We start from the raw sequence: 72,089 nt of genomic DNA on the forward strand, positions 1-72,089 counted from the left end.
GCTGCACACATGAGCAGCAAGACGCATATGTGTGATGCTGACGCAGGAGCCGGCCAATACTGAGTCAGCATTCTAACATAGAACACAGAAGCATTGAACTGTCTAAACTACGTAAACTGCGTAGGAGACTGACATGGAAGAGAATCGATTGTTGAATAAAGTCTTTTTTTTTTTTTTTTTTGTGCAAAAAAAGTAGTCCCGTAGTCACGTGGACTAACAATGTCTTTAGTATGTCTTTTAATTTTTGGGTGAACTAACCATTTAATGCATTTTTGTTTTTCATACCTTTTGACTTTTGAGACAGTGGCAAATAAACAATTGCTGCTACAATTTAAAATATTTGTTTGGACACAATTTAGTAAATTAAATTTTTCCATTTGCTCAACATATTATTTCTGATTGAGCATATGTTAACAGACTGTTGCTACAATTGATAAAATTCAATTCACAGAAATTCAATTAAAAAAATCAGACATGACCAGTCAATTGAAAATGTTGAGTTGGAGAGGTCTTATTCTCCAATTCTAATAAATTTTATTTTAAGTATATTGTATTCATCTAAAAAATACTTTTAGTTTTCATTTCCAATCTATGTTAACAGAACACTCATCATAATTCATCCGATCGGACCCCTGGGTTATTTTCACTCTTTGCATATTGTTTATTGATTTGGAAATGTCATCTTCCAGGGTTTTACACCGACACCCATCTCTAGACAAATAGGTCAGTGACATTAAGTAATACACAGATGCATTGACAAGGTGTTTTTCACATAGCATATAAACTGCCTCACAGGCAAGGTCTGTTAGTCAGATGGATTTGTCAGGAGCAGAAATATATGTATGATGTCACTGCAGTGTTTCTTCAATTTCTGTGGAGGCCAAGAGCTGTAGGATGCAAACGGAAGAGATAAAGACCAAAGCAGGTGAACAATTCCCAACAGGATGAATTCTAGCTGGATTTTACAAAGTCTGACTCATTTTTACTGCATTGGTATTGCTTTATAGCATAATAATCTAATAGAGCATTTTACTGGTTTTCATCAGAGGTTCAATAATAACTCTAAATTGTCAGTTACTCTGTTGTTACAAACCTGCATGACTTTCTTTCTTCCAAAGAACACAAAAGGAGAAATTTTGGAGAATGTTAAATCTTCCCCTGTATCTTAGCTCCCTTCCGTCACCATTGTAATCTGATGCATTACATTACATTTACTTATAGGATATTCAAGAGTCAAGAAACATGCCAATTTTGATTGTACTTGGGTTTATAACTTAAAGCTATAAAAAGGCCCATTCACACCAAGAACGCAATGTAACTAACACTATTAGCTCTATTAGTGTTACGGAATGAGACCCAGACAGATGAATACAGTTAAAGGGTTAGTTCACCCAAAAATTTAAATTATGTCATTTATTACTTACCGTCATGCCGTTCCACACCCGTAAGACCTTTATTAATATTCAGAACACCAATTAAGATATTTTAGTTGAAATCCGATAGCTTCGTGAAGCCTCCATAAGGAGCAATGGACAATTCCTCTCTCAAGATCCACAAAGGTATTAAAAATATATTTAAATCAGTTCATGTGAGTAAAGTGGTTCAATATTAATATTATAAAGCTACGAGAATATTTTTGGAGCGCCAAAAAAACCATAAATAACAACTTAATGTAGTGATGGCCGATTTCAAAACAATGCTTCAGGAAGCATTCGGAGCACAGGTGAAAACATGGTACTCGTGGAAAATCAAGAAAACTAGATTTAAACAATATGACTAAATGTGTTGAGCTGTATAATAATTTGTTTTCTGTCTATAAATGTATCAAAACAGATGTTCCCTTGTCAATTAAAACATGCAATATATTAAAGCTTCTTTGGTGTTTCCATGGTTTCTACAAAATAAAACCGGTAACATGGGTAACATGGATATGACGCCATTGACAGGTGACTCCCTCACACGTCCCGGATCTGTGCTTTAGTATGTTAGTCAACTCATCAAAATAATTTAGCACCACAACAGATTATTCAAACATAATGATTTAAAACTTCCTCTTTGATTCAACATTATTACAAAGTGCACGTTTTAAAGTGTACTTAAGTGTGTTAAGAAATAAAAGGTTACACTTTATTTTAAGGTGTCTTTGTTACACTGTAATTATACATTTAAGTACTGAGCAATATTAAGCAACTACATGTATTTACTATAGGGTGAGGATTAGGGTTTGGTTTGGTTTAGGGTAAGTTGCATGTAAATATGCATAATTTATAGCTATTACTATAGTAACTGTGCATAACATTTGTAAAAATGACACTGTAAAATGAAGTGTTACCTTTAAAACTTACAGTGTTTTAATAAAATAAATGTCACTTCTTATTCACAAGGGATTAGTGACTAAATTATTTAATTTTTGGGTAAACTGATTTGACAGAATATGCCTTTCCTGAACTTGCTGTGTGAAAAAGATAACGAAAAACGCTTTCATTTATTCAGCAAAAGAAATAATGGTGACATATAAAACAGACAGTGAGGTGTTTCAAAAGGACATCTAGCCTGAATCTCCTGCCTTGCATCAGTGCAATCATTGTTGCATGTACAGAAAAAGAAGCCTGCCACTCTGAATTATTTGTGTTCACCTACAAGAGAAGTATGTCTACATTTGAGCTGGAAACAAGATCATGAAGTCATGGTATTCATGAAGGAGCAGTGTGAATGATGTAAGAATAATGCCATGTCACTGCTAATACAGCAACAGCCATGCAATGCCAGGATAAGGAAAGAGCAGACACGAACTAAGAATTGTCTGAGTAGAGCAGCTCCCAGAAGCGCTGTGAATGACTGCTGGCAGATGGGCTAGATGACTAGGCCAGACTGGGCCAGATGCATTGGGAACAGGAAGACCCAGCGAGCCGGGTTTTAGATTTGAGATCACTTGATACATCAGTCAGTGTCCTATAAAAATGTTAATCACCGTCTGGACTACAGCTATAAATGTTTATACGAGAGGTGAGCATATTTAGCGTGATCTTGACATGAACTTCTGGTATAAATTCTTACTCTGAAAATCAGTTTCCTCAGAGTTTTGTGGTGTGTGGACACTTTTTTACTTCTATGAATAGTAATATTCATTTCTAATTTAACTAACTAACTTGTAATTTTTCTAATTTTATATATTTCCATATTTATGATTATGTTTATAACTATTATTAATGACAATAATAATATTGTTACATTAAATTATGATTATTTGTATTATTAACAATATTGAAAATATTAAATATGGTCATTCCACCACATTGTGCATTGCACTTTCTGCAATTCATAAGTATTTGAGTGCACCGTCTTTCAATATCTAAATATATCAATATCTTTGGTACAGTATAACAGGGGCGGGGGAGATTAATGTTAGCATGAAAAACAGGTTTGATCTTGGATATGTGGAACACGGGATGAATTTGACGGTACGCTGGGGGGAATTTAAGGCAGACTGTCACCGGACTAAGAATTTTGGTGAAAGTAAACGGGCCAATGAATTTGGGTGCCAACTTATTACATACAGAGCGGAACGGAATGTTCTTGGAAGAAAGCCACACTTTTTGACCGACGACATATACGTGAGGCTTCAGCCGGTGGCGATCGGCCTGGGCCTTGGTGCGCGCTCCCACCTGAAGAAGAGTCTCTCAGGCTCTTCTCTACGTGTGATGACACCTCTGGACAAAGGCGTGAGCGGAGGGGACCGCAACTTCGGATTCCAGACTAGGAAAGATAGGTGGCTGGTAACCTAAACTACACTGAAAAGGCGACAGGCCCGTAGCCAACACTGGTAACGAGTTGTGCGCATACTCCACCCAAGGAAGCTGCTGACTCCAGGAGGAAGGATTCTGAGCTACCCAACATCGCAACATTCTCTCCAAATCCTGGTTGGCTCTCTCAGCTTGCCTGTTACTCTGGAGATGGAACCCAGACGACAAACTAACAGTTGCTCCCAGTAATCTACAAAACTCCTTCCAGAATTTGGAGGTAAATTGTGATCCCCTGTCAGAAATCATGCCTCCCATGAGGCCATGAATACGAAAGACGTGATTGACCCTCAGGGGTCTGAGGATTTTTGGGACCCTGGAGAAGTTTTGACATGCCCTGACATTTGTGCTTTTTTCAGTTGTTCATAAACATATTAATGGAAAAAGTGTCATTACACTGTATTCAGCACAAACAAAGCTACAATGAGATGTGAGGATGTGTACATGTTTGTGTTTTTGAAGGAATAACGTTTATGCGTGGTTATTGAAAAAACAAAAAACTTAAGTCACTGAAATAAAGCCAAAATATATATATATATATATATATATATATATATTAAAACTTTGTTCACAACACTTCTGGGTATTTGAGGTTGTAGACTAGAGTTTTTGCTTCAAAATGAGGTAAAAATGATGCTGCCTGCTTGTTCATATAAAACAATAGAGAGATTTAAATTTTCTAAAACATCTTTGGTCAAGAAACACAGTATGCGTGGAGGCGTGAATCCTCATGTATAATGGGTGATTCTAACCTGAGAAGACAAAAGAATCACATAATAATGACCTGAAATGACTTGCATATTAATGAGGCCTTTCAGTCAGGTAGGCTGTGAAAAAACCCTCTGTGATCATGATTCAAATCTCATCATGGTGTAAATCAAACATACAGAAAAAACGGCAATACTGTGAAATATTATAACAATTTAAAATAATGGTATTCTATTATATTCTTTAAAATATAGTGTATTTCTGTGATGCAAAGTGTCTGAACAATTATGATACCTCTATGGCATTTCATATAAGGTTTTAGCTTAAAAGCATGCACATTTAGAGAAATATTGATGGATTCTCATGCTTATGTCAATTTTCTATACAGAGGAGTATTTATTCATTATTTATTGTCATCACTGAGAACGCTGGATACTGTGTTTACAATTCATACTTGCAGCCGGAGGGCGCTCTGTGCACTTTTAGTCCACAAATGCCAATGCTAAAGAAGAATAGGCAATCCAGGAAATAACTTAACTAACAGAGGCCAGAGATCGCTAACTATGGCTATTCAAAACACTTTTCAAGACAATAAATACACGATTGAGACGATGAATGCATGTATTGACTCAGAATTTGCGTCTGAATAGCGCTCCCTCCGTGGGCGTGGCCGCATTAGCGGATAATGAGCTGAATCACGGATTTCTGACATGGCTCTCTTTTCATATAGATTACATAAACACAAAATGTTTGTTTTCGATTTGACTTAAACAATTTAAAACCTGACATTTCAATGTTTTTTTAGACATAAGTCTAATTTTTTTGTGATTAGTATTCACTAAGTCACAGTTCATTTTCTGAGAACTATTAGATTGGACTTCCTTCAGAGGGAGACGAGAGATCATGCATCATGTTAGTTTTCTTTATTTTACAAAAAGCACAACATTTGACAAGAGAATGAAATGTGCCGCCTTCAAGAACCGGTCCACTACGGTCAAAATCACTGTATTGCCCTGTGAAGGAGGGAGGCCTGTTACGAAATCTAGTGCTATGTGGGACCAGGGTCTTGAAGGGACAGACAGCAGTTGAAGAAGCCCATCAGGAGAACGATTAGAAGTCTTACCATGAGTGCAGACAAAGCAAGCCAAAAAAAATTGCGAACGTCGCGAGCCATACAGGGCCACCAGAATCGTTGCTTAACCAAAAAATTGGTACGACTAACCCCTGGATGACAAGCCAGATTGGAATCATGGCCCCATCGGATAACATCTGAACGTAACCTCTCTGGCACAAATAATTGACTCGGCGGGCACCCGGATGGAGGCGTTACCCCTTCTAAGGCCGTGCGGACCTTCGACTCGAGTGAAGAGTGAAGAGACAATGAGTCTCTCAGGTAAAATACACTCGGGAGTGGACGGGCGTTCGGAACGATCAAAAACACGAGATAAAGCATCAGGCTTGATGTTTTTAGACCCGGGACGATATGATAGAGAAAAATCGAAATGACCGAAAAACAGAGCCCACCGAGCCTGCCTAGAGTTTAGTCTTTTAGCGGATCTGATGTATTCTAAGTTCTTATGATTGGTCCAGACGATGAAAGGTACCCCCGAACCCTCCAACCAGTGACGCCATTCTTCCAAAGCTAATTTGACCGGCAGCAGCTCCCTGTTACCAATGTCATAATTGCGTTCGGCAATGGATAAACTATGGTAAAAAAACACGCAAGGATGCATCCGCGGCGGCACGCTTGGATAGAACTGCACCTACCCCCACCTCTGAAACATCAACCTCCGCCACAAACTGATGTGACGGATCAGGGGCGACAAGAATGGGGGCCGAAACAAAGCGGCTCTTGAGGTTAGAGAATGCAGCCTCGGCTGCATCCGACCACCTGAACGCCATTGCGGGGGAGGTCAAGGCACTCAGAGGAGTGGCTAGTTGGCTGAAATTGCGAATAAAATGCCGGTAAAAATTGACGAATCCCAAAAACCTCTACAGGGCCTTGCGGGAATCTGGGATTGGCCAATCCACCACAGCCTTAACCTTGTCAGGATCCATGCGCACCCCCTCAGATGACACGATATAACCCAAAAATGGAACTGACTGTGCATGAAAAATGCATTTCTCCGACTTGACAAAAAGCCCATTCTCTAACAGCCTCTGGAGGCTCGTGTTGCACGTTCATGGAGAGAAGAAGAAAATATCAATATGTTGTCCAGGTAGACATAAATGAAGTGATCGATCATGTCTCTCAACATGTTATTAACGAGTGCTTGGAACATGGCGGGCGAGTTGGAAAGGCCGAAGGGCATAACCAAGTATTCAAAGTGCCCTCTAGGGTTGTTAAAAGCCGTCTTCCACTCATCCCCTTACCTAATGCGAACCAAATGATAAGCGTTGCGCAGGTCCAATTTCGTGAAAAGAGACGCGCCCTGCAGCCTTTCAAAGGCAGAAGACATCAACAGCAAAGGATAAGTATTATTTACCATGATGTTGTTCAGTCCTCTGTAATCAATGCATGGCCACAGCGACCCATCCTTTTTACCCAAAAAAAAAACAAAAAAAAAAAAAAGCGGGAGACGAGGAAAGGCGGATGATCCTAGCTGCCAGAGAATCAGAAATGTATTTCTCCATGACCTCCCTTTCCAGATTAGAAAGTGAATATAACTTGCCTTTAGGCGGAGAAAATCCTGGCACTAAGTCTATAGCACAGTCATAGGGACGATGCGGAAGGAGAGAAGCAGCCCAGGACATACTGAACACTTCCTTCAGGTAGAGGTACTCCTCCGGCACGTTTGACAGATTCACCGACTCCTCCTGTAACACAGAACGAGACACAGAAGAACAAGCAGACAACAAACAAGACGCATGACAGTGCTGGCTCCACTCCGCCACGGACCCCACTGGCCCCACTCGATCCTGGGCTTGTGTTTTACCAGCCACGGATGTCCCAAGACAACAGGATGGAGTGCTGATCTAAAATGACAACTGTTCAGTATGGTTAGTATGGTCAGTATGGTTCAGTATGTGATGATGGTTAACAGTTCTGTGGCATGTGTGATGGTGGGTAGTTTCTGTCCGTTAAGGGCATTGACAGTTATGGCACGTTCCAGGGGGTGGATGGGTATGTGTAGCCATGATGCTGCCCTCCGCCCCCGAGCCGACCAGAGCCTGGCAGGTATGATGCCCCGATACTCACTGCAGTCTCACCGGGAGGTGTGTCGCAGACGAGGATTTCTCTAGGGAAAGACCACCCGACAGTAACCGAACGGTCGAAGACCCAGTCTCATCTCCTGCGACAGGGTGTGGAACGAGGAGCAGCACTGATGTTTGTTTTCCCACACCGCTGTTCCCCACAACGCCACGTGTCCCGTCAGTAGCGTCATGACCAATGTGACTTTAGATTCCTCAGAAGAAAATGTATTAGGTTGCAAAGAGAAATAAATAGAGCACTTAATTAAAAAGGCTCTACAAACGTCTGGTTCTCCAGCATAGCTCTCTGGTGCAGGAATACGTGGCTCTTGTTGACTGCTGATGTTGGCGGATGGGTGGGGAACAGACGGTGGAGCTGGCGCAGTGGGAGATGAGAGATGTTGAACCTGGGTAGATAACTCAGCCACCTGCGCCACCAATGCCTGAACGGCATGAGCAGTGGCCACCACCTGCTCGTCCTGATGATCCATTCGTTGAGCGCTCTTGCTCAAATACTCCTGAAGATCCGACGACCTTGCTGGATCCATAATGGTCAGTTCGTTCTGTCAGGAAATGAACACAGACAGAGGATAACAATATTTATTGACAGAATTCACTGTACAATAACTTCACTCCAAATGGACAGTCGAGGCAGAGACTGTGACGTGCAGAAAAGGTGGCGTGCAGAGTGGTGATGAACAGGGTGGCGCAGGGCTACAGCGGGTATAAGAAACCAAGGATAATCCAACCCAGAAAACAGGGCACATCGCGATAGTCCAGAATCCGAGAACCAGGAAGAGACAAACAGAGATCACGACACCGGGACAGCCTGCAACGAACTGACAAAGACCACATAAAGACACGCACAATATATAACAAACACTAACAAGACACGGCTGGCAACAGATCGCAATCAGACCATATTGGGTGACGCCCACATAATCATTCACTTACACACATACACACACAACAAACACACGAGGGCGACTAAGTGAATCCATGAACCGTGACAGTTTTTCTGTTATTTAATGTGTTTTGGATCTTTTTGGTAAGATTCTGCTTACGTAACACTGCAAAAATATTTTTCAATTGAGAAAAGCTCAAGACAACATGAGCTGTGGAAAATTATAAGTGATCTAGGAGTTTTATACAGCTTTTTGCAATGGACGCCATTGAAAAGACATCAAGTCTGTCCTTCACAGCCTTGTTTTCATACCTGTTGTGGCGCTGCTCTAAATAAGGTCTATGAACAACATAAGGGTGAGAAATAATGGCATAATAGTTATTAATATTAATGATGGTTCATTTTGGGATGACTATTCCTTTAAGAGATTCAATTTCTATCATGACAGAATCTACATTCTTGTGAAGCCATTCACACCAGGGCTTATGGGATATTATATTAGAAACATTATATGATACTGATATCAGGGATATTTACAAAGATTATCCTTTTGTATTTACATTGGCTAAATATTGTACAATCAGCTGTGGAACAAATGCTGCATTTGGGCTCATTTGATTGAAGAGATAAGCGTGCCGCCACATAGAAGTTATCTGATACACATGGAGTCTTCATGCCACATGCATTTAACCAAGGGCAAAGTGTCCTTTAAAATAGTTCCTGCCACTAGAAACTGGGTAATGCATTACATTACAGTGACTATATCCAACATATTATACATTAATATGATTATTACAACATAATAACTATGTAGTAACATTGTAATTACAAATGAATTACATACGGCTTCACTTTTAACAGATAACATTTAAATCAAGTCCACTAACTGTCAATTGCTCGCAAAAATTAAGAAACAAGACAAACAATGCATAATACTAATTACCTTTTATAATATCCAAATGCATTAGATTAATATATGCAAAAAAAAAAAAGACAAAAAGTAATTTTCAGATAACTGTAGCTCCAGTTCTCCTGACCATTCAAAGCAATCTGTAATAAGCATTTCTGTTCAAAGACTGCCAAGAAGAGCTAGCGTCATGTGTAACACTGCTAGGCTTCAACAGAGCTGCGAATCACTGTATCAAGCACTGCTCCTTGTGCATGTGGGATATATTTAATGGAGATGTATGTGCAGTGATGTGTGCCTCTCTTGCTGGCTGGTCAGTTTCATGAGCAAAGGCAGAGAGACAGAGATAAGCTCGGAGAAGCACAACACCATGACCTCACCATTAGAGATAAGAGTTCAGTGAAAGTGCTCCAGTGCTGACAGATGTTGGGTGAGCACTTGGCATTTCCCAAAAACAAGACACAAATTAGTGTTCCAATACTTTAGCAATAAAAGCACAAATCTCATCTTTCAACTGAGAGCTATTGGATATGTCACATAAACTATCATCTAACATGACATAAATAGCATGCAAGGCAGCATCAAAATAAATAAATAAAAATAAATAAATAAATAAGTGTCATAATTGTGGCAATCTTTTGAATTCACATCAAAATATTTTGCAGTAGTATGTGTGTGTGTGTGTGTATACCCTATTTCAACACAAAATCTTGTTAATGCATGATGTTTGTTGTTGTTTCCGAAATTTAAAAAATAATAATAATAATAATTTGGACAAATGTAGTCACTAATATAATTGGTAAGTCAGTTCGGTCTCAAACTAACTAGCTTTTTTAAAATTATATTGTTTAAAATATGATTGAATCAAACTGACCATATTGTGTTTGTCTTTTTTTCAATTAATGACTGCACATTTTATGGTCTCTTTTATTAGAAGTTGCAATAAAGCTAGAAAAGAAAAAAAAAAAAACTTTGTGCTATTATCAAAAACATATATTTTATTCTTATTTAATAATATTGATGGAACAACAGAACTATTGTGTTAAAATCATTTAAATATAAGGATAGTTAGAGGTGCCTTTTACTATAGTACTATAATGAAATGGTGGAAATGGTGGAAATGGTGATATGGAAAGTCTGTACACGACTTTAGCCTTGTTGTGTCAAATAAAATAGTTTAGTGCTCAATGAAAGCAAACAGTCAATGCTAATCAGTAAAATACAAATTTATGAATCTATCAAAATGTGTATTATTGGCAAGCATACACTTCAAAATTGTAAATGCTTTTAAGGGCAGAGAATTCAGTACATTTCATTTCAAAGGACTCAGGCAGTTCCACCCTAAAAGACATCAATTAGTAAATCCATTTATATTTAAAGTAGCGTCTCTGGGTTATTTTCACGCTAGTCCGCAGGTAGCAGGATTCTGATGGAGTCTCAGGGTTTCAGATAAGCAGGTTAAGCTTTAAAATAGCAGGGCAGAGAAACACAGGCAACAGGGGTTTAATCAGAAAGTGTAGAACGGTGAACATTACTTGGATGTAGAAGGCTTTGACACTCAGAAAAACAGTATTTATAGATATCTGAGTCACTATTCATTACAGTCCATCATTGTGGATGGGGGAAGGTGCATTATAAAGTAATTTCATGGCAAATACATTAGTTTACCTTGTCATGTTCTCCCATAAGTCTTAATACTTTTGAAAACTTTCATGAAGAGGTGTTTTGGTGAGGTTCTTGTGTGTAGCAGATGTAAAGTACACGGTTACAATCTTCCTTAAATTAATTTTCATAATCCATGAGGAATTGACTGGATGGGAAAGTGTCAGGTGACAGGATGTTGGAGTAGACAGGTTAAAAAAGAAGAGGATTTGTTGCACTGTAAAAAAACAAAAAAAAAACAAAACAACAACAACAACAAAAAACCCAAAAACATTATTCATAGTTCATAGAACACATTATATTGTGTTTGATGAAAGCACAGACCAACTTCAATTGTTAAATTGTTACAATAATTTTTCCTTTTTATTGTAAGTATTTTACATTTTTGCAAAATGGTGGCCAATAGTTTGTAAAACCTCACTCATAGGTACGATCTGATTAAGCGTCACTGAAAGTTAGGTTTAACAGTAGACCTCCATGCTTACTTTTTTCAGAAAAAAAATCGTTTTCATACAAGGCACATTGTACAAATTCATAAATCACATCCCCGTAAAATAGTTACATTTTCCCGTGAGACTGGATTAAGTTTTTTAAAAAAGAATTAGTTCATCCAAAAATAAAAATTGACATCATTTACTCACTTGTCATTTCACTCGTTTCAAAATGTTTGAAGATTGTTGCTCTTCACCATCCATTTAAAATAAATGGGATACAAAAAAGTCATATGATAGTTTGTGTAAAGGTGCGATCACATTAGTATAAATTAAAAAAAAAAAAAAAAAATGGTGAAATTTCACAGGCAAAAATGGTCCATTGACTACGGTCAATAGTGTAGAGATTGATAAAGCATAGCTTACACAGAAGTCACTTTCAAACCAATCAGCTTTCTGTTGGTCAACACGGCGAATTTGCATGACCAACTTGAACCCGTTGCGAAATCTGCGTGGGAAAATCTTTCCATCACACGATATTCCTGATTGTGTGGACTCCTATTGAACTGACTGGATTTCACCCACAAAAATTTGCCAAACAATGGTAAATGTGACCGAACCTTAAAAGTCTGATTCTGAAAAGAATTGCTCTTTTGAGTCTGATCTTTTCAGTGAATCGGTTTTGGTCTTCATTCATCTTAAATGCATGGAAAGAAAGTCATTTAAGTTTAAAATTATATGACGTGTGCAAGTGACAGAATTTTCATTTTTGTGTGAGCTATTTCTTGAATGTGTGAGTGGAAGTTCAGCAACAACACTGATCTTTTATGCTTTTATCTAATATCTTCCCCTGACTTCCAAAACCCTGCATTGTCTTTAGATGCTTTGTCACAGTGAGAGGATTTTCTGCTTTTGATTTTTCCTCAAGAGGAGTTCAAGGTCCTGACGGGTTTTTGAGCAATCCCACACTCTGGTATCGCCTCGAATAGGAATTTCATTTTGTTCTTTCTTCCATGGATCTTAAGAAGTGTCCTCCACTCTGGCATGTCCTATCCTCTTAGTGCTGCTTTTGATTACAGACTGCCAAATACTGCCCCTCTTTGTCTATGCGCCAGTTGCCCCTCTTGTCAGTTTTGCCTACATGTTTCTCATGGTAAAATCCAGAATTTCACCAAAATGGCTCTCAACGTTAATGGTTCATTCTTACTATGCAGGGCATTTCATATCCCATATACAGTATTTACATAGTTCTGGCATGAAACTCTAGATGGCGCAGGCTGATAGGTCAAACTTGTTTGACATCATTATCTACATAGCACAGCTGATTGGTTGTTGTTGCATCAGCGAAGAATTATGTTAAAAGTGTGCAGCACAATTTCAGAAACCTTCCACCTTCCCCAGCTCCACCTGTATAGATTTGCTACACTTGCGTAGCTACGGGTGAGCCACCTGTCAGTCAGACCCATCCAGTCAGTTATCACACCACTCTGACCTATAAAAATAATTTGTATTGTTTTTTTCATTCTTGTTTGCCATTTAATGATGAAGATATTAAGTCACTTTTGTGAGTAGTAGTGCCGCACCGCATTTTGCAGTCAGATTGCGAACAGCCCCTTGCCCCTCCCCCTCTTCACACCGAACACATTTCATTCACAGAGGGACATCGAAGTTTAATTAGGTAAAGTTATGTTAAAAGAAAATTAAACAGCAACTTATTAAAGTTCATCTCAAAAAGACGTCATGAGCAGCCGCAGGAGGAAGATAATTCAGATGTTCAGGAGCCACCAATTTCGATTAGTAATGAGCTAAACAATGTTAATACTAACGTTAAGGTTAACATTTCTCAATTTCCATCACCAGCAACGCTTCATTATCCAACGCAGTGTACAGGTACATATAGCCATGTCTTGGGCTAATTAATACATACAAATCATGAAAATGTGCATTCATTGTTTCAGACACGGTGAAGCCTGAGGCCAGCACCAAGGACGTAACAGCCCATTTCGACTTGTCCACCATTGATGACCCTGCTACTCAGCCCAAACTCATTTCCAGTTACCACTACAGCAGGCGGTATGAAAAGTTCCCATGGTTAGAGTACAGTACTTTGAGAGAGGCTGTGTTTTGTAAGCCATGTTGCCATTTCCCTGAAGCAGCCACTGAGAGCCATTTTATAAAAAAACTGGCTTTAGTGACTGGAAGCATCTCTCCCAGTGTTGTGTGAAGCACAAGGCCAGCAGGACACATGCTACAGCCTTGGGCAGGTCTGAAGGATACAGACAAAGCCATAAATCAGGACGGGGAATTATAATTAACCAGCTGCACAAAGATTCTGTCAACAGTTTGTGGAAAAGAATAGAGAACACATTAAAGTTGTAATAGACCTCGTTTTATTCTGTGCAAAACAAGACATTCCCTTGCAAGGGCATCATGAAAACAAAGAGACACTGAACAAAGGCAACTTCTTAGAATTATTTCAACTGATCTCGAGCTATCACCCAGAAATAAAAAAGCGACTGGACGAATTGCCTAGAAACGTGAAACTCACTAGCCCTGATATCCAAAATGAAATACTTGAAATCGCAAAATAAAGGGGGATTTGCACAATAAGACAGACACATACTATGCAATTTTAGCTGACGAATGTAAAGACTTATCAAAAAAGAGCTAGTGGCAGTCTGTATCCGATACATACCTAAAGGCATGTTGAAGGAAAGGGCTGTGGGGTTTGTAGAGACAGGGAACATGAGCACAAGTCCAATATCAGCATAGATCCTTGAAGTATTGGAGCCGTTACAGCTGGACCCAGCTTTGTGCGTTGGATTTGGATTCGATGGGGCATCGGTTATGGCTGGTAATAAAGGAGGGGTCCATGTGATTTTAAAGAAAACCTTTCCTATATGTGCATTGTAACTCCCACCACCTTAACCTCGTCCTGTGCACAGCATCAAACGTGTCCCCTGGCCTAGTGTATCAGCATTTTTTAATGTCATTAAAAACTTGCATAGTTTTATGATGGGGTCACATAGACTTGCTAGATTTATGGAAATCCAGCAACAGCTGTGGCCAGGTAAAACAATTTTGGAGCTAGAGAAGTCCTATGATGTCCGATGGAAGCTCAGGCCAGACAAATACTGGGAAGAACAGGAAATGAGTTATGAGACGGCCTCCCTGGAAGTGACAGGATAGTCAAAGAGTTCAAAAATGGCCTCCTTGGCTGAAACAGGATGGCCAGATAATTCAGGAATGGGCACCCTGGCCAACACAGGACAGGCAAAGAGTTCAGGAACAGCCTCCTTGGCCAACAAGGGATAGGCGAGGTGGGAGGTAGTGGTGCAACCAATCACAAAACTCACGGTTCGGATCATATTACGGTTTTCGAGTCAAGGATCAGATCAAGGATTGGATCAGCACAAAAAATAAATAAATAAATAAATAAAGAATAAATAAATAAATAAATAAATAAATAAATAAATAAATAAAATAAAATACAAATAAAAATGTGAGGGTTTAAGCCCCAGGTATACTGTCCATACCCGGACACGTCTCGTGTCCAGTCGCTCAGCGCATCTTTCAATGTCCACTAAACCACAGATGTGCACGGATGACCGAGTTCGACACATGTGCAGTACATTTTCTATACTCTTTACCAGACTTGACACTTATCTTGTCATCAACAGGACATTAGCTGGGCAGGATTGGAGGAGAAAAATAGTGCATCCACCATTGCAACATAGTTCAGAAGATACACCGAGAGAACAGGAATCAAAAACGATGGAGAAGGCATCATCTTGTTTTTGAATCGCTCTTTACACACTTTTCTTCGACGACTACATATTTTGCTCAGTACTGTGTGTATTGCCACCTAGTGGACCTAGTGGAAAATTACGTCATGCAGATGGTGCACGAACACTGACGGCCGAAGTATACCCGAGGCTTTAACCTGTTAGCGTTCCACTGTACTGCCCGCAGTACACATACCTTTGCATATACTCCAAATGGTTCAGGAACAGCATGCAATTTACTTTGGGTATGTTTTTTTAGGCATGAAAGGACTGGGAACAGGAGGAAACCAGGATATCAAATGTTTCTGAATAGGAAACACTGAAAGCCTTTGATGCTGGAGGATGATGATGACCATTGACTTCTTCATCTAGCACCAACAAAATTCCCACAGGCACAGATGTAAGAACTGGCTCATACACTTTGTCAGACTGCTTTGTTTGTATTTGTATGTATGCATGTCAATTAAACAAAACCAGGTCCTTCATAACTTCATCCTCCAGGAACTGATATTACTTTTTAGGTGGGAAAATAATAGCAGAAACATCAGTAAGTATTAGCTCTGGATTTAATCTCAATATCTTACTGAGTGGTTAACATTAGGGGGACATCGATGTTTAAGAAGAGATTTCAGTCGAAACCTCCCACCTTTGCTTCTTTCTCATCTCATTTCTCTAAAACCAGTGTCTCGCCAAGCATGGTGCCAGCCTCCCGCGCCGCAGACGACATGGCTGCTCAACAGCGATTATGCTAAATGAGGCACACATTGTTATCTCTGAATTACAAGTAGAACTCCTCATTCCCTGTTAAAACAAACCAGAATCTGCCCCAGTATCAAAATGAAGGTTGCGTTTCACTGCACAAATATAATTTTCGATGCGTAAAAAAACCTCTCTGTGGCTCGATTCACAGCCAGATACAAAGACTTTAATAGATCTTCTTTTTCCACCTGACACACTCTCACCATATTTGGTCCTCCATACAAGAGGAAGCTTAATTTGAAAAAAATTGATTCGCACCATATCATAATTTGCCTTGCCACTGAACCGAGCGTTTCTGCAGCACAGGTAGTGGCAATATTACAAATCATCAGAGCACATTGGAGCCAGATCAATATGGAGTCCTGCAGTCAATCTTGTTTATGACTCCTTCACAATTTCAGAATTCAGACTGGCAGTGCATTTGAAGACGAACTTCCAGGAGCAATGGAGTAAGTGCTGTAGATCATCCAGCGAGTGAGATCATATCAGAGAAGAGGTTTAGAGGACACTTTTGCATCTTTTCATAGTTTTGTTCAAGTTGTAAAAATATCCAGATTTTTATTTATTTTTTCCAGCTTTATTTGTTTACTTATTTTTGTAGCAAGTTATTGACATGTATATCATGGATCTTTGAAAGGTATATGATTTGATCCAGCAGCCTTTATTGCTTTTATAAAACGGTTACCACACACACACACACATACATACAATAATAATAATAATAACAGTAATGGTTTTTACTGTACATTCTATCCCCCTACCCCTAATAATATAATATGTCTAATAAAGGTTGGTTTAAAGCACATAATTTAAGACATTTTCCCATTTTCTGTGACCTATCTAAAGGGAGAACTATCTAGAGGTAAGAAGTTGTTAACAAATCATAAAAAATATGATGTAACTCTTTACATATGAGCTAATTACTCAACTCACTATTTATATATAGCCTATTAATATATTAACAATGTACTAATAGTTACAACTAGTTTGCAAATTATTAAATTATTGTATTTTGTAACAATATTCACTTAATATTCAACAATATGTTGTTGTTGTTACGTGTAGCTGGTGGAAGGATGAGGCAGATACGGATTTCCACAATTATCGACAATACTTTAATAAACACGAGCAAGGAGTAACCAAACATACACTTAACATAAACAGAGAACGGACAAGGAGTGCAGGGAGTGAGTGCAATATATGGGGAGTGCTGACAATAGAGTCCAGGTGCAGGTGATGAGTGCTGATGAGGAGCAGACGAGGGAAGTGAGTGCAGGTGTGGAGAACAGGAGGATGATGGGAAATGGAGTCCAGGGGAACAAGGGATCCGTGACAGTACCTCCCCCTCCCGGTAGGCGCGTCCTCGCGCCGTAGATGTAACAACCGGGAGGGGGGTGGGTGCCCTGGAGACCTCAGGCCGGAGCAGGGGGAGGAGTGGACTGGAGTGGAGGTCTCCAGGGCAGGTTCAAAAGCCATGGCGGGTCAGGGGCCGTGGGCAGCCATGGCGGGTCAGGGGCCGTGGGCAGCCATGGCGGGTCAGGGGCCGTGGGCAGCCATGGCGGGTCAGGGGCCGTGGGCAGCCATGGCGGGTCAGGGGCCGTGGGCAGCCATGGCGGGTCAGGGGCCGTGGGCAGCCATGGCGGGTCATGGCGGGTCAGGGGCCGTGGGCAGCCATGGCGGGTCAGGGGCCGTGGGCAGCCATGGCGGGTCAGGGGCCGTGGGCAGCCATGGCGGGTCAGGGGCCGTGGGCAGCCATGGCGGGTCAGGGGCCGTGGGCAGCCATGGCGGGTCAGGGGCCGTGGGCAGCCATGGCGGGTCAGGGGCCGTGGGCAGCCATGGCGGGTCAGGGGCCGTGGGCAGCCATGGCGCGTCAGGGGCCGTGGGCAGCCATGGCGCGTCAGGGGCCGTGGGCAGCCATGGCGGGTCAGGGGCCGTGGGCAGCCATGGCGGGTCAGGGGCCGTGGGCAGCCATGGCGGGTCAGGGGCCGTGGGCAGCCATGGCGGGTCAGGGGCCGTGGGCAGCCATGGCGGGTCAGGGGCCGTGGGCAGCCATGGCGGGTCAGGGGCCGTGGGCAGCCATGGCGGGTCAGGGGCCGTGGGCAGCCATGGCGGGTCAGGGGCCGTGGGCAGCCATGGCGGGTCAGGGGCCGTGGGCAGCCATGGCGGGTCAGGGGCCGTGGGCAGCCATGGCGGGTCAGGGGCCGAAGCCGAATTGCCGATGATCCCAGGTGGCGGTGAGGATCCGGCGGGACAGGGCGATGCCGCAGGCTCGGCGGAGACTGGAGAACTTGGCTCGGCGGAGACTGGAGAACTTGGCTCGGCGGAGACTGGAGAACTTGGCTCGGCGGAGACTGGAGAACTTGGCTCGGCGGAGACTGGAGAACTTGGCTCGGCGGAGACTGGAGAACTTGGCTCGGCGGAGACTGGAGAACTTGGCTCGGCGGAGACTGGAGAACTTGGCTCGGCGGAGACTGGAGAACTTGGCTCGGCGGAGACTGGAGAACTTGGCTCGGCGGAGACTGGAGAACTTGGCTCGGCGGAGACTGGAGAACTTGGCTCGGCGGAGACTGGAGAACTTGGCTCGGCGGAGACTGGAGAACTTGGCTCGGCGGAGACTGGAGAACTTGGCTCGGCGGAGACTGGAGAACTTGGCTCGGCGGAGACTGGAGAACTTGGCTCGGCGGAGACTGGAGAACTTGGCTCGGCGGAGACTGGAGAACTTGGCTCGGCGGAGACTGGAGAACTTGGCTCGGCGGAGACTGGAGAACTTGGCTCGGCGGAGACTGGAGAACTTGGCTCGGCGGAGACTGGAGAACTTGGCTCGGCGGAGACTGGAGAACTTGGCTCGGCGGAGACTGGAGAACTTGGCTCGGCGGAGACTGGAGAACTTGGCTCGGCGGAGACTGGAGAACTTGGCTCGGCGGAGACTGGGGTTGAGGGCCATTTCATCCCCTCAAATACAATTAAAATCCCCACAGGCACTGGAGCTGGCTCTGTGGGGACTGGAGCTGGCTCTGGAGATACTGGAGCGGGCTCTGGAGATACTGGAGCGGGCTCTGGAGACACTGGAGCGGGCTCTGGAGACACTGGAGCGGGCTCTGGAGACACTGGAGCGGGCTCTGGAGACACTGGAGCGGGCTGTTTCCTCCTCCTCCGCTTTCGGGACCCAGTGGAGGAGTGTGGGTTCCGTGTGGGGCAGGTAGGGAGTTCGCTGGAGGGGTATGCGGAGGAAGACGGAGGTTGACTGACTGGCCCGGCCAACCGTGTTTCTGGATGGACCAAAGACAGACACCCATCCTGAACCCAATCAATGATAAATTTGGAATCATTTAACCACAAAATGGAATTTATGGTTTCACTTAAGGAGAAACGATAATCGGGTTCACCAAAACGAATGGTGTCATCGTCTAGTCCATCAAGAAACAGGGAGATTAAACATGCTTCAGGCCAGTCAGACAAAACAGCAAGCTCAACGAACTCCTCCACATACCTCTCCAGCGAACGACCGACCTGCAGAAGCCCGATGATGCGATCGCCAGCAGACAAGGGAGTGGGAGGCATTGGAGGAGCAGGAGCCAGGGAGCAGAAAGAATCCATTTTTTCCTTTTTTGTAGAAATCCAACGTTTTGGTCCGTTCTTCTGTTACGTGTAGCTGGTGGAAGGATGAGGCAGATACGGATTTCCACAATTATCGACAATACTTTAATAAACACGCGCAAGGAGTAACCAAACATACACTTAACATAAACAGAGAACGGACAAGGAGTGCAGGGAGTGAGTGCAATATATGGGGAGTGCTGACAATAGAGTCCAGGTGCAGGTGATGAGTGCTGATGAGGAGCAGACAAGGGAAGTGAGTGCAGGTGTGGAGAACAGGAGGATGATGGGAAATGGAGTCCAGGGGAACAAGGGATCCGTGACAGTTGTATGAGAACTGAGCTGGTCAATGATATCACAGTTTTCTGCAGAACTTCTTTATAGATGAAATGAACTACATTTAATAATTGATTATCTTTACAATGTAACTGAATAAACACTGAACTGACTTGGACAGCTGAAATGCATAATTTTCCTTTTATCACTGTATAGCTGCTGTCAACAATCTGTATTGTATAAAGCACTATATAGGCCTACACAAAGGTGGCTTGACTTGACATTATATTAAGTGGCCTTAACTACTATGTACTTACATTTAAATTAATAATTTGATGCAATGCATTTTATAATGTAAAAACATACATGTAAAACACCTGCATGTAATTACATCTGTAAATATTTTCTGTAATTTCATTTATAATTACACTGTTGACCCATCCCTTACACCTTACCTCTACCTTTAAACCTACCCATACCACCAAAGCTTTACCTAACCTTACCCATATCCCACCTCAATAGCAGCAAAGGTGTTTTGTAATTCAATATGAACCTAATAAGTACATTGTGCTTATTTTTTGATGTAAGTACATAGTAGTTAAGGCCACTTAATATAAAGTGGGACTGACATTATTTATATGACAATGGTATTTTATAATTTTATTTATTCATTTATTTATTGTATAGCATGAATTAAACTTCAGCAAATACTACTATGACTTGCATTGTCTATTTTACGAATGTACTTCACAATTAAAATAAAATAGCATTTTTATCTTCATGTTTGCATTACTACAGAGCCCTATGTATGCTTGTTTCCACCACAGAATAATAATAATAATAATAAAAGGTAATTGTGACTTTAATCTCACATTTCAGACTTTTAATTTGCAACTGCAAGTTTATATCATACAATTCTGAGCAAAAAGTCAGAATTATATCTCAAATTTCTGACCTTTTTTTCCCTTGCAATTCTGAGAAAACAAGTCAGAATTGTGAGTTATAAACTCACAATTGTGAGAAATATTTTTTAACTTGGGAAATTAAAAGTTGCGAGTACCTTTTATTGTTTTATTCCATAGAGGAAACAAGTTTCCATAGAGCCCCCAAGGGGACACAGTGATGTAAAATATATATAAATATATAACATGTGAGGAAAGATTAAATATATTGCTGCTGCTGTTGATTATTGCTGTTGTTGTAGATAATTGCTGATGCTGATGATGATGATGACATTAATGCTGTTGTTGAGGATTATTGTTGTTGCTGCTGATAATGATATTAATGCTGCTGTTGATTATTGATGTTGTTGTATAGATTATTGTTGCTGATATTGCTGTTGTAGATTATTGCTGCTGCTGCTGCTGCTGCTGCTGATGATGATGATGATGATGATGATGATGATGATGATGATGATGATGATGATGATGATATTAATGCTGTTGGTGATTATTGCTGTTGTAGATTATTGCTGCTGATGATGATTATATTCATGCTGCTGGTGATTATTGCTGTTGTAGATTATTGCTGCTGATGATGATGATGATGATGATGATGATGATGATGATGATGATTATATTGATGCTGTTGTTGATTATTGCTGTTGTTGTAGTTACTGCTGCTGACATTGCTGCTGCTGCTGCTGCTGCTGCTGCTGCTGCTGCTGCTGCTGATGATGATGATGATATTAATGCTGTTGTTGATTATTGCTGCTGCTGCTGCTGCTGTTTTTGTAGATTATTGCTGCTGCTGCTGCTGATGATGATGATATTAATGCTGTTGTTGATTATTGCTGCTGTTGTTGTTGTAGATTATTGCTGCTGCTGCTGCTGCTGCTGCTGCTGCTGATGATGATGATGATGATGATGATGATGATGATTATATTGATGCTGTTGTTGATTATTGCTGTTGTTGTAGTTACTGCTGCTGACATTGCTGCTGCTGCTGCTGCTGATGATGATGATGATGATGATGATGATATTAATGCTGTTGTTGATTATTGCTGCTGCTGCTGCTGCTGATGATGATGATATTAATGCTGTTGTTGATTATTGCTGCTGTTGTTGTTGTAGATTATTGCTGCTGCTGCTGCTGCTGATGATGATGATATTAATGCTGTTGTTGATTATTGCTGCTGTTGTTGTTGTAGATTATTGCTGCTGCTGCTGCTGCTGCTGCTGATGATGATGATGATGATGCTGATTCTGATATTAACCCTTGTACATTGTTCAAATTTACTACCCTTTCATTATGTTCGTGGATGAAAACATCCACACTTTGCCGTTTTTCCCAAACCACCCAGATCCAGGATCCTCTGAATCCTCCTCACCTTCCTCTTTACCTCTTCCCAACAGGGAAAACCACCATCAATCAAGAATGCATGATTATATGGTGTCATGGCTTTGCATTCAAAAAATGTTGTTATAATGGAAGTCAATGGGACAAAAACAGCCACGAACAGTAAATGAGGGAGAAAAAATAAATAAATTTGATGCTACACAAAAACTGACAATGCATCAAAACTAATGTTTTTACTAATTTTTCACATGTCCAAGACTGTGATAAAAGGTCAAAATAAATCCAGTCCACAATCACTTTTTATATTGAAAATAAGTCATTTTGTCTGTTTTTTTCCCCCCCAAATCAGTTACATCATTTATAAACTTGGCAATAAAAGAGTAAAATTCCTGAAAAAATTCCTTCTTTAGATTTAGATTTAGTAGTTTTGATCAGGACTGGGGTTGATTAACAAATGTATGCAAAAGAAATTGAAAAAAAAATATTTATCTAATACATTTTTACAGCATTTTAATTTAGTGGATGCTTTCATCCACAAACATAACAAAAGGGTAGTAAATTTGCCCACAATGTATTTTTGAGGGTTTGAAAATTTTCAAAGCATTTTCCCAAAATATGTATCAAAATAAGATTTGTCACCAAAAATCATTCCATTTGCTGAAACACAGAGAAAGTTGTGGCCAAATTGAGACTCAAAAACACCCCATAGTAGATGAAAACATCCCCAACAACACATAAGGGTTAATTGATTACTGCTACTGCTGTTGTTGTAGGTTATTGCTGCTGCAGAGCAAATACAGGGACTTAATACTGCCAAATCCAAACACAGATACACTGCTGTGGTATTAAGACATACTGCTGCTGCACAAATAGCATATATAAAATTTCCCATAGCAAATATATACAGGGGGAACTGGGGAAGGTGGATGGTTTCAGAGAAACTCTGAAGCACGCTGCAAACTGCTATAGCAAACACTAACCAGCTATTTAAATGATGAGCAGCAAGCTTATTGGCTTCAGATATGACAGGAACCAAATAGCTTATGGCTTGTAGTAAACAATATAAATATCACCAGGTTGTGTTGAGGACCCATCAGCCTGCGCCATCTAGAGTTTCATGACAGAACTTGGTATTTGTTCCTCCCATCTCATTTTATTTCAAGCAAATATGTTTCTCGGGAGAACGTGAATGCTTCGAAAAAAAATATCACTAGTCCATTTGGAGGCTTAGTACATTACAATGATGAGTATTTTTGGGGAAATAAATTTACAATGCAAAAAAAACAAACAAAAAAAAAACACCTAATTTTCTTAATGCAAAGTATATTTACTTATTTTATTTTTTAGGACAGTGTTTATGAGATTAGTCCAATTTGGGTTTATTCTTGAGTGACAAACATTTTAAAATACCTTGCAAACTCAGTTTGTGAACTAGTCCAACCACTCCATTTAATGCCCACTTTTCAGTGTAGTCTAGTCAATTCCTGAAGGATATTTGTTTGTTTGTTTGTTTGTTTGTTTGTTTGTTTGTTTGTTCATTACTTAAAATACATCAGGTTACAAAAGTAAAATGGTTCGCAAATTACATTTTATGTTGACTTTAACATCAACCACAATGGTTATGGTAAATGCACATGCTGTTCCTGTAGCTCTACTATAGCACAAGCAACACCAAGGTCATGGGTTTGATTTTCAAAGAACTCACACTGATTAAAAATGTATAAGTTGCACTGTAAGTAGCTTTTAGAGTCAGCCAAATGAATAAATGTAAATAACAGGATTTTAGCATCTCCTCGCTACAACATCAGTGCAAGCCTTCTCACTGCTGATGAAATGGCTTTTTTGCACTTCCTAAGCCCAGTGCAAAGCCCCACCGTCATGAATATTTGGTCCCTCAGTTTTTATCAGAATGTCTGTTTCAGCCTGCCGGAGCAAGAGCCTAGCTGCATTTTAATCAGGCCGTGCAGTCAGGCAGAACTGGGATGGAAAATGTTGGCACATCTCCTGCCTTCCTCCTGCCCATTAAAATTCACAGTCAGGCTGGATGTACAAATAATAATAATAATAAATGAAAATGAACAGTGTGTTGAGGCTAAGCCGTTAATATGAAGCTTGACTTCTCGCTCCTGGAGGGAATGGAGTTATCTGGAGTTGTGGAGCCTTCTGATGCTTCCTGAAACCTTGGGTTAATAAGAATGGGTGCTGAGGGGGTTCAGAAAAGACTGTTGGGAAAAATTCTTGTAAGAACGCAAAACCAAATGAACACATTTTGCTTATATTAAAGGAATGTGCCAGGTTTAATATAAGTTAAACACTATCAGCTATATTTATAATGTCAATTACCATGAAAACAATTTTAACTTGTTCCTCGTGCAAGTACAAGGACCAGGCAGCGAACCTTGAAATACACTCTGTTTAAAACATACAGACTCATGGGTATTTAGTTATACAGCCAGGTGTTTTTGTCAATAACCTGAGCCATTTTGAATGACTGTCAACATTTTTTGTAGGCAGATGGTGTAATACAACACCTTCCAGTAGGGGCTAACATGTTAAAAATTCTAATTTCTTCCACTTGGTAAAGCACCGTTTACAGACTTCACCAACAGGAGACATTTTTCCCCCATTCATTTCTCCCATAAGGGTTAAAAAAAAAGTTTATATTAAAGCACTAAATTCCATGAACCAAGTCAACAAGCTACGAGGTGAAGCACAACATTACAACTTTGATTGGAAGCAAAAAAAGTATTTGAAAATCAGACAAAAAGACAAAGGTACAAGACTATGTTCTTCACGGCTTTAATGTGGGAAAGAACTACAACAAAACAGACTGAAGCAGAAAGAATGAAGCACTGCAAACAGCATAATCAAATTAAAGTCAATGTAGAAATATAAAACTACTCATTTAAAAATGTTGATTATATTTTAAATGTATTGCAATATATATTTGCAGTGCTTCATGGGAGTGGGTGGAGCTAAAGAACTCTTTTGGCATGGTTTGCTTGTTTGTACTCTCTGATTGGTGGGGTTTTCTGTACTGCATCATAGGTAATTTCGCTGTTAAACGGTCATTTTAAAAAAAATAAGTTGAAATAATGTGGGCTGATGGCTTCAACAGAAGTCATTTATTAACAACCTGGTAACTTACCATAGGGCTGTCTTTAAAGGTTTATATGTTATTGTTAGTGTTAAAAATCAATTTCACAAAATTTTCAGTTTTTACTTTTGGAACAGGACTGTTGCACTCTATTGTCAGTGTTTAGGGTCTTATAATGGAAGTCAATGGGGCAAGTGTTCTGGAAGGTTTGAAAGCAAAATCTTGAGGTCATATTTTTGTTAAAGCAATAAATATTTGATCTGCAAGTTAAATTATCCATGTTGAGGTTGGACTAGTTTTCTAGGGCTATGACCTCCATTGTAAGTGCATGAGGCCTTAGAATGTAAGTCAGTGGGGCCAGTGTTATGGTGAGGTTAAACAGAAAAATGTGTTTGAAAAGAACTGCATATAGAAATAAAGTTGTATTGAAAATGAACATCCATTTAATACATTGTTATGCAATAAATAAATAAATAAATTAAATAGTTAAAATAGAGAAAACAAATATCAGACAACCTTTTTCCTATTTGATACACCTATATCTCCCTCCCCTTCCTTTTTACGGCCTAATCCCATACAACCGCATGACTTATACTTCATTGGCACACATTATAGAAGTAGGCATTCAGGCAAGAGTGTTTGGATACACGCAAATTTCCGCCCCATTATGCCGAACAATGAGGAAAAAACCTTAATCTCTCTAAATCAGCGCACAAAGCCCGGATCAAGCCTACTCATTCTTTTGTGCTGACTACCTACTTACAGCGATTCTCTACGGCTGCCTTCCATTATTTGTGTATGTGCTTTCCAATTAAGCACCTGTTCTAACAAAGTGCTGCACCTGAAAGCAAGGCACTCCGAGCATGTCATGGAGAAAAGCTGGGCTAGATTGTGTTTCATCACACTCCCGGTGTGTGTTTAAGCTTGAGGGTTAATACACACACACACACTCACACACAAACACTTGAGTGCTGAGTTGAAAAAACAAAGTCAAGGTGTCATTTTCTCCTCCTGTCAGGTTCTTCAGAGACAATTTTCATCTTTCTAAAATACATTTAGAGCTGTATGCGACTGAAATCCTGTCCCAGTTCAATGTTTATGTATGCACAATAATAGAATGTTTAATAATAAGCAATGATATGTAGATGTTATTAATTTATAATGAAAGAATTTAGAATGTAGACAAGTATAATGTCCCAGAAAAGGCCCCCATTAGAGATGACACTATTTGGCATGTTTAATAAGCCTCTTAAAGTTAAAGTGTGTAATTGTACAAGTAAAAAAAGGTCAAATGTGCACAATAATATGAAGCTGAAGTATTTTAACTTTGAAAAATGTTAACCTTTAAATGCATATCTCAGATCTTTATTGACCTGGGCATTTCCTAAATTGTTTGTAAAAAGTGTATAGGGTCGCTGGTGACCCGAGGTATGTAATAGTGCAAGTATATTTAAATTCTGTACAACAAAAATTAAGTCTCATAAGTGCAATTCGCTTTTATTCCTCAAGGTGGCAATGTCTGTTGAGCATCCGGTGTGTGATGTCTGAAATAGCGCTCTGAAGCCGGAAGTGATCTCTCGCGCATATACTTCAATGAGTGTGAGAGATCACTTCCGGCGTCAGAGTGCATTCAGACCTCACACACCGGATGCTCAAGGCAGTTGGACATAGTGGTGTATTAGAGGTAAAAAATGATATAAATACTGTTCGGTTTCTAGCACAAACTGATCGTTTTGTATTATAGGACATCAATGTGTTTAATTTGGATTTGTCTGTGCATGTTTTTTTTTTTGTTGTTTTTTTATTCTCATAGATGCTGTTACCGTTTCAATGCATTATATGACTGACAGATGCCAACGGTTGGAGTTAAAAATCATCATTTGTGTTCTACTGAAGAAACAAAGTCACCTACATCTTGGATGCCCTGGGGGTAAGCAGATATATGTTACATTTTCATTTTTGGGTGAACTATCCCTTTAAAATGCTGTTTGTGTTGACAGCTCACTCAGCTGGCAGGTTTTGGACCAAGGCCGATGTATAACAAAATTCCTGAACCAAAATTCCCCTTCACCTCCTCAAGTCCCTCCTCTTTCACAATAATCAGTTGTGGTCAGCTGGTGGCTCACATCTGGCAAGGTGGTGTTGGAACATCTGGGCTGAGCAGGTGCAGAAGCACTGGTGTGTCAGCTCTGATAATGTTGTGATGGTTAACGCTCAGTGCCACCAGCCTGCCTTCTGGCTGAATCTGCTATCTGCCCTCTTACAATAACCCCAGCCAGACAGGCAGCAGCACACACATCCACATTGGTTTTCCAAAAATAAGGGTTATTTAATGGTGCTATCAGCAAAGAGGCCTTCGCACATCAAGCACATGTTCTAATACAAGGCATTATATCATGTAAAATAAAAACTAAAGTTTCGAGAGTTTCGAAATTGAAAATGTCTTAAAAAAATACATATATTGAAATGTATCTGTAAAACTAATATATATATATATATATTAGTTGTTGTTTTTTTTTGTTTTTTTGACCCAGGGGTGGGGCTGATCTGTGTTCAAATATTTTTTCCCCTTTTTTTATGAATCACATTAAAACTTGGGAACTTTTCAACATGCCTTCATCACTTATTTCTGCTACAGTTGCTGTGATTTTATTGTTTTACCCTTGTCCTTGGAAGATTTCCACCATGGAATATAAAATAAATACTTATATAGGTAATTAGATCATTGTGACATTTATCTCATAATTCTGATTTTTTTTCTCACAATTGTGCATTTACATCTCACAATTCTGACTTTTTCTTCAGAAATTCTTGATGTGAACTTGTAATTGCAAGAAAAAAGTCAGAATTGTGACTTTATGTCACGCAATTCTGAGAAAAAAAGTCAGAAATGTGTTACCTTTTTTTCTTTTTTATTCAGTGGCAGAAACAAGTATACACAGTTGTTTTCCTCCAGTGAAAATGGAACATGAAGACATAATTTAGTAAATGTTATTTTCATTTGAAAATTTATTTTTTTAATTAAAACGTATTATTGTGAGTGTGGCATTAGACTGACATCATGTACAGAAATGATCAAAAACACAACCACACTGTAAACATTATTTGTTGGGTGAACTTAAAGTAGCTTAACCTGGTTGCCTTAAAATTTTGAGTTCATTTTAACCAAAAATTTGAGTTGATACAATGAAAGGAAACTGACCTCCTTCAGAAAAAACGACCCCATAGGTTATGACAACTTATTACGACCTGTATTTATGTTTTAAAGTCATGCGCCCTCTAGCGGGCATAAAAATAATGACAGTGTCGTGTTACGTCTGTTGTCAAGAAATGATATATGACCGTCATTACCAATCAAAATGCGTGTTCATTTAAATGCAATGTTTGGACTTTTTACACTGTCCCTTATCTGCAATTTGTCCTATTTCCATTTAGCAAAATTATTTTTTTATTAATGACACCTACCCCAACCCTAAACCTACCCTTAGTGATTTATAGTGAATATACACTTTGAGCACCTGCGTTCCCTGGGATCGAACCCATGATTGCATATTGTTGAATGTTGCAATGCTCTACCAATTAAGCTATGTGAAACCCAAAATATGATGCAGATAAAAGGGTACAGTGCATTAAAATGAAAGTGTCCTGTTGTCGATGGGGTGCAACTTTAGTAAACGCTCCTATGGGTCGTATTTCATGCATTAAAATGAAAGTGTCCTGTAGTTGACTGGGGCACAACTTTAGTAAAATGGTCCTATAGGTCGTATTTCAGGGAAGTGACAAATGACCTATATGGGCGTATTTGTTGGAGGACATGTTGAATGAAAGATATACATTAGTTTAGTTTAATCAACATAATCTTGAAATAGTATGTTATCTGAACAACATTTATGAACCTAAGCTGATTTGACAAAGATTTGTTAAAAGTTGTGATTACAAATCATGAAAATATTTTTTTACAGTGCATTGAGTGACAGACAGCACTCCGTCTGAATGACAGCGACAGAGAAACACCATGTGGAGGTATTTCGTTCTACTAAATAATAATGACCCAACAGCTGATTGTGACATTTATAGCCCCGGAGCAAAGGCATCTGTAGTTTTTGATGTCACTTAGAATTATAGACATGGCAAATTGATAGATTCATGTGCTGTTATTTATTTATTTTTTTAAAGAAAACAAAAAAGGAATGATTTAATATTGGAAAGATTCATGGTTCCAATCTAGACAATAACAGTAACATAAGGTTTGTCTATAAATGAATATTAATGAATATGATATAGTTAGCTAAAATTATTTGAAATAAAAGAAATACTCAGGGGGTTGACTTGATAGGTAGTGTATAACCTATTTTATGTATTGTTTCTGAGTATCCTAGTTGGCTATTCAAACAATATATTAAATGTTTTTTTAATCATACCTTCATTGGGGGCTGAGCCCCCCTATTGAAATCCTAGAATCGGCCCTGGTTAGCACAAAACCATTATTTATACATCATTCATTGTTCATTTTTTAAATGTCTTAGTTGGATGTTTTTGGATGTTGGATGTGTTAGATGGAAGTTTTCGAAAATGATACCGTTATTGCGTCAGTGACACCATGTGCATTTGTATTGCGTGTTCAGTCTAAAGCTCATAGTGTTTCTTTACAAAGTGACATCGCCAACTACTGGCCTGGCATGAATAATACAGCTTTTTTAAACGTTTTCACAAATCTGTGTGAACAGAGATCATTTTGACAATGCTGTCATCTGTACGTGGAAAACAAAAAGGAAACATTTTTCTATTTTCTATTTTTATCATTGTTGTGTAAGGGTGTGTCTCAATCAGTTCCCTAGCTCCCAAGCTCGTGAATCAGTATATCGTGTACACGAATTCGGGCATTGGTAAGGACAGTAAAAGATGCTGGTTCACTACACATTGGGACACTTATGATTCTATTTCCGGCGACGTGACAATGTCCTCATTGTACAACATCACTATTGGTATTTATGAACAATAACAGAGCTGATAATTTCTGACATTACTTGTAATGTTATTTAAACTACATTATGATTAATTATTTGCTTGTTACTTATACGTGCAACATTTCAGCCATGAATAAATTATAAGTTTTAGCTAGATTATGTTCATTACCTGTCTAGCAATGTATGTTTATGCTGAAATATAATAAAATAACGGTTTGTATTTTTAAAAACATCTATCGCGTATCGTTATGTGTAGTGAGTTGGCTCACGTGATTCAAGTTTCGCACTTCAGAACTTCCATTAAGGGAGCATAGTGAGCATCGATGCTCCCTGGTTTTCACGGTGCATTGTGGGACTTTTCAGGGAGCGAACGTTTCAGTGCCCTGGAAGGATTCTGCGAATGAGACAGCCCTTAAAATGGCCGACTCCCTGGTCAGTGCCCTGACTACTGAACTAGGGAGCTGATTGAGACACAGGGAATATGTACCATTAGTGTACTTAAAGTAATAAAGTAGTAATACTTTCCACTTTTATAATTTTTTTAACAATATGTTTAGCTAATGTTTGTTGACGTCATGTAAATAATTACGGACAAAACTTATTTACTTTTTGCTATTAATTTTCTCCATTGCGCTGGATAGATAACTGCATATGGGACTCAACAAGGATCTCTTGCATCATAAAGCATTAAATTGTTAAGTAAACACACGCGCTACTCTTATCTCAATGGTCTGTAACAGTGTAGTAATTGCTGACTGACATCAAAGTGATTGCAAGGCAATGGAGGCTCTTTCCCTGAGCCTTTGTGGCGTTAATGGGCAGTTAATACACTGTTAATCAAAAGCCAAGCACACTATACACTTATGTGTTCCAATTTGCCACTTGCCTGCTGCTAGCAAGCTTTTAGCCTCCATTTAGACTATTGTGAAAATGCAAACCAAGCCAAATAGCGACTAGCATTGTTTTATCCATCTGTGTTTTAGCCCTTGAACCACTTTTGCACTTTAAAAGGGTAGTTCACGCAAAAATGGCCTGTGCCCAGTTTGTGTAAATAATAATAATAATAATAATAACATAGTAATTGATTCAATGTATTTAATCAATCAGTGCCCCATCAAAAATGACAAGAAGTCCATCTGCAAAGTGGTTGCACAAGTTAACTCCCACAGTTACAGCAATGGGTAATGGATTCCAGTCATTTAAAGGTTCATTAAATTTGCCTTGGTCAAGTGCAATATAAATACTATGATTTATAAGCTATAAATTGCAGCAGTTTCATAGTACTTCAGGAGGGTTTATTGGGCATGGCCAGCTGAAACATAAACTGCCACTGGTGGATGTTTGAGTTGTGTTTGCAGGCTGTGCGAATTTTAGCACTAACAAGGCAAAGTTAAAGAGTACAGTTGGTCTTTGCTTGGGAAAAGGAAATACTTTTCTCTTTGACACTTTTTAAAAGTGTGTCAAAAAGTGAACTCTCTTTAAATACACTTAAGTGGCCTCCTTTTAAGCCCCGGGTAAACTTCACTTTCCACGCCTGGACGCGTCACACGCGCAGTCCCATCCGCGCATCTTTCAAAGTATACTACACCACGGATGCGCGCGGATGACCACGTTCATCACATGCGCAGTACAGTTTTTTCTATGCTCTACCAGACATCGGAGAGCAGCACTGAGTCGTGTCATCAACGGGACATTCACTGGACATGATCGGAGAAGAAAAGAAGTGCATCCTTTCCCATATTTTACTTATCCCCCTCCATGAATTTGCCGCCCTAAACACATCTTTGTACACTTTCAAACATGAATTGTACAAATGTGGGTACTTTCTAATCTCTTTGCACAAATGCTGGTCAAGTTCGCTGTGTTTTTCTTTTTTTTCAAGCATGTTGTTAAACCGGTATTTTCACACTCTTCTTTGAGGGCTGAACACTGTGCTCAATACTGTGCATATTGCCACCTAGTGGACTCATCTATACTGCTTGCGCATGCGCTGTTGCACGCGGACTGTCCGCGCGGTCTCGAAATTTGGCCTGCACGCGGCCAGGGTGTGCGGCCGAAGTATACCCGGGGCTTTAGTGTTCACATACTCAACTGTTTTTCAATTCAGTATACTTTAGAAAACTTATTTTTTGGTTGCTATCGACCTGCATAACATTGTATTGTATAACAGTATTTTTTTCTCAGTGTTGAGAAAAATACACTGTAAAATGCTGCTGAAATAGACTTGAAAAGGTGGATGAAGTATAGCTCAAAGGAGCGGATGGTTGGGTAACATTGAAAATGCAATTTGAGATTCTCTGAAAGACTGATGTAGACAATGGAATGTAGACAGCTTTTATATCGACCTCAGAAGTCGAGTGTTTCTGAGTTTGTGTGGCTTCATGGTGACAAACTCTGTGACTCTGTGAATGTTTGTCGGTTTGCATGTCTGTGTTTGTTTGCCCTATGGGTGCGTTAGTCTGGAGAGGTGTAGTAAAAGTATCGCTCCAAGAGGTATGATATGCCACTGCTAGCAAAATATAGCTCAGTTGTAAGAAATGCACCCTGGGCACCTTTTCCACCAACCGTTAATAATGGCATGATTGAATCAATAAACAGTGGTGGATCCAAGTACTCTGACACTTGCTGACTGCAAGCTGTTGTAATTTACTCATCTTGCTCTGGCTAATGGTGCCATACTGATGTCAAACAGAAAGGATATTAAGACAGCCAAGCAGATAAAACCACAGGAATTAAAGCTTCAGCGATAATAATAATAATAATAATAATAATAATAATAATAATAATAATAATTAAAGCTGCAAGCAGCAATGAAAGGGCCCTCGCACCCATGCCACCACCAGCCGGTGGCTTTAGGAAAACAGAGCACGGTGGGCAATATGCATTTAAGTATGTAAATATAGGAGGACTATGCTAGTCATTTGTATTTGCCACACTTCCAGCTACCAGCTGGTGGCAATATGACTATAACTAAATTTTGGTGTGTAGATGTCTTCAGGCCAGGGATCTTATCAAACATGACATTTGAGGCAGATTGACATTAGGTGTGTTCGACATCGGCTGCGCAGCGCCGCATGAGCTCGATAACACCTAATGTATGCTTGAGTTACAACAACTTCCTGTTTCATGACGATAATAGCATGCTTTAGCACTCAGCTAAGTGCTGCTAGCATGTTTTAGAATGTTTCTAGCATGTTTAACACTCAATTGCTTATTTTAGTATGTTGCGAGTAGTGAATCACAGTGCTAAACACATCACCTCCTGTTGCTAGTGGGTGGCGCTTTTACTATAACTGAAATTGTCATGTAGATGTGTTCAGGGCAGGACTGTTCTCAAACATGTGAAGTTTGGAGCAGATTAGACATTGTATGCCTGAGTTACAACAACTTTCTGTTTCGTGGTGTTTACCGCATACATTAGCACTTAGCCAAGTGTTGCTTGATTTAACGTGTTTCTAGCATGTTTGGTACTTTGTGGCATATTTAAATATGTTTCAGGGAGTGAATTACAATGTAAAGCATGCCATTTTCTGTTGCCAACAGGTGGCGCTATGACTAACTGAGTATTTGCATGTAGATATCTTCAGGTCAGGACTCTAATAAAACATGTGGAGTTTGGGACAGATCGGACATTGTATGCCTGAGTTACAACAACTTCCCGTTTCATGGCGAAACATCGAATTTTGTCAGGCCGCCACGGACACGCCCTTCAGTGAAAACTCAAGATCTTCGCAATTTAACGTCTCAAAGGCCTTTAGATTACACTGACCAAATATGATGTAGATCTGATTAAAGCTGGAGGAGGAGTTACAACGTCTGGAAATGGCAAAAACTGCAAAAAATTTTGCAGAGAAAACTTCCTGTTGGGTTTTCAGATTTTGCACCCACTGTTTTTTTGTAGTTATTGGGCTGATGGATATTGACTGAGCGATACTGAATTTCATAATTATATGTGAAACGTAGTGCAAAGGGCGCTTAATTGAAATTTTGTAGGTGGCGCTATCGAGCCATTTTGCCACACCTAATTCTGAAACCCATATCAGACATAAATTTTCACCACATCTGACGCCTGTGCAAAGTTTCATGAGCTTTCAAGCATTTTAGGCCCTCAAAAATGTGATTCATTTCGGAGAAGAAGAATTGACTGAGCATTTCCAATAGGGTCCTCACACCATTGGTGCTCGGGTCCTAATAAATCAGTGAGAGATATGGTGGAAGCTTAAAGTTGTGGTTCAAATAAAACAAATCAAAACATGACAAAATCTTACATTTTGTGTTATAAATCATTTTATATCATGGTGACGTATATCATGAATATTGTTTGGGGGAAATTCAACAAAACACTTGTTTACATGTTAAATAATCAATTTGGTTGTTTTGGATAGTTCACTAAATTAACTTTACAAATGAAATGTACTCCATCTCATTTGATTATTTTCTCTTCGTAACTGGAACTTGTTGGAAGGAAACCAAAAGATAAGATTATTCATAACAAATTATATGTCTGGCATTAGTGCAAAAACAACTTCACATTATGAAACTCTTGAGTTGTAAGTAACATTATTGAATTGATAGTTCTGAATAAATTCTAATTACACAAGTCATATGCAAAGCCTCTGTACAGTTGAGCTCAAAAGTTTACATACTTCTTGCAAAATATGCAAAAATGTTAATCATTTTAACAAAATAAGAAGGATTATGAAAATTGCATGCTATTTTTTATTTAGTACTGTCCTGAATAAACTATTTCACATAACAAATGTTTACATAAAGTCCACAAGGCAATAATAGCTGAATTTATAAATGACCCAGTTCAAAAGTTTACATACCCTTGATTCTTAATAATGTGTGGTTACCTTGATGATTTACGACTGTTTTTATGTTTAGTGATGGTTGTTCATGAGTCCCTTGTTTGTCGTGAGCAGTTAAACTGAGCTCTGTTCTTCAGAAAAAAATCCTCCATGTCCTGTAAATTCTTTGATTTTCCAGCATTTTCTGCATATTTGAACTCTTTCCAGAGGTGACTGTATGATTTTGAGATCTATCTTTTCAAACACAACTATTAAAAGGTGCCCTAGATTCAAAAATTGAGTTTACCTCGGCATAGTTAAATAACAAGAGTTCAGTACATGGAAATGACATACAGTGAGTCTCAAACTCCATTGTTTCCTCCTTCTTATATAAATCCATTTGTTTAAAAGACCTCAGAAGAACAGGCGAATCTCAACATAACACCGACTGTTACATAACAGTCGGGGTGTACGCCCCCAATATTTGCATATGCCAGCTCATGTTCCCAACATTATGAAAGGCATTAGACAAGGGCAGCCAGTAACGTCTGGATCTGTGCAGAGCTGAATCAACAGACTAGGTAAGCAAGCAAGGACAATGACAAAAAATGTCAGATGGAGCAATAATAACTGATATTATTCATGATAACATGATATTTTTAGTGATATTTGCAAATTGTCTTTCTAAATGTTTCATTAGCATGTTGCTAATGTACTGTTAAATGTACTGTTAAAACTGTTACCATTGTTTCTTACTGTATTCACAGAAACAAGACTGTCGTTATTTTCATTATTAATCACTTGCAGTCTGTATAATGCATAAACACAACTTCATTCTTTATAAATCTCTCCAACAGTGTAGCATTAGCCGTTAGCCACAGAGCACAGCCTCAGACTCATTCAGAATCAATGTAAACATCAAAATAAACTCTGTACTTATGCAATTAGACATGCTGCATGACGAACACTTTGTAAAGATCCATTTTGAGGGTTATATTAGCCGTTTGAACTTTTTTTATGTTGTTTAAGGCAAGCGTGAGCTCTTGGGGCGTGGAGCACCAAATTTAAAGGGCCACAAACCCTGAATCAGCTCATTTCTAATTATGCCCCAAAATAGGCAGTTAAAAAAAAATGAATAATTATCATTATTTTGAGTTGAAACTTCACAGACACATTCAGGGGACACCTTAGACTTATATTACATCTTTAAAAAAAAAAAAAAGTTCTAGGGCACCTTTAAAAAAGCTGCAAACATTCACTGATTCACTCCAAAAGGAAACAAGATGCATTAGAGTCAGGGGGTAGTTTTCTTACTCTTATTCCCAGAAGAGGTTCCCATCCAATTCAAAAAGTTTACATTCATTAATGCATTGTGTTTCCTTCTGGAGCATCAGTTAATGTTTGAACCTTTTTTGGGTTTGAGTCCCTCAGTTGTCCTCAGTGTGAAAAGATAGATCTCAAAATCAAAAAGGGTTCAAATATGCAAAAGATGCTGAAAAAAAAAAAAAAAAAAAAAAAAAAAAAATAAAAGAATTTGCAGGACATGGAGGATTTTTCTGAAAACTGTAACATTCAGTCAGCGTAGAGAACCCAAGTGCAGTTTATTGAACAAAAACATGAACTAAATACAAAACAGAAACTCACCAAAAGCGGATTATAGGGAAACAAAGCTAAACAAGATAACAATGAAACATGAGGGCTATTCCAACGCTATCTCACGACCAATTCGTACTTATTCTACGAGGTGGCTATTTCGTATAAATTCATACGACATCACTTGTGCGAATTCGTACGATTTGTCTAAACCCCAGTGACGGTTAGGTTTAGGGGCGGGATTTGGGATAGGTCATTCGTATGAATTCATACGAATTTGTCAACTCGTAAAATACATACGATTTAGCAAAAAACTTATGAATTAGTACGAGTGAGGTCGTATGAATTCATACGATTTAGCCACCTCGTAAAATACGTACGAATTGCCGTGAGATCAGGTTGGCTATTCATACAAAGAGACTAATGAGTTAACAAGACACACCTGAGAACAACGAGACAAAGACCCAATCACAAAACTGGGGCACATTCAAGCTCAAACCGATGCGCAACGTTTTGCTACGGTTTCCCTGTTGAACGACATGTTTCCTGGAAACGGTGTGCAACAGGTTTGAGATACGTTTTCTCTTGTTTGGTGGGTGTGTCAAAAATGTCAGCCCAGTCAGCATCAACATGCATATAAACCACGCGGTATTAAAGAAACAGCTCGTAAATGTAATAAACATCTAAAGAAATTCACAAGAGCAAGTATTTTGTTTGCACATTAATGGCAAAATAACTTAAGTAATAAGAGCACAAGTATAGATCTGGAACTTCTTTAAGTCTGTCTAAATATCATTTAGTAATTGCAATGTCTTCTGGTCCATATCCTTTCCTTAGGAAGGTGTGCTAGACACTGATTAATGTAACATAAAAATACTATACTTATATATTTTGCTATTGTATTGTGGTGTGATACTTTCATAAACTTTCATAAACATAAAGACAAATGTTGGATCACAATAATGAGGAACCACAGTTTCCACAAATCCCTTCACTCTTGAGATGTTTTATTCAGCAAGGGCAGTGGCTGTAACATCGAGCATATTTTGCAGTATTAAACATGTATTTATACCGATTTCATCAGGCTGTGAAAATTCTTCAAAAAGAACACAAAGAATGACCTTCTCAGCTGCCATAGTTGCATCTCTTGCGTCATCAGAACAGGGTGTTCAACGCACCACCGTTTCCATTTAAAAAACATTTTGCAATGTTTTGTCAGGGCTGAACGCAGCCCAGAACTGATAACCACATGACTAAATCAACCAATGACAACAGGCTCATTTGACTTGATCCAGCGCATGCCGGTAAGAAATATTGTCAGACTTGAGACAGCGTCGACGCCATATGACTGTGACGTATGGCATCAAAGTACTGCGAGAGCGATTCGAGAGCAGTCAGATGAGTCAGCCAGTGCAGTTTCTCGAGAGGAGCTGCATGAGCTCTGATGATGACACAGCTGTTTCATGATTGGCCGGATTCACTGCATGACAACAATCACGTGTGTTTCGTGTTTATTCTGAAAACTTTAGTTCCACTAATGCTCACAAATCTGTATTTTTATAACAGTTAAAGCTCTTTTCATGTAGTCGCGATGTTGTATTGTGTCATGTTTATCAAAATAAAACTGATAAAAAAAATGTAGACACCACTACATTGGTATATGCTTATGTTGAATTTTATTCTTGTAAAAACAGGCGCTGTAAGCAGTACATAAAGTATTGAATAAAAATGTCTCTGAAACATCAGTGTATTAGTCAAATATTGTATTTATTTAACTTCAGCTGTGATAAAAATATGCAAAAGCAGCGTGAATGTAACTCCGAGAAGCAGAAAGTGTTCGACTTCACGTCTCCGGTCGGTTGCATCCAGCTGCAGCCGATGTCACGGTCACCGTGATTTTGCCAAGTAAAACATGTTCCTGGATCAACATATTTTGTTGATACTGGAACAACATTCCTATCTGAAAATTAAGTCTTAACCTTTTCCCAACCCCTAAACCTAACCCTACCCATAACTTATCCCTAAAATCAGAGGGAATTTAATAGTTGAATAACACTGTTGTGGAAGTACCTAACCCAAATTGTAAGCCTAAACTTGACATAAATGGTAAACTTGTCCCTCAAATCTGATTGGTTGATTGGAATGTTGTTTCAGGATCAACAAAGATGTTGATCCTGGAACATGTTGTACTTGGTGAAATTACGTTCACCAACAAACACGCCTAAAGCCGAGTTCAGACTGCACGATTTTCAAAGCAGTCGGGTCACTGTTCTTTTCACACTGCATGACTATCTTGGCCAGCATTCAGTCGCTGCTGTGTTCACACTGCACGATGGATCGGCGACAGAAGGTTTCATACTGCATGACTTTACAATAGGAAGAATCAAGACAACTCTGTCTGGCACGCAAACAATGTTTCACAACCAAACACGCGAGATGTTACAAGGAAACAACGCGATATCACGCAAGACCGGAGTTCTCACGTGAGACTGGGATTACTATTAAAAATGGTAGCCCGCAAGAAGCTTGCAATACGAATTGCCTGTGCGCTGATTTGCAGTGAAAACAAGAAAAAGAAAATAAGAATATGGAGGAGGAAATGGTTGGGGAGACTCGAGGAACAAGGATGTTCTGCAACGAGAGTGGTCTATAACTCCTCCACGAATTCCCCGCTGCTCTGTATCTTGCTCTCTCATTGGCTGTCAGTCATCGCCGATCTAGTTTTCAGTCAGAACACTTTTCACAATGCAGGATTTTGAATTGCCGACATGTCCAGATATTTAGCATGCCAAATATCTCACGGGCGTCGGCGACTCGTCGGCGATTCTCTCAGATCGCGTCTTTGCTCATTCACACTGCGTGATTGTCACTCGTGTGAATGAGCACCGATTTGCCTGTGATTTCAGGCATTTGTCAACGATTTCTCAAAACCTGTCGGCGAGCCAAAATCGGGGCTAAAATGATACATTCACAAGGGAAGCACATGGCAAAATCACATGAGGAGCAGGGAATCACATGACATGCATGGGAGCACATGGCAAACATAACAAACAAAGCAATGAAACAAAGCATGAACTTGAAATTAAAACATGAACCATAACACCAAAAAAAAAGACATTACAAGAACATAACTGCTCAGGACAAACAAGGTACTCATGAACATCCATCATAAAAACAAACAAACAGTCGTGGATCATCCAGGTAACCACACGCAGTATTAAGAATCAATGGTATGTAAACTTTTGAACAGGTTCTTTTTTCTTTTCTTTTTTCGGAAGCCCTGAACTGCATGGTGGGGAAAAAAAGGGAAAAAAAAGAAAACTTAAAGTAGGGAGGGAAAAAAAGAAAAAGATCTTGTGAGTCATTATTTCGAGATATTAAGTCATTAATACAACGTAAGTCGTTATTTTGAGATATTAAATCGCTATTTCGAGATATTAAGTCGTTATTTCGACATAAGTCGTTATTTTGACATATCTCGTTATTTCGACATAACTCATTATTTCAACATAGCCTATCTCGTTATTTCGACACAACTCATTTCGACATAGTATTTCGTTATTTCAACATAATAAGTCGTTATTTCGAGATATTAAGTAGTTATTTCGACATGACTCATTATTGTATATCAAGTTTAATAAAAGACGCAAAAAATGTAGTGTATTGAGCGGAGCAACTGTAACGTGTTGGCTCGCATTTTCAGCTTTTACTGCGATCGTCCTGGTTTCGAATCCGCTCTTCTCTATTTTCCCATTACATATCACATCTGAAAGGCATTTATTTTAAATAAAAATAAAAATAATTGTCTAAAAGTGGAAATAACCTGCCTGACGAGTGTTTAATAATATTAAAAGTATTTATTGGGTAGGGGAAGGTGTTGGGTGGGTTTTTATTCTCCCAAATAAGGCAGCATTCATTTAATAATTTTAATAAATATAATAATTTACAGTGCAAATAGCTGTGCATGTTATTTATACTAAGTGAAAATATAGCAATACATATAATAAGTGACGATAACAGCATTTTCTCTTTCAATATTAGCCACTAGAGGGCAGAATAAGGAACACATTAAAGAACACATTATTATAGTTAACCTCTATTGAGGTTAAATTTATGTAGCCCATAAATGCTACCTATTACCGTAACAGGTTGTCATAAGTTCTTTGCGCATACTGCAACCTTTGACCTGACGCAATGACGCAATGAAGCAATGACAAACGCAGAGGCGCAGAGTCTAAAACGAGAAATTTTAAAGTGAAATGTCGGAGGATTTGATCTCGGTCAAATCTTGTTAACATTAAATGTGTCTTTTTCAGCTCAAAATGAGCAAACAACAACAACAACAAAACAGGAGTAATATGATAACCACTGATAGTCTTGCAACTTTGTATAGTAAAAACATCTTTGGCTGACATGGTTCTTAAAATTTTCAAAATGTATAAAATACTCTTTATGCAAAGGTGATATAAAGAAAAAAATACATTAAGGGAACGTTTCATTTTACAAACAATATGGGAACGTTACTTTTTGAATGCAGAACAAGTAGTAAGTAAAACCAACTAAGACGTTTCAAATAAAACATTCCATGAATGATAAATAACGTTTTTGTGACAACATTTTGAGAACTTTATTAAAGACAAGATAACTATAAACAAACATTATATTAATGTTACTGGGCGAACGCTTGTTCATAACTTTGAGAGAACTTTACCAGAATGTTTGACAAAGTTCTGAGAATGTTTTCTGTTATCATACCTACATCAAATAAGCAATGATTTACTCAGGACTTTATCACAGAACAAAATAAGAATACTGAAATCTGGTTGTAGAGCTTTACACTTATCTCACTAAAAGGAAAAGCAACAACACCAGAAAAAGAGTGATGTCTAGCGGTTGGGATGCTTGGAGGTCCTGATGAGATCACTTGAGTGGTGTCAGTGAGAAACGGTTCGCTTTTATACTGAGTGCTGAAGGATGACATTGGCATGCTTTATCTCGAGGTCTTGCAGGGTGAGATTGGACAGCGGTATGAAGTGGCCTTAAAAAGTATTTACAGCAAACAGCATGACATCATTCTAGGCCTTCTTTCTAGGTCAATAAATCTGAGTGTCTAGGAAAGCAGCATTGTACTGTGCTGCTTGCCTTGTAGATTGTTTAGGATTAAAACATTTGTATACATGATTCCTGAATCATTCTTGTTATGCGATACATTAAATAATTTGTTTATAATTGTAATTGGACTGAAAAGCTTTCATCTAAACACGTCAAATTCAAAAGTTTGATCTCAAAATTTCAATCCGATTAAACAGGGTGGTGTTATGGAAATTTGTTTCTGCCACTGAATAAAAAATAAGAAAAAAAGGTAATTGTATCTTTTTATCTCACAATTCTGAAGGGGGAAAAAAGTCAGAATTATTTTTTTTTTATTCTGTGATGGAAACAATCTTCCATATGGTGTACATATTAACCAGTTTAACAGGAAGAAGAAAAAAAAAAAAAAAAAACTTGAATTCAACTACATTCTACTTATATGTATTGTGTCTTAAGTAGTGGTCAGTGGAAGAGACTAAATGTTTACTAAATATCTGCTAAAAATGCTTTCCTACAGATTCCCGCACATGACATGCAAAAAAAAAAAAATTATATATAAAAAAAATTATATATAAAAAAATTATATATTATAGTGGCCACAAATTAAGAATTTGTAAGGAATTCTCATTTTAATATGTTTTAAATAAATTGTCACCTAATGATACAAAATGTCACAAAATGTAACTGCATCAAAATATTTGAGTAAAGTAGCTGCTAATATATTCATTCAGCTGTATGATCAAACAGCTTAAGTCACATATTCATTGTATCTAACTAACCATAGCAGTAACCACAGTATCAAACATGGTGGTGTTCATAAAACCATGAGATTTTACTATGATTGACAGTGCGTAATTAAATAAATGTGTCCAATCGAGGCATGAATTCATGCATTAGATATTTTATATAATCAACAATAGTGTTAAATGCTTTGTAACTGGTTGCATAGAACACAAATATTTGCTGTGTAAAATTTCATTGTAATAGTCCAAATTGGATTTATTTGGATTGACACAAACAAGGGTACGTTTACATGATAATGATGTACTAAAAACGGAAAATATTTTCCTATGCATTTTTCACGTACAGATGACACCATTGTCAAAACGTTCACAAGGATCGGTGAAAACAAGTAAAAACGCTGTATTATTTATGTCAGGCCAGTAGTTGGCGATTCCCTTTGTAAAGAAACAATATGCACCTATATACCGAACACAATACATATGCGCATAACATCATCGTTTTTGCAAATTCACGTTTTTTGTTGTTTACACAGAGAAAATAACAGTATCGTTTTCAAAAAATTTGAAAAGTTTTCAGAGTTCAGAGTTTTTCAAGCCCCCAAAACGCTTTGTGTAAATGAAAGGCCAAAATGCATTTTTAATTGAAAATGTGTTGTGTAAACGGCTCTTTAGTGCATGTAAAATATACCTATTGACTGTTTCTGCAGGTTATTACACTGTTACGCCAGTAGGTGGCGACTAGTAGAGGTCTTCTCAGGTCCTAAAATCTGGAACAAGATGTAAATGTTTTGGCTAGTCAGTGTCAGCAAGGCACAGAAAAACCCAATAACTGTTAAAAGGACAAGATTGCAGTGGACATTCAAACTGATTTTTTTTATTATGAACATAGGACTGACTTGAAGGAAAAAATCTGAATGCAGGTAATTCACTCGGTCACTCAATATCTCTCTCACAATACTCTTCTACATAGCTTCAATGAACAATATCCACTGAGAACAAACATTTTTTTACGTTGCTAAGAGTGGTTGCTAAAGGAGTAGTACAGTACTACACAGAACCAGGTGAAGCGGTCATAGCCCTGTTTTATCGTGAATAAATCTGGAACTAACCTTTTTATAAATAATAAACAACAGTTACTTTTTGTGAAATACACAATACATAACACCTGATGTACTCACTACATCATAGAAGAATGGCGTCTACGCTAATATTAGTCAGAGGTTTGCCGCAGCCTGCCAGATCCAGGCCGTATCCAGATGGGATGAAGGACCTGCATCTAGACATGACGATAACGCAGCCCTGGCGTTTCAACTAAACTATCTCTTGCGATGGCCTCCTTCCCTTTCCTTTCCCAATGTATGGATGAAACGCCATCAAAATTATTCTAGTTCACATAGATACAACAACTGTTTTTTTTTTTTGTTTTTTCTGTATTATGCGGACCAGACAAGTAATATGGCAATAACACTATATAAAAAAAGACCAAGCTTCTGCGCACATACACACTCAAACATGCAAACCTATAGACTAAACATGTTAATGAATGGCAAGAATACATTAAAGGTATTCAGTTTTCAGTAGGAAAGTTGACATTTAAGCGGCCCCTAAAGTAATAATTAAAAATTTTACAGCGGAAGTGATTTGATCAAAAACCAACTTTAGCTCGATAACAATTTTTTTGTTCTTAGCGCTGCTGTAAATCCAAAACAATCTCTGTCACTTAATTAATTTTCCTATTGTCACTGTGAAGCTGCTTTAAAACAATATGTATTGTAAAAAGCGCTTTATAAATGAAGATGAATTGACTACATGGAATTGCATCAACACACAGACACAGTGGTGCAGTAATTCTGATGTAATGAGGTGTATGTAATGACACAGGTTTATGTTTGTAGAGTAATTTACAACGGCTTTGAACGCGCCTCAACCAATCAGAATCAAGGGCCGGAATTATCCGTTTTATAAGAGTCCATTGATAGCACACTTCAGAATCACACTAAGACACAAATATTTAGTTTTCAAAAAAAGAAAAACAAACATGTGAACAAACTGCAAGTTTTGGGCACTTGCAATATAGCAACATTCACAGAATTTCAGTCACTAAAAACAGTGGGACATTGTAAAATGCTTAACATGAAAAACACTTAAAGTGCCTTAAAGGTGCCGAAGAACATGTTTTCAAAAGATGTAATATAAGTCTTAGGTGTCCCCTGAATGTGTCTGTGAAGTTTCAGCTCAAAATACCCCATAGTTTTTTTTTGTATTATTTTTTTTTTTAACTGCCTATCTGTCACAGATCCCTTGTTTCCCTGGACTACGTTTCCCATAATCCTCCTGTTTCTTCACCTGCACTCACTTCCCTCGTCTTCTCCCCATCATCACTGATCACTTGCACCTGGACTCTCTCATCAGCACAGCCTTTATATTGGACTCACTCCCTTCACTCCTTGTCCTTTCTGAATGTTAGTTTATGTGAGTAAGTTGTATCTGTCTCCTGGATTATAATAAATACTGTTATTTTGTGGATGTCCTTGCACTGCCTCGTCTTCAGCAACACCTCACGTAACACTATCATTATAAATGCGCCTATTCAGGGTGTGCGGCCCCTTTAATTCTCGTGCTCCGCGCCCCAAGAGCTTGTGCTTGCCTTAAACACCATAAACAAAGTTCACACAGCTAATTTAACCCTCAAAATGGATCTTTACAAAGTGTTCATCATGTAACATGTCTAATCACGTAAGTATAGTATTTATTTGGATGTTTACATTTGATTCTGAATGAGTTTGATAGTGCTCTGTGGCTAATGGCTAATGCTACACTGTTGGAGAGATTTATAAAGAATGAAGTTGTGTGAATTATACAGACTGCAAGTGTTTAAAAATGAAAATAGCGACTGCTCTTGTCTCCGTGAATACAGTAAGAAACGATGGTAACTTTAACCACATTTAACAGTACATTAGCAACATGCTAACGAAACATTTAGAAAGACAATTTACAAATATCACTAAAAATATCATAATATCATGGATCATGTCAGTTATTATTGCTCCATCTGACATTTTTCACTATTGTCCCACAGTCTGATGATTCAGCTGTGCACAGATCCAGACATTAATACTGCCTGCCCTTGTCTAATGCTTTGAACATGGGCTGGCATATGCAAATATTGGGGGCGTACACCCCAACTGTTACGTAACAGTTGGTGTTATGTTGAGCTTCGCCTGTTCTTCAGAGGTCTTTTAAACAAATGAGATTTATATAAGAAGGAAACAATGGAGTTTGAGACTCACTGTATGTCTTTTCCATGTACTGAACTCTTGTTATTCAACTATGCCGAGGTAAATTCAATTTTTGGATCTAGGGCACCTTTAAAACAGTGATATTAAAAGATTAAATCTAGTATACTTTAGTGATGATGCATATTATATACAGACAAGCAAATGAGACCAGAATATAAATGTAATGCACTAAATTACATAAGGATTTTCTATGGTTTTCTATGGGGGGAAAAACACTTAACCTGAAACTTTGCACATTGTTCCCATATTCGGGGTTCATATGCTTGTCTGTACATAGTATGTTTTATTAATAAAGTTTATACTGAATTGTATTCCTTCAATATCATTGTCTTAATGCATGAAGCATGTCTTGTATAATGGTTTTCTATGGGAAAACTCTTAACATGCAATTTAGCATGTTGCATTCATATTCTGGGCTCATCTGCTTGCCTGTACATAGTATGCATAATCAGTATTAGCAGAAAAATTAGCATGTAGTAAACCTGATAAAATAACTGCAGGCAGTGGAGAAAAGCCTTGTTTTGCCCTCCAGGCATTCCAAAAGGGTGTGACATCATCTGAAAACTACGAATTGCAAGAGAAATTTGGATTGGACTTGGTTATTTGTTCATAGGCATTTTATTATCAGCTCGTTTATTCTAGTTTTTCAGTAAGCATGTTATTAAATGTGGTTGTTAAACCCAAACACTGACATATTTTCATGGAAATATAGTTTTAATCGGTAAACAAAGAATATTTTTCTTGCCCTCAATGTTGCTTTTCATCCTGACGCTTTTCACATCCTGTCAGGGACGTGCACAGGCATTTTGGAGGGCAGGGGCTCAAGTGAAAAAAGGGGCTCTTCTCATAATTATTTATTTTAAAAAATAAACCAAATTTAAATAATACATTTATTTTAATTGCCTCACACTCACGCAGCTGTTTCATACTCCACATATTTCTACAAAATAATCAGTCCACACAGAGACTATGGTCTTCTTTAGTATTCACTAGGTATTGTTTTCTATTTTCAAGTAGCTATATATTTAGAATAAATGATTGCACCAAGGAGAGGGACATAGTTTCGCTAATAATTTGTTTATTTTGCACAAATCGATAAATCGTTTTAATTATTTTGGTGTTATTGGAATACTTCTTTCATGTATTGGACAATTTTAAGATCTTGGTCTATTTTTGATTCCATGTCTTCATTTACTCTATGGAAAGAAAACTTCCAAAATACACATTAAGATGGTGTTTGTTTTAAGCCTGCTACCCTCTGTCTGTCTGTAGATTAACCAAAACAAGCTAATTTGCATATTTAAACACATCAAGAGTCCCCCCCCCCCCCTAAAATGTTATAAGTAGGCCTACATAATATGTATTTATAACAAATGCCTGCAGAGGGCACCAAAAGCCTGGTAATTGTGGTTGTTACACAGCACGATCAAATCCTTGTTTTTGGCCAACCAGCATAATTAAATATAGCCTAATATTAGTTAAATAATAATAATAATAATAATAATATTCAGCCACTTCTTTGTGATAGAAATGCTACAGCCACTGTAATTTCTTCAACAAGAATATGTGGACATCAAAACATGCACACTTAGAGCAAGGGTTTAAACTTGTATTAATGCATTCTTCTGTGTAAGCGTAGATTTAAGAGTAATAGTGTAACGAAGCGGGACTCAGGTTAGGATCCATCTGCAAGCTTTTATTAAACAGAGTTCGTAGTCAAACAGGCAATGGTGGAACAACAGCAAACAGGTATGGAAGAGAGCAGGCAGAATCGTAGTCGAGGAACAGGCAATGGGTCAGGGCAGGCAGATAACAATCATAAATCCAAAATGGAGCAAATAGTCCAAAGGGCAGGCAGCAGAGAATCGTACATGGGGAACAGACAGGATCAGTAACAAGCAGGCAGACAGACAAGATAAATAACGCTCAGAATTGCAACCGTAGTAAACAACACCTCGCAAAGTGTGTGAGGATGTGAATGGCTTAAATAGTCCAGATAATGTGCTGCAGCTGGGTGTGGTGATTACTGAATGGTGGAGTGAGTGCAGGTGATGGCCAGGGAGGATTATGGGAAATGAAGTCCGGGAATGACTGAGAACATGACAAATAGCATTATGCAGTGCTGTATTATGATTTTTTTAATGGTTTTAATAAATCGTCCATCCTTAGAAAACTGTCTAATAATGCGGTTCATGGATTCATGTCTGTGAAATGCTCCTCTTCTGGTATTGACAGACCTACAGATATCTTTACCATGGTTCAAAACGCAATGCATGGCACATTAAAATAATTGAAATTATAACATGACATAAATTGCATTAGTATCAAATCAGGCAGATGCATTGCTGGTGGTCAAATGATTAATGCGGCGTTAAAACGTATAAATAATCTCACCCTTAAATAACCAATTAAATTTCACCTGTTTGTGAACATACATAGGCTACCTGAAAGAGATGCATGGGATTCATCTAGGGCTTTTTTATTTTTCTCTTCTCATCACCAGGCAGACAGCTGTTGTCTTTCCCCGGGAATAGTTGTCAAAAGTTGCCAGCCTGCAGCAAACATGAGGTGGGGCGGGGCACGTGTGTGTGCGGGAATGAATGGCGCGTCTGAACTCGACAAAGCCGACCTGATATATATATATTTTTTATTCAGTAAATATTAATTTTTATTCATTTCTTTGGCAGGGAAGCTGTGCTCAAACAGGAATATATTATTAATTTATTAAAAAAAAAAAAAAAAAAAAGAGCACAAATTTGAAGTATTAGCAATGGATTTGATGAATTCTTTGATATTTTGTGATGTAAGTTGTCTTGTTTCATTGACAACTTACCAGTTTGATAAAATGACAGAAATCAATATGATGATATAAAAAATAAATAAATAAAAACTTGTGTAAGCAAACATGCTAATGACTCACTTTAGCTAGTTCCATCATGTTAGAGTCCTCTTCATTGCCGTTGTATAATTAGTTTGATATTTTTTGAAAAAGTTTAAGTACCTGATCTTGACTAGTCTGATATAAGCTTTTACAGAAATTATTTCATAAATTACAATAAACAAGAATAATCCTTGAATAATCCGCTCTTAATGAAATAAGGGTGTGTGGGATGCATCCTTATATCAGAGATCATATACAACAGCAATGCTAATTACATCAGTATTATTGAGGTTGTAATGATTACGCTTGATTACGAGAGCAATGCTGTTTGGGTTTGTTAGACTCTGCAGGCTCTTTCTTTAACAGTAATGTTGTTAATGTCAAGGGCTACAAATCAGTCAGGCATAGTCAAACTTGCTAGGAAAACTAAATAGTTGTCTCCTTGCAGCTAGCATAAGAACCCTGCTCAGTCTGCGAAATGCATTGCTGATAGTTTCTCCTGCCATGGAAATGGAGAAGGTTTCAGGGGTATTATGGCGAGGGAGGGGCAATTACCTGAGCACAATTACTGTATCTAACAGCCGCCATCCATCATCCTCTCCTCCCTCTCACAGCAGATTCCGTTCCGTAGCCTTATTCTGCTCCCGCTTTCCAGAGGAATTGCAAAGACACTCGGTCGTCTTGGTGAGTCAGGCGCAGACTTTAAAATGCCAATTGAAAACCTGAGCGGCATTCCAAAATGCTCCTTTTCCGCTCAAACGCAGCCCCGCCCGCCCCATCTACACCTGTCATGAACGGATCTGGGAAAATCTGGGAAAGAAGCACAGGGGAAATGCATGCAAGATGGAGAACTATTGAAACAACCCTTGAGAGCCTTTAACGACAAGCTTTATCTTCGACACAAGGTAAATGCATTGACGTGAAGAGGAAATGCAGCATCACTTAATGAAAATAGAAGTGAGGTAGAAAGTTTATGCATGACCTTCAGTGACATGTTCAAATCAATTGCACACCTGTGATATAAGAAAATCAGAATCTACAATTTTCCATCCCAAGAAAGTGAATTATATCTGTTGGGACTATCCAGCAGGTGGATGAATAAGACATTTCACACTGGGGACTAAAGGACAGCCAATCACAGGCGCCAACAAGGAAGTCATTTTGGCTTGGATGGAGCAATACGCCACCCCTTCGGGCCTTTTATGTGCTTGAGTTATATGACTTTATGGCAGAGAAGTGATATTAGATGGAGATTAGATTCGATACAAATCCGCCCTTTAAAGAACCATGAAGATGGCAGTAAACAAGGTAGATCCAATCTTTTTTTTTTTGTTTTTTTACCTCTCCTTCCTTTTTTTTTTTTAACAACAGCTCATCTGGGGCCCGAGACAGGAGGAGAGTGAAGTGGGTGAGATGAATACTGATGAAGATTCAGCTGAAAGAACAGGTGCTGGTGGAGACAGGTGAGCAGAGAAGTGATCCTGAATATCTAATGGGGCCTCAGGGCAGTCAGGTTAGTGCAGGGGTGTCTTTGATTAATAATTATGCCATGTTCTCTGAGAAACCCCAGACCCAGTGTGTGTGTGTGTGTGAGTGTTTAGTCTACTTTCACCTAATACACTAGCATTTAAAGTACTACTATGCTTTTCTGATATTCCCTTTAATGTGTGTAATATATCTGTTTGAGAATATAAAAGTGCAGATAAAAGGAGTTATTGTCTCCAAAAAAAAAAAAAAAAAAGACTTCTGAACTGCCTGAAATGAGTCATCAGTAATTCCAATTTTACTTCCTACTCGAACCTATGTAGGTTTGTAAAAAATAAAAAAATAAATAAATAACTGCCCGTGAACAACGTCTATTTTGACCCGTCCTGTAGTTATAACACTGTAGTTGTAGCTGAGGCTGGAAAAGTTTGGTTTGTGTTGTCGACATGTTGAGAAGACACAGTTTTGTTTTGATTTTTACCTTAGATGCATGTATCAATGAGGTCTATGTAAATAAAACAAGTTGCCAAAAGATTTAATCAAATAATTGTTGATAATATAGCATGCCAAGTGATTTTCAAGCAATTTAAAAGGCCAGTCATTTTTACTGGGAACACCAAATTAGCTGAAGAATTTTCAGCACAGCACAAGGGTAAAGGAATAGTTTGCCTTTCGTTCTTCTGTGAAAAACAAAAGAAGATCATTTGCAGTATTGTCAGTGGGGTCCACTGACTTGCTGTTTTGGATCGACTTTTATTGTTTGGACAAAAACTGTTCATCAAAGTAGCCTATCTACTTTTTTTGTTCCACGGAAGAAAGTCAGTCTTGTCAGCAGGGCTTAAAACAGGGGGAAAAATAACCGGTTCACTCTGGGCAGAATCAGTATTTTTACATTTCTGTTCTGCGTTCGTTCCGTAACATTATTGTTCCGAAAATGGTTTGATTAGAAACATGCGTTTCCCGTACAACGGTGTAACTTGCTGCTTCACTACCAAAGTATGATGCATCGTTGAACAAATCAACTAGCTAGTCACAACTGTTTCCCATATTGTCGCAAAACCTGTCGTTCAGCCACATTGGTGAATGACGTCTCGCAGGTGGTAATAACTTCTTTAAATTAATCAGTTTGAGATCGAATTAATGCTAGATTTTTTGCTATAAATTGCGGACATGGCATATGAGGAATAATTATAATATTCTCAGTTGTTGTTATTTTGCTTTATTTACAGGTTCAGTCATAGGCTCTTTCGTATGTACTAGAGCTCTTACCCACATGCATACTCTTCAGAAACGGTTCTTAAAATCTCTTGTCAAACTTAAATATGTAAATGAGATTTGTATATATTCAGAAAAAAAGATTGTACTTAATGTCAGCTTGCTTATTTTGCTCAAGATAAGGATTTATTAAGTCCACATGTCATAAAAACAAGAAACTATGCTTCTAACCACAGCTCGAGAGCTGTCATTCCAAACACACATGTTTACGATGCAGTTTGTGAATGTTCATTTGAACTTTGGTTTCAGGAAACACCAAATCGTTGAACTATGTAAGTAACGACGCAACTTGCGATGTTAGTTGGCTAACGATGCTTTTAGGAAACGCACCCCTGGTTATTAACTTCTTTTTTCTTTTTCTTTTTTAGCCTATGCTTCATACCAGAGCTTATATATAGCTACAATAACTTTTGTAACTTGTAAGTTGATAAAAATATGTTTTTTAAAAAAAAAATGTCTACACTAACCTGCAATTTTCGCTCGATATAACCTGTCATGTTAACATATACACGGATAAACTCCTGAGATCCAACAGCTAATCCCATTGCCTTGTGACTTACCTATGATGACTTGACAGCTGAGCGCGGGCATTTCAATCACGTTGGATTCGTTGTCGCATTTGCATAGGCCGTATTATTTGAATACATGATTTGTTGACTGCCAAATTAAAATCTTAAACAGAACGATGAAATAACTTTATTAACGAGGTAATTTCAATTAAGTGTTTCTGTTCAAAATGATTAAATGTTTTGTTTTCGTTTTTGTTTATGTTTCTGTTAAAGGTGCTGTAGAACGTCTTTCTAAAAGATGTAATATAAGTCTAAGGTGTCCTCTGAATGTGTCTGTGAAGTTTCAGCTCAAAAAACCCCATAGATTTTTTTATTTTTTTATTTTTTTAACTGCCTATTTTGGGGCATCATTAAATATGTGCCGAATCAGGCTGCACGACCCCTTTAAATTCTCCTGCTCCCCTCCCCCGGAGCTCACGCTTGCCTTAAACAGCATAAACAAAGTTCACACAGCTAATATAAACCTCAAAAAGTTTATAATATAAACTTTACAAAATGTTCGTCATGCAGCATGTCTATTTGCGTATGGTATTTATTTGGATGTTTACATTTGATTCTGAATGAGTTTGATAGTATGCTCCGTGGCTAAAGCTAACATTACACACTGTTGGAGAGATTTATAAAGAATGAAGTTGTGTTTATGAATTATACAGACTCCAAGTGTTTAAAAAATGAAAATAACGACAGTCTTGTCTCCGTGAATACAGTTAGAAACGATGGTAACTTTAACCACATTTAACAGTACATTAGCAACATGCTAACGAAACATTTAGAAAGACAATTTACAAATATCACTAAAAATATCATGGATCATGGATCATGTCAGTTATTATCGCTCCATCTGCCATTTTTCACTGTTGTCCTTGCTTGCTTACCTAGTCTGATGATTCAGCTGTGCACATCCAGACGTCCTGCTCTTGTGTAATGCCTTGAACATGAGCTGGCATATGCAAATATTGGAGGCGTACATATTAATGATCCCGACTGTTATGTAACAGTCGGTGTTATGTTGAGATTCGCCTGTTCGTCGGAGGTCTTTTAAACAAGTAAGATTTATATAAGAAGGAGGAAACAATGGTGTTTGAGACTCACTGTTTGTCATTTCCATTACTGAACTCTTGTTATTTAACTATGCCAAGGTAAATTCATTTTTTTAATCCTAGGGCTCCTTTAAAATTTTGTTTGCTTTCAGTTTTTGTTTTCAGAGCTCTGCTTGTCTGTCCACAGTTTTGGAATGACATGAAGGTGAGTAACATTTTTGGGTGAACTATCACTATAAAGTACGGACACATTTGATCTTGAAACTTGAAGAAAATATCATTCTGGGATACATGTGGAATCACACTTTGTTCATTTGTCCATGAACCAGTCCTCATAGACAGATGGCTGTCTGAACCATGGGTGAGTCTCCTCAGTGAATCCGACTACATCTCAGGACTCTGATAAGGGTTTTTCCACAAGTTCTGTGCTCAACATAAAACACAGATTTTATCACAAGGCAGAACTTTCTACAACTCTCCAAGACACAGCATCCACTCACACCGCCCTTGCGTCAGTTGTCACTCCAACTTTGATTTCCAGTCATGTCCACCTGGGAGAACACTTGGATTTCAAAGACAAAGTTAGTGCTTATGGAAGCTGGCATCCCTAATGAAGTTCTCACACATCTGATATTAAACTACTGCCAACAATATTGCAGCATAGAAGCCCTCAACATCAATTGAATAGGAGGATGGATGTAAACCAATGAACTAAACCTTTCCTTTAACAGACTGGTGTTGTAATGAGATCTGCCAATCAGTATGTTATCATTCACGATTAATATTGACCTGAATGGAAATTCTAAAGGCTAGCTCTCTACAGGTATGGTTACTTTTCACCATTTGTACATGAATTTTACATACACAAGTATGATACATACACTCATCCATAAATTAGATAGAATAGAATATAAATATTTAATGAGCTTTGGCCTTCGGGTCACTGACAGGAATTATAATACATCCTGAAAGTGAGTAGTTAAAGAATTTCATGAGTTAGGTGACATTTCACTGCAATGATGAATGTTCTAGAAAGAATTGTGGAAGATAATGGGCTGGAATTCAACATAACACACACACACACACACACACACACACACAAAAAAAAAAAAAAAAACATACAACCAAAATGTGACAAAGATTTGGTTGCCATTGGGTAATTTTATTCAAACAATCCATAAAGCACCAAAAAATGTGACAAAGTTTTGAGTGCACTTCTGAATTAAAATGTCCTGATAATTTACTCACCCCCATGTCATCAAAGATGTTCTTTCTTCAGTCGAAAAGAAATTAAGGTTTTTGAGGAAAACATTCCAGGATTTTTCTCCATATAGTGGAATTCTTCAGGACTTCAGTAGGGTACAACGGGTGGAAGCTCCAAATTGCAATTTCAGTGCACCTTCAAAGCACTCTACATGATCCCTACGAGGAATAAGGGTCTTATCTAGCAAAACAATCAGTCATTTTCTAATATATATACACTTTTTAACCACTAATGCTCATCTTGCACTGCTCTGCCATCAACCACACATGACGTAATCACGTTAGAAAGGACACAGAAAGTACAGATCCAGTGTCTACAAAGCGAATGTGCAAAGACTAAGCCAAATGCCCTTTACAAAAAAAACAAAAAAAAAAACAATGATGTGGGACGATTTTGAAGTTGGAAGAGAAAGTGAGATGAGTTTACCCTACCACGATACTTCCGCCTATGTCACACATGACCTTTCCAACGTAATGTGTGGTGGATTGCAATTTGTGGTTAAAAAGTATAAACTTTTTTTTTTTTTTTTTTTTTTAGAAAATGAACAATCCCTTATTCCTCATCTGGGATTGTGTAGAGCCCTTTGAAGCTGCATTGAAACTGCAATGTGTATCTTCCACCTGTTGTATCCCACTTAAGTACAATATTTGGAGAAAAATCCTGGAATGTTTTCCTTAAAACCCTGAATTTCCTTTCGAGTAAAGAAAGAAAGACATGAACATCTTGGATGACATGGGGGTGAGTAAATTTTAATTCTGAAATGAACTAATCCTTTAAATACAAGGGAGAATAATCAATTGAACAGAAGCAGGTGTGCAGAAATATTTAACAACCAAGTAAGCTAACTAGGGAACACAGGCAAACCAGAACAAGGAAAAAATAACCAAAACAGCTAAACCAAAACAAAACATACACGTTACAGGCTACATTGCAATTTTATTTTTTTTATGTTCTATAAACCACACAAAATTGAAATCAAATAACCAAACTGTGACAGTTTTGGTTGCAGTTAGGTCAGAACGCTTTTTTATGTTTAGAAACAATGCATATCATTTTGGAAAAAAAAGTTTAACCAAATGCTATGCATTTTATGTAGAATATGTCTTTATTCATAATGTGCACATTTAAATGAAACTATGGTTTCAAAAATGTAGTACCAAAATACAGCCAGGTCACATTGCAACTTTTGTGGAACATTATATTTACCTTACAAGGTGGAATGCGGGATAAATGTGGAAATTCATACAAGAAAAGTGTTGCAAATACAAACCTTTTCAATGGATCATGCTTCTGTAGTTCAAAAAACCTTGCTATCATTCTCAGCCATTTGGAGCAAAGGGCTAAAGCCTGCCGTACCTAATGCAAAATCAGGGCATCCACTGCCCAATATCTGCTCACAGCTACCAGACGACCCGTTTCATTCGCTCCCTCTCCCTCTCTCGCTCTTGGTAAGCTTATCTCTTTCCACACCATCCTCTCCCTCAGCCCTTATCACCTTCTAAGCTCGTGTCACGCATTCACAGCTTTGGCAAGGACAGCTCATTGTCTGTGTACAAACACTATCCATCAAAAAACCATTCATGTAAACTTCAAATACCTCTTCCTTTCCTTTCTCTCTTTCTCCATCTATCAATCAATCTCAAGTCTATAACGCTTATGTCATGGTAATTCCTATGCATTTCAGAATTCTTGACATAGATATGTTTGCCCAATTCTTTGCAGTAGATAACAGGAATGCATTTCGATGCATGACAAGTGAAGAGAGCATCCCATTTGTTTTGAGAGCTGAAATTAAGATTGTACAATAAACTGGGCTTCACAGACAAGAAGTTAAAGAGACATTTGAGCAGAATTCCTAAAATAAATGTGTAATGAAAATTGTAATGTGAGTAAATCAGCAACTCAGTGTGTGTGATTGAAATTGTTGTTCAAATGATTTATGTTTGCACAATTTCAATTCATCATCACATCATCAATAATCATCACGTATACTAAATATACAGGCAGTAGTGGCCAAAAGTGATGTCTGGCCTATAGGAAAAACTGACATCTTCACCATTTATTCAAATATTATTAAAAATGGGTAAAGATTTTGTAAGCATATTGTGTAGTTGTGCTACAGAGAGAACCAATGAAATATTAATAACTGATTATGTTTTTGCAAAGTAAAAATAAAACCTGTAGCTGTAGATTCCTTTTATTGCTAAACAATTGTGTCAGATAAATACCCTGACCAAGTTTAGTGTTTTGTTTTTCACTTACATTTAAATTATTTTAAATTAACAAAATTTAAATATTTTCCTCATATTTGTTGGTTTAATCAAAATCATGAAAAACAATCCCTTCAGACATCACTTATGGCCACTACTGTGTAATATAGCAATACAGTAAATGCTGTTAAATTATGAATTATTCCAATGAGCTTGTCAAAATGCATTCTGGCATTGCCTTCTCCATGGGATACATGCAATTTTCCATTATATATATATTATTTTTGCATAAGTTGTTGAACTTAAATTACAAACCTGATTCCAAAAAAGTTGGGACACTATACAAATTGTGAATAAAAAAAGGAATGCAATAATTTACAAATCTCATAAACTTATATTTTATTCACAATAGAATATAGATAACATATCAAATGTTGAAAGTGAGACATTTTGAAATGTCATGCCAAATATTGGCTCATTTTGGATTTCACGAGAGCTACACATTCCAAAAAAGTTGGGACAGGTAGCAATAAGAGGCCGCAAAAGTTAAATGTACATATAAGGAACAGCTGGAGGACCAATTTGCAACTTATTAGGTCAATTGGCAACATGATTGGGTATAAAAAGAGCCTCTCAGAGTGGCAGTGTCTCTCAGAAGTCAAGATGTGCAGAGGATCACCAATTCCCCCAATGCTGCGGCGAAAAATAGTGCAATATCAGAAAGGACTTTCTCAGAGAAAAGAGTTTGAAGTTATCATCATCTACAGTGCATAATATCATCCAAAGATTCAGAGAATCTGGAACAAACTCTGTGCGTAAGGGTCACGGCCGGAAAACCATACTGGATGCCCGTGGAATGCTAATGTAATGGAAATCACAACATGGGCTCATACTTCCAGAAAACGCAGGCATTTTCTCTGGGCCAAGACTCATTTAAAATGGACTGTGGCAAAGTAGAAAACTGTTCTGTTGTCAGACGAATCAAAATTTGAAGTTCTTTTTGGAAAACTGGGACGCCATGTCATCCGGACTAAAGAGGACAAGGACAACCCAAGTTGTTATCAGCGCTCAGTTCAGAAGCCTGCATCTCTGATGGTATGGGGATGCATTAGTGCATGTGGCATGGGCAGGTTATACATCTGGAAAGGCACCATCAATGCTGAAAGGTATATCCAAGTTCTGTAACAACATATGCTCCCATCCAGATGTTGTCTCTTTCAGGGAAGACTTTGCATTTTCCAACATGATAATGCCAGACCACATACTGCATCGATTACAATATCGTGGCTGGATAGAAGGATCCGGGTACTGAAATGGCCAGCCTGCAGTCCAGATCTTTCACAATTAGAAAACATTTGGCGCATCATAAAGAGGAAGATGCAACAAAAAAGACAGTTGAGCAACTAGAAGCCTGTATTAGACAAGAATGGGACAACATTCCTATTCCTAAACTTGAGCAACTTGTCTCCTCAGTCCCCAGACGTTTGCAGACTGTTATAAAAAGAAGAGGGGATGCCACACAGTGGTACACATGGCCTTGTCCCAACTTTTTCGAGATGTGTTGATGCCATGAAATTTAAAATCAACTTATTTTTCCCTTAAAATGATACATTTTCTCAGTTTAAACATTTTATGTGTCATCTATGTTGTATTCTGGTAAAATGTTGAAATTTGAAACTTCCACATCATTGCATTCTGTTTTTATTCACAATTTGTACAGTGTCCCAACTTTTTTGGAATCGGGTTTGTAAAATGATTGCAATAAAAACTGTTTTTAATGACCAGAAACATAATATGTAGCTGTGTCCCACATTTTGTGTACATCTCCATTACCAGAAGATTTCCACACATTACAAAACATTAGCATTTTTTAAAATCATAAAACTGAAGAAATAACATACATGTAATTCTAACCCTTTGGCACCTGTTAACCGAATTAGTTTAATGCAAATTGATCAAACTATACGATGACTTAATTAATGCTAAATTTGCTTTCTGTATACTCTATACTCAAACTCTATACTCATTCTTGCTCTATAGTTTTACTTAAAATTAATGTTCAGTTTTTACTAGCCTATTTAATTATGGCATTTTTTTACAGTTCATCACTAGGAAATGACAAAAATCACATGCTGTCTTTTGGTAAAATTGCTAACATCATATAATATGAAGAGAAAATAAAACAGCTTATATATTTAGTTTGACCTCCTGAGGTTGTCACTCAGCATTTTCTGTAGGTTAAAGCACCTTCTTTCACTGACCAATGATTGAAAGAATATCTATTTTGTACCCTATTCGTGGAAAGTGCTTGCTGCCTACGTAGGCAACTCACTGGGAATAGAACCTATAGTCCAACACACTTCTTAAAAGTTTCCTGCTTGCAGCAGCACTTCCAAAAATTTAATGCAAACCATGACTTGAATTCAAGCTGGTTTCAGCCTAGTCTATAATGTACAAACACCAAATGAATTCAGTCTATCTCAAAAATGCAAGGCAAATGCAAATAATGCTAAAATTCTTAGACAAACATCACTGCTGGTGTCTACTGTTAAATGATGACATCACTGCAGTGCAGAATACATTTTGAAGTGTTAGACAGGATAGTTGTAACTTATGAAAATTAATCAGTCATGCTAGTGTTGCTAGGTGATTGTGTTGGATAGTCCAGTATTGCCTAATTAATATTTGTGAGACTTCTCAAATATTTTATGGCTTGGTTAAATGGTATAGACTTGGACATCAGGTCTGCATTAGAGCATTTGCTTATCTCTTAAATGTCAACAATTTTGCATCAAATTAGTAATAAACTGAACAAAATCGTATAAAGAATTGTCACTGTCAACAGCATATTGAACAGCTATTTTCTATATCAGTATAAGTTCAGTTTCTAGACAATGGCTTGCATTTGCACTTGTTTTTGTTCAGTTCAGAAGTTCATCATCGCTGAATTCTGTTTGCTTCACATATAGTGAGACTCATCACACTTGATTTGTGAGATAATGGGAGTGCGGGACATGTAATAAGAGGCAGGAAAACGGACAAAGCAGAAGCCTATAAATGTAATATAAGATTGCTTAGATCATTCTGCGAAGTTATTAAAGGGGTTATATCACTAAAAATCAAATTTTCTTTGATCTTCAGATATAGAACAGTTTGATGTAGTATGAAAACAAACTACTTTTAGAAGTCAAGTCCAAAAAGTCATCTGTTGAAACTAAGCTGGATTAAAAATAATAATAATAATAATAATAATAATAAATAAATAAATCTTGTTTTAAATGCATCTGCACATGACCATCTATGTTTACATGTCAGTAACGCCTTTTGGGTGTCTTTAGATTAGTTTCCCTTGTGAAAAAGAAGTACAGTATAGCAGAATTTTGGGGATATAACATTTTTGTTACAGATATAACATTTTATTAGAAGATACTTAAAGGGTTAGTTCACCCAAAAATGAAAATTATGTCATTTATTACTTACCCTTGTGCCGTTCCACACCCGTAAGACCTTCGTTCATCTTTGGAACACAAATTAAGATATTTTAGCTGAAATCCGATGGCTCAGTGAGGCCTGCATAGCCAGCAATGACATTTCATCTCTCAAGATCCATAAAGGTACTAAAAACATATTTAAATCGGTTCTTGTGAGTACAGTGGTTCAATATTAATATTATAAAGTGACAAGACTATTTTTGGTGTGCCAAAAAACAAAAATAATTACTTATTTAGTGATGGCCAATTTTAAAACACTGCTTCAGGAAGATTCGGAGCACAAATGAATCAGTATCGAATCAGCTGTTCGGAGTGCTAAAGTCATGTGATTTCAGCCGTTGGCAGTTTGACACGCGATCTGAATCATGATTCGATACACTGGTTCATGAAGCATTGTTTTGAATTTGCCCATCACTAAATAAGTCTCTTTTTTTTCTTTTTTTTTTTTGGCGCACCAAAAATATTCTCGTCACTTTATAATATTAATATTGAACCACTGTACTCGCATGAACCGATTTAGATATGTTTTTAGTACCTTTATGGATCTTGAGAGTTGAAATGTCATTGCTGGCTATGCAGGCCTCACTGAGCCATTGGATTTCAACTAAAATATCTTAATTTGTGTTCCGAAGATGAATGAAGATCTTACGGGTGTGGAACGGCATGAGGGTAAGTAATAAATGACAGAATTTTCATTTTTGGGTGAACTAACCCTTTAAGTGTGAACTAAATGTAATATTTTTCACTTAGGGCCAGATTTACTAAACAGGGCAAATTTGCGCAATTCCAAAAAAGCATAGATGGGAGTGGAAAATTCTACACATGATCTACTGACGACATGCAAAATAAACAACACAGATGCAGCCAGATCATTTCCATAATGATCAACACAAGCTACCAAGAGCAGTGCAAATTAGAGTCTGGTTTAAGACATGCTTTTTTGGTCGGTAAATAATGGTGCAAATACCAGTAAATTGAGAAGCGCAAACCTTAGTAAATCACCTTGAATGTTAAATTTAAATACTCTTGTCTTCTCCCATAAATTTTGAGTTTGAAAGGAAAACTGAATGTATATATGCAAGTTGCAATTTAGGGTACCACTTTATTTTAAGGTGTATGTTACACAGTAGTTATACATTTAAGTACTGAGGAATATTAAGTAACGTACTTACTATAGGGGTAAGATTAGGGTTTGGTTTAGTTTAGGGTTAGGGTTGGTGTAACAATGACACTAAAATAAAGTGTTACCCAATTTAGTATATTTAAAATCTGTTCAATGTAATATTGTCATAGGTTCGCTGTTTAGTGATAATCAACAAAGAGTATGTGTGACACAGAATGACGATAAAGAAGACTTTTAGTAAACATGAAGAGAAATAGCATAACAATCCAACATAGTAGTTGTTAATAAAAAATGAGTTTTGCTAAATGGAAATAGGACAAATGGTGTAAAAAGTCCACACATTGCATTTAAATGAACACGCACTTTGAATGGTAACGACAGTCATATGTCATTTCATGACGACAGACATAACACGACACTGTCATTATTTTTACGCCAGCTAGATGGTGCATGACTTTAAAACGTAAATATAGGTCGTAATAAGGTGCTTGAAAAACGACCCACCTTCTGCCGCATTCAGTGTCCAAATTCACTCTCTCATTTTCATTCAGTGGAGTAATGTAGGGAATATAGAATGAGGGGAATAGGAGGCGATTTTGAATACAGCTTATGCCTAAAACTAAACAAGACAAGAACTAAACATGACTGTGACTGTTTCCTGTTTCCCCCTTGATGGTTTCCACATGTTTCTTATTTTGTTAGTGTCCTGTATATTTATAGTTCTTTTTCCTGCTTTCCTTGTCCTTTGTCTCTCATTGTTTTGTTGTGCATTTTTATACTTTGTTGAGTTCTTCGTTTTTCTTGGAATATCGTATTGATTTAATAGCCTGCAATTGACAATTGGCTCTCTCCTCTCGCCAAGAGTCGAATGCTACAGTTTACAGGTAATTTATTTCTAAATCAAACCCAGATGGGACGTTTAACAAAAGTGAAGTCATTTGCATTCTTTGAATGGTGAAATTGAATCAAATCATCAAAGTTCAACAAGTGAAATATCATCCAAAAGTGATGCAAACAACCAGCAGAGGATTGCAGGATCGCCATCTTTTCTTGTGTAAGATTATGATCATAAAGGGTGGGGGAAGTTGTTTTAATACTGAATCCTTGCATATTTTGAGATCCGTATTTGCATCTCCAGGGCATATTGATGCAGTCTTAGAAATATAGAATCTGTTATTTAGTGCGAGTGAGATGAGTTAAGAACATTGATGCATACATTTATACACATAGTTTTCAAATTGAATAATTACCAAAAGGCCTTTTTTCCTTATACAGGAACGGAACAAGTTGATGCATTAACTATATTATATTATTTTATATTTTATACAACAATTCTTTCTGGTTTTTGAATCTGACTGGCTGAGAGCCATGCAATATTAACTACTGTGGCCTTGTGCCTTTTGTTGAATCACAGCCATGCTGATATATAGCCATATCGCACGGCTACAAGTGTGATATTGCTCATTATTATATTATATTATATTATATTATATTATATTATATTATATTATATTATATTATATTATATTATATTATATTATATTATATTATATTATATTATATTATATTATATTACATTTCTGCATCCCTAGTGGCTCCTAAAGGAATTGCATCAGGTAGACCCACCACTCAAGTTTGGCCACAAGTAGACAGGTTGGATCGTTCAAACAAACATATCAATGTTTTGAAAGTATCACAAAGCCACAATTTTACACTCTTCAGTAAGTCAGCTTACAGATGGCTGACTTATAGTTATCCCTGCACATTAAACTTGGACAGGAGAATACATTTTGGGAGGAAAAAAAAAGGACTTTACCTACAAATACACTCTTGGACCAAAGTCAAGATATTTATTCTCGACAGTCCATAGATGTATTTATTCTATGTCAATGTATTCCTCTGTAACAAGGCCACAATTTAGCTTAGTCTGCATCATAAAGTATTTTAGGCTAATTAAATTTCGATTATCTGTAATGTTTACTGTTGCAGACTGAATGCTATGTGATGATTTACTCGCTGTCAGCATATATGCAATATTAAACCATTAGATATTGATTTATACACAACAGTTTATATGACTGGCTCACAGGATGCATTACATTGGCCATGATGCTAATGGGAAACTGCACCAAAGCCAAACAGCTTTAGTTTTCCCCAAAAGTTTCTCTCTGTCTGTGTGTTTCCTAACAGCCTGTGTTTGTAATGGACCTGTCGGAGCAATAATAATGATGAATAAGTCTCCAGTGGGAGGAAGACGTGTGTGCGGTGTGTGTGTATGCAAGAGAACGTGAGGTGGGCAGGGCCGAAAGAACTGAGACCAAACCCAGTGAAAAAGTGCCGAGATTATGACTGTGGCAGACTGTCATAAATCAAAGGAAAGAGGTTTGCCATTGGAAAAGAGTCCCTGCTGTATTAAAAAGAACGCCACTATAAAGGGGCCAGAGCAACAGTTTGCACAGCTCCCCAATGACCCTGAACATTTAAGTAATTTCACACTTAGGCCTACTATCAATAGCATTTGTTCTGCATTTTTAGGCATTCGTTTCAGTCTGTCTGTCCTGTAAAATCAAAATGAAGGTTTTGTGGCTTTTAGTACATGTCTAGATGTCTAGAAGGGATTTATGTATTTGTCCAATCAAATGCTCTCAAGAATGATGATGGCCCTCCCTCTAATACCATAGCAAATTGCAAATCATTATTTTTCCAGACAGTAATGTAGACAAAAGGCTAATAAAAAATAAATAAATAAATAAATAAAGGGAGAGCCCTTTGGTATGCCCCAGCCAACAGGAAATATGTAAACACAGTTGAGAATATCTCTCTCTTTCTAGCAAAGCCTATCAATAGCTGCTTTTCCACTGTCGGGCCAAACGGTTCTCATTGCGTAAACGTTCCATTCCTTGCCAATCCGGGCCAGCTGGTAAAGTTTGAGTTGCGTCCCAAATGACGCACTATACACTATGCATTTATACACTATGTACTTGTGCACTATGTACTCATCCATGTAGTGTATGAATTTTACATGTTTATTTTGTCATTAAACAATGAAGTCTGATCGACCAATCCTGTGTGGCGACGTCACTTCATGGATTCTACCAGCACGAATCAGCACGGTTGTCTATTTAAGCCCGAGAACGGTTTGTAGCTGTGCCGTGCCGTACCAGGCCCAGTGGAAACAAAACTGGAACCGTTCCTTACCATTCTAAGAAAAAAGAAAAAAGCATTCTAAAAGCAGCTAATATGTTAGCTAGCTGCATCTTAAAAATCATTAAGCTTGCAGAATGGCAAAATATTAGGGTTGGGTGATATTTACCGTGAAATCGGCATCACCTGCTTTCAAATGGAGTGGCATTTAATAGACAGAACCGTAGGTTGCAACAAGTTGAAATGATGTATTAAAACATATCTAACTATCTATACATGTTAAAACGTAGTAAAGCTATAGCTTGCAGAATCTATCTATCTATCTATCTATCTATCTATCTATCTATCTATCTATCTATCTATCTATCTATCTATCTATCTATCTATCTATCTATCTATCTATCTATCTATCTATCTATCTATCTATCTATCTATCTATCTATCTATCTATCTATCTATCTATCTATCATTAGCAAGGCCCAATAATACACTAGCTACATGTTAAAAAATATTAGCAAAGCTTTTCAGCATTGCAAAATATTCTAGCAACATGTTAAAACATATTGAAAACGATCTGAATGAATGTGAGGATTCAGTAAAAATGTTAAGAGCATATGTTACGTATAAATTGATTCTTAACTGAAATACTGAAATTATTCCAAGTAACAGAAAACCCACACAGTGTGATGAGCCTGACCCCTATATCCTATGTTTTGTGAATTAATTAGTTATATTATGGTTAAATTGTTCTTGAGTGATTTTACTCCACACAGAAGCCGTAACAAAGCAGCAAACATACATGTTTACAGAGACGTTTTAATGATAAATGTACACAGATGTATCGTGTACTCCACTGTTTATTATTGATTCACATGCATAAAATATACATTTCTGTGATATGAAGGAAAGATTTTAGGACAAAATTTCAATCAGAATTTGTCTCCCTCTCATTTATGTGACAGTCAGTACTGATGTTTGGATCATCACAGACCCTTGCTAACCATCACAAACCCTATACTGGCTGTAGCCCACCAGATTTATCTATTGACGCAAGCTTGAAACTGTTTGACCCCACTGACTTTCAGTGATGGACAAGAACAGCAGAGTCATTATTCTAATATATTATTTTGTGTTCCGCAGAAGAAAGGAAATCAAGTTTGGAACGACATGAGTAAATGATGGCTTGTTGGATGAACTCTACTTGTAAGAGAGACTTGAATTGTACAAAATAATCAATATTCAACCCTAATGCAAATGCCTGTTCATGACATCACCAGTTGTGTGCAGGGCACCCGAGATTTGCAGCATGCCAAATTCCTTGTCGTTTTAATAGAGCCTCAGGTTGTGTTTGATTGGGCAATTATTTCTGGGTGACAACAATGCAATCCATTCACATTTTTATTATCTGCAAGAATGCTTTATTTCTCTGTGAACATCCGGAGAAAATCTCACTCCAAGCAATTCTTAAATAGGATTCAGATCAATCACAGCAGCAAGTCCCATCCTGCACAAGAGAAGTCCAATACTAGGGGAACTTGCAGGGGTCCAGTAATAAATTAACACCCTCTGCCCTGCACTTTATAGCTGCTGAGTGTCTGCTTTACAAAGTTAAATGTATTATTTATTGTCCAGCTGCTTATTTATTAAGAGATTCGGCTAATTCAATTACCAACACAGTGAACAGACCTATAATTCTTAAATCAGTTTCACCTAATGAATTATTCTTCAGTATCTAAGGCTGTTTTCAATTCTAACACTTTCCTCCACTGCCACCACAGGTGTCTTTTCAAGTTGGCTTTTTGAGTCCGAATTGCAATTAATTTACATAATCAACTTGATTACCACTGTACTCCGGCAGCATTTAATGATTAGCTAGGTTATGAATTGAAAAATGAAACAAGTTTCATTGTGTTAATGAAACAATAAAGTGATAAAGAAAAGGGGGAAAAAATTAATGAAATGAAAGGAAAAATGTATCAAGATTTTTTTTTTATTTTTATTTTAAAGAAAAGTTAATGAAATTAAAAAATTAATGAGACTAAAAATTTCATGTTGTGTAACTATTAAGTAAAAAATTTATAACATATTTTACTTACAATTTGAATAAATGTGAGTCAGGCATTTCCTCCAATGAGGCAAAGAAAGGCAGTGCCTCCTCAAAAGAATGGATGAGAAAATAATTATTCTAAAGTGACTGTCCAACAGCGACAACAGTGGATAAAGGGGTCATGAACTGCATTTTTATACATATTCTTTGAGGTCCACTTATAATGTTAGCAAGATTTTTACATCAAAAAACAATCGGGGTGTACGCCCCCAATATTTGCATATCTTTAGCCTCATAGCATAATTGCCCAAAATAATTTGGCCAAAAAATGACTTAGGCAATTATGCTATGAGGCTAATGATGTGCCAGCTCATGTTCAAGCATTAGACAAGGGCAGGACGTCTGGATGTGCACAGCTGAATCATCAGACTAGGTAAGCAAGCAAGGACAATAGCAAAAAAAAAAGGCAGATGGAGCAATAATAACTGACATGATCCATGATATCATGATATTTTTAGTGATATTTGTAAATTGTCTTTCGAAATGTTTCGTTAGCATGTTGTTAATGTACTGTTAAATGTGGTTAAATTTACCATCATTTCTTACTGTATTCACGGAGGCAAGGCTGTCATTATTTTCATTTTTTTTTTAACACTTGCAGTCTGTTTAATGCATAAACACAACTTCATTCTTTATAAATCTCTCCAACAGTGTGTAATGTTAGCTTTAGCCACGGAGCACCATCAAACTCATTCAGAATCAAATGTAAACATCCAAATAAATATTATACTTACGCGATTAGACATGTTGCATGACGAACACTTTGTAAAGAACAATTTTGAGGGTTTGAATCGGCTCATATTTAATGATGCCCCAAAATAGGCAGTTAAAAAAATGAATAAAAAAAATAATAATCTATGGGGTATTTTGAGCTGTAACTTCACAGACACATTCAGGGGACACCTTAGACTTATATTACATCTTTTAAAAAGACGTTCTACGGCACCTTTAAATATGGATATTTTTTTTTTACACAAACCCATGGCTTCACTTCAGAAGGACTTTATTAACCCCCCGGAGCTGTGTGAAGTACGTTTATGATGGATAGATGTATGTGGATGGAAGGAATTTCTTCAACTCATACTCATTGATCCTCGCTCACTGCCATTATAAAGCTCGGATGTATCAGGATATTTATTCAAATATCTTATTTTCACTATATATTTATTCCTTATATATTAAAATATTATTTTCACAATAGCTTGCGTAAATCTCGCTCCAGACCAAAACGATATCCGTTCACTTCAGCTATGTGTCTGCATCAGGTCAGTAACTAGTTGGCATGTCTTTTTCCTATGTGGGATAGTGTATCAAATTAATTTAAATATAAACCCTTTAGTTTAAACATGCTCAACATGCTTTATTATATCAGATGCATGTCACTTTACTCACAGCTGATTTGTCCAGTTTGGGTTTGCAAACTTTAACCCAGAATAAAACCTGCTCATCTGCAGGTTAGCCGTGTAAGTTACCATGACGATGAACACCGCTAAAAAACAATCCACCTTCTTGAGCTTGAAAAAACAGAGTTTGCTAATCTCAAACTTACCTGGGTAGCAAGCAAATGAAACTGGCTTTGTGCAACAGGCCACTGTTCATAATTAAATATACATGAGGTATGACATTTGTTATGCTTAAAGATGAGAAAAAAATTATATGAAATATACATTGTTTTAATATATAAACAATAATAGCACTGGCAATGTAAAATACAAACTAGAATTGTGTTGGTTATTCTTGTTGTTTTCTTCATAGTGTAAGTAATGTTTAGTTATTTAACCTGAAAATGTGTCAATATTAGGTGTAACAGGAAAAGTGTTGGGGTTAACATTACAAGTGAGTTGCATAATCATATTACTTTTTCTAAAGTTTATCTAGCAATATGTGAATTGCCTGTGCTTTCACCACTGAAAAGCTGTAAACCATTTCAAGTAGAGGTCAGGGAGTGCACTGAAAAAAGATTATTTGAAGATCAGGTCCAAGATGTTGATCTGATGGCCATGTGTGCTGAGTGTTGAATCGCTGTGCACTGTATGTTCATTTTTTTGTTAGTACTGTGCTATTACTGTTTATGTCTGGCTGGCAAAGAGTGGTCATGAAAACAGGACAGGTCATATGATTTTACTTACTGCAGCTCTTAACATCACGTCCAAAGCTTTTCTGGCCAGAGACGTACCTCAGATTACTGCAAAGGGATGTCTTATTTCATGGACATTGAAATTAAATTTAAGGAATGAAATGAAAGCGAGTAGGCTAAAAAGTGGTTTAATCTCCATCTGTCTTATAGTATTTGAGGCATTTTTCATAAATACTGTACACTAGTGTGCTTTAAAGTTTTTATAAAAAAAATAAGAAAAAAAAAACAAAACAAAAAAAAACAGATGCAAATCACATGTTTTAGCAAGAACTATAGATAAACATTTAGCTAACATAAATCAGCCTAGCATGAAATCAACCAAGGCTCATTGGAAAGACGTTCATGTGATGACATTTCTCAAAATTTCTGATTTTACATTTCTTCTTGCATGTTTCGCAAGCATGCAATATGGAGAACCACCAACATAAAACATCACCAGATTCACATCTGCTTTGAATAAAACTGAACATGTTTTTGTGGACATTTCTCTTTGGAAATGTTGTGAAACATGTGAAAGCGCTGAAAATAATATTTTGCGGCACTTTCAAAGTAAAATGTCCAGTGAGTGGTGCTAAAAGTGTGCGGTACATACAACAATCAACATGATATAACAAAAAATGTTTCGAAAACTTTAAGACAGATGGAGATAAAACCGCCTTTTAAAACCGTTTTTTAAAACCACTTTCAAAAGCCCCTTTCACACAGCACGTTGATCCCAGAAAACTGCCATAAATTTGCCATCTGTGTGAACGCAAACACATCCCGGGATTGATTCCGGGATGGGGACCTAGTAACATTGCCAGGTTGCTTGTTTCAAACTGATTTTGGCCTACCTAACCTCAGTGGTTTTGAACTCCTCCTGACTGTATACATCAATTCATTCTCAGTGTCATTGGCTTAAAGGGATAGTTCACCTAAAAATGAAAATTCTGTCATTAGATTTCAATAAGAAAGTTTTTTTAGAATAAAATCCTGAATTAAATTTATTCATCATATAAAGTGATAATGTCTCTTCAGAAAAATTGGATTAAACTGCTCAAATTATATGGATTAGTTTTAAGATCTCTTTATGAACTTTTTGAAGCGTCAAAATGGTAGATGACCAACTGTTTATGGAGGGACAGAAAGCTCTCAGATTTCATCAAAAATATCTTAATTTGTGTTCTGAACGAAAGTCTTACGGGTTTGGAACGACATGAGGATGATTAATTAATGACATAATTTTCATATTCGGGTGAACTAACCCTTTAATCTGTTATACTGATGTTCAATTTATCCGTAGAAATGATTTATTTTTAATTATTATTTGATCATTAAAATATTTAGTTGCGTCCCCTATTACAATAAATTGAAAATTGTGACACATTATTTGAATCCTTTCTGCATCTTGCCACAAAGACCATAAATAACCATTCAATGTTTGTTTTTTGTTTTTGTTTTTATTATTATCATTATTATTAATAATAAAAGGTTATGTATTTATTATTTGAATAAAAGATTCTTAAATGGACCTGTTCATTTGTTAAATGGTCCATTTACTGTTATTACACTCACTAGTTACAGGTTTGAAAACTTGCAAAACTTAAAAATTAAATATAACATTAAACAACTTATATAATACAATATTTTGTTTTTCATCTTGAGTTCTCTCATTTAAATTAGGTAGAAATGTTAAGAAATTACATTTATTTCAGAAATGTATATTATATAAAAAACATTTAATAGAATTTTGATATATATTAAATCAAAGTTTAATATCATGACATCTGTGCACACTGGTATTTAGTTTCTCTATTATTAGCCCTTAAAAGCATGCGTCAGGTGTTTATCAACCCAGGATGGCATTCACTATACTCCCTATATTCACTATACTCCCACTATACTTTTTTTTTTTTTTTTTTTAGACAGTTTAGACATCAACATTCTTAGTATTCCTCTATCAATTCATTATAAACAGAAAAGAACACAAGAAAAAATATATGAAAGAATGTATTTTCTAATTAATTGCTTGTAAAAAAAAAAAAAAGTGTATAGGTATAAAAAGTATAGGGTCGCTAGCGACCCAAGGTATGTAAAAGTGTAAGTATATATATATATATATATATATATATATATATATATATATATATATATATATATATATATATATATATATATATATATATATATATATATATATATATATATATATATTTATTTTTATTTTTTTTTGTGAAACAATAATTGAATCTCTGATGACTTAATAAATGCAATTCACCTTTATTCCTAAAGGTGGCTAAAGACACGAATATGTAATAATGATTGGCAAAACATTCATACGTTTAAAGGGTTAATTAATTAATTTGTTTATTGGTGCATCCCATGTGGGTTTTGAACTTCTTTGAAACAACATTCTTTTTTTTCCTTTTTTTTCTTATTTCATTTCAGTTGCTGCCTAAAATGAAGGCAGTTCTGAATTTTTCAATCTTGAAGTGTATGTGTTTTCTCTCACAGTCAGTCTTCATCTATCCCAGCCTGCTTCATCATGTCCCTGATCTCCTCTGTGCCTGGCTTCGCTCTTTCTTTCCTTTCAAACAGCATTTCCTCTTCCTGTTAGCCTTTGGTGGATGAGAGATGAGAGAGAAAGATGTCGAGATGGTGCCGATGGGGAGAGAAATGAAAAGTAATGTGAAGTCGGGACGTGCAGGAAATGAATGAGCGGCAACAGGAAGTCATTGATGGGAGAGGAAAAAGGGGCATCCATAATACGGTAAACAGCAGAATGACAGTGTGAGAGAGAGTTAAAGATAAAAGACGGATGAATGGATGGAGAGAGAGGCATTGGAAAGATCAGAAGTGTTTGTCCTGCCAGCACGCAGCACTAAGCAGATGAAGATAAATGAGTTGTGTGTATAGAATGTGTGGTGAATGCAGGGCCGCAGTAGAGTCATTTCATTCTAATTACCGCTCTCTTACCGTTAGCGCCGGCGAAAACGCTCAGTCGTGCTATCATTCTCCATCCATATGGTCCTTCTCTACTGCAATGCCCTGCTATCAGCTCATGATCCCAGTGTGTCAGAGTCACATGACCACAGGAAATGCAATGATGGCCTGACCCTAGTTGCCTTGCCTGATTTTTGGGTATCGACATTAAAATGATGGAAAACCACGTATAACTGGAAGAGAATGACTGACAGGTAATGTCATCAGCCACCACTTGTTTTGTTTTTATGTGCCATTTAAATTAAGGTTTATAGACACCACAATAAACTTTATGGTAGAGAAGTAAAAAAAAAAAAAAAAAAAAACGATGACTGTAGACTTTTTAATAGGGTGAATTCAGGTTGATAGGGAAAAGTGTCCCCACAACATATAACACACAACATATAACACACAGCATATAACACACAGCATATAACACACAACATATAACACAACATATAACATAACATATAACATATAACATAACATAACGATCAAGCATA

The sequence above is a fragment of the Chanodichthys erythropterus genome, chromosome 10, assembly GCF_024489055.1.
Source record: "Chanodichthys erythropterus isolate Z2021 chromosome 10, ASM2448905v1, whole genome shotgun sequence".
Classification (NCBI taxonomy): Eukaryota; Metazoa; Chordata; class Actinopteri; order Cypriniformes; family Xenocyprididae; genus Chanodichthys; species Chanodichthys erythropterus.